Source organism: Malus sylvestris, chromosome 3, assembly GCF_916048215.2.
Source record: "Malus sylvestris chromosome 3, drMalSylv7.2, whole genome shotgun sequence".
Classification (NCBI taxonomy): Eukaryota; Viridiplantae; Streptophyta; class Magnoliopsida; order Rosales; family Rosaceae; genus Malus; species Malus sylvestris.
This window is the reverse complement of record NC_062262.1, coordinates 21,449,439-21,521,527: the sequence shown is the minus strand read 5'-3', so window position 1 is coordinate 21,521,527 and position 72,089 is coordinate 21,449,439. Positions and strand designations below refer to the sequence as shown.

The 72,089-nt window shown below is 39.2% G+C and overlaps 2 protein-coding genes and 3 long non-coding RNA genes across 6 annotated transcripts; 3 read left to right on the top strand and 2 right to left on the bottom strand.

Moving 5' to 3' along the window:
- Positions 1–2,839: 2,839 nt before the first annotated feature.
- On the bottom strand, positions 2,840–3,470 carry LOC126614721 (uncharacterized). Of its 2 annotated transcripts, none has more exons than XR_007620505.1 (2): positions 3,046–3,470; positions 2,840–2,965 (listed from the first exon to the last, which is right to left on the bottom strand). It is a non-coding gene; the product is annotated as an uncharacterized LOC126614721 (long non-coding RNA). The 2 variants fall into 2 exon arrangements; XR_007620504.1 differs by having other exon boundaries at positions 2,840–2,952.
- An 808-nt stretch (positions 3,471–4,278) lies between these two features.
- LOC126614662 (uncharacterized) lies at positions 4,279–5,332 on the top strand. Its single transcript, XR_007620475.1, has 2 exons — positions 4,279–4,824; positions 5,280–5,332. It is a non-coding gene; the product is annotated as an uncharacterized LOC126614662 (long non-coding RNA).
- Positions 5,333–36,300: 30,968 nt separating this feature from the next.
- On the top strand, positions 36,301–37,567 carry LOC126616533 (nudix hydrolase 26, chloroplastic-like). Its single transcript, XM_050284601.1, has 3 exons — positions 36,301–36,582; positions 36,670–36,720; positions 37,086–37,567. The coding sequence occupies exons 1-3, from the start codon at positions 36,355–36,357 to the stop codon at positions 37,098–37,100; spliced, it is 294 nt and encodes a 97-aa protein (XP_050140558.1). The 5' UTR covers positions 36,301–36,354; the 3' UTR covers positions 37,101–37,567.
- Positions 37,568–37,815: 248 nt separating this feature from the next.
- On the top strand, positions 37,816–39,224 carry LOC126616534 (uncharacterized). Its single transcript, XR_007621191.1, has 4 exons — positions 37,816–37,909; positions 38,434–38,490; positions 38,728–38,842; positions 38,932–39,224. It is a non-coding gene; the product is annotated as an uncharacterized LOC126616534 (long non-coding RNA).
- A 551-nt stretch (positions 39,225–39,775) lies between these two features.
- On the bottom strand, positions 39,776–41,576 carry LOC126614240 (uncharacterized). Its single transcript, XM_050281822.1, has one exon. The coding sequence runs from the start codon at positions 41,517–41,519 to the stop codon at positions 40,032–40,034; it is 1,488 nt and encodes a 495-aa protein (XP_050137779.1). The 5' UTR covers positions 41,520–41,576; the 3' UTR covers positions 39,776–40,031.
- Between the last annotated feature and the right edge of the window lie 30,513 nt (positions 41,577–72,089).

The window sequence follows — 72,089 nt, the reverse complement described above, 5'->3', positions numbered from 1 at the left end:
TTCAGCGCACTTATACTTTCACGAATATAATTGAGCCAGCTGAGCCCGGTACAGAAGATTTTTGAACTTTGAAATTACTAACAACCTTGTTTTCATGCTCTAAAGCCCAAAAGCTGAGACGAGTCCTTTATTGGGCCGTAATCGCTCAGATAAGAAGTCATGCCATGTTATATTCCTAATAGAGAAATGCTTAGAGTACTTTCTTAAAAGTGAGACTCTTCATGTCCATAAACTCTCCGCTACCTCATGTGTTTGCACAATGTTTTATAATGTTGGCACGAGAGTTGATATTCACTATGAGGTGCCATATAGTCCATGAAGAGTCGCATTTTTAGAGTGTATCATAGCATTAGAGTTTCTTTAGATTTGTCATTTGTTTGGCCTATAAGGCCATCTCCAATGGAGATGGCTATAAGGCCACAAGCCAAGTTTTAGCCTAAAATGCCACAAAACCCAACTCCAATGGGGGCTGGGCAAAAAAAAAATGAGACCCACCAGGCCAAAGGATAGCCAAAAAGTTATTGAGCTAGGTATGTTGAGCCCGCCCAACAACCTAATTATGAAGCCCAGCCAACGGCTAGCTAACATCAGCAGCAACGGCTAGCTGACGTCATTTAGCCGTTGATTTTTTTATTATATTTTTTTTAGGATGAAATAAAAAAAAAAGAATTCTAATTTCTCCATTTCTTACATCATTTTCACTCTTTCATACTATCTTACGTCATTTTAGACAATGACAAGAGACATTGGAGATGGCAAAGATGAAGGTGTGAATTCTGCCTAATATCCAGTCAATTTATTAACATTGGAAGCTGAAGGTAAGAAGTGTCATATAAATAAGAATCATATCTGAAATATGCATAACCAATTACATATCGACATGTGCCACTCGAAAATCCTATCCGAAAAATTATTAAGATTCCATAAAGATATGAAATATGGAGAGTTACTCATTTAATGACACATGTCACTCGAAATCCTATTCGAATAATTATTGAGATTATATAAAGATAAGAAGTCTGGAGGCTTATTCATTTAGCAACAAGTGGTACTCAAAACATGTCTGTATAACCTTATTTTAATATGTTAATTCAATTCAGTTAACCAATAAGTTAAAGAACAAACTTAAAAATAATAAATTAGTGAGGAGCTAAACCATATTTCCTTTCGGTTGGAGATGACCTAAATGCCAGCTCAGGTGGATGGATGGTGGTAGGCATTAAGGAAGGTGAAAGGTTAAATTTTTTAGACAAAAAAGGAAAAGAAAATTTAATAAAAGAAAAGACAAAATACACTTCAGTTTTACACCTAAGTTGTCACGTCATGTGGTAAATTAAAGTTAGTATAATAAGATAGTACGCATGATGAGCAATAACATAAGTATGATCAAACCACAGTAATTCGATAATTCTAGTCATGGCTGTAAATATAATTAAGGTATCCTATAATAGTACGCATACAGGTGCATCCAGTAGGATTTATAATAATTTCATAACTCTCAACATTACAACATTTCTGATAACGTTAATTATAGGGTAAATCTCAGTTTACTACTTTCAAGTTTTGTGGGTTTCAACATTTGGTACATGAAGTTTTTTTCGTCCTAGAGTCATACCTAAAGTATTAATTTTGAGACAGTCTTATACATCTGTTAGTCTGACAATTAAGTTTCCCGTTAACTGATGATGTGGCACTCATGTGGATAATGACTGGGCGCCACGTGTCATTAAGGGTCCACGTGGAAATTAAAAATAAAAAAAACCACGTTGAGTTTTGTTCTTGGATGTTATTTGAGAAAGGGTTTGTTTAGAGAAGGATTAGAAGTGTTTCGGAAGATGAATTCTTTGGGTTTTGTTCCCTCTCTAGGTTGCAGAAGAGATAAGGGAGGGAGAAGGTGCCGTGGGGGCAGGGGGTACAGGTTGCAGAGGAAAGAAGGGATGGATGGGGTTGGGGGGGGGAGGTAGAAGACGGGTGGTTTTTGTTTTTTGTTTTTATTTATTTTATTTATTTTTATTTTTTAAATTTTCATTTCCATGTGAATCCCTTAATGACATGTGGTGCCCAGTCATTGTCCACATAGGCGCCACATCATTAGTTAACGGGAGATTTAACTGTCAGACTAAAGGACGTATGAGGCTGTCCCAAAATTAACACTTTAGGTATGACTCTGGGATGAAAAAAACTTCATGTACTAAATGTTAAAAACCATGAAACTTGAGGGTAGTAAACTGAGATTTACCGTTAATTTTATTATGGCATCACGTAGAAAATGCATTATTAAATATATATGGAAACTATATATATATATCGTAAAAGAAAAGACTCACTCATAGTTACTTGCATTGTCGCAGCCGTTCGAACTAGTAAATACGAATCGCCGGTGTTAATCATACCTAAGCATAATATTGTGACCTATTAGTAAAACTCAATTAAAACGTTTGAATTTGGAAAAATAGAGTGCAGATTTGGAATCAAGGTGTTGAAATACCCTAAGAGGAGTCCCAGGAGAAATTTGGAAAAGGTCAACAAAAGCCAATTAACGATCAACAGTCAACTTTAACGAAATATTCCATATATTCGATTAAAGTTAATTGGAAGTTAAAGGATTATTCCAGAGAATATTCTAGTCGGATTCAGAAATAGGTCGGTCGGATTCGGTTTTGGGTTGGTTTGCGGATCAGGTTTGGATCTGGCTTTGGGTTGCGGGTCGGGTTGACCCGATTTGATCGTGGGTTGGCCGGTTGTTGTGAAAGAGAAGGTCGAAAAAATCCCGGCTCCGATCAACCTCCAAACTCCACTAAAGTGTACAAACTTTATATCAAAACGAAGCGCAGAGAACAAGGAAAATAATTATACCTTTATAGGCCAAGCCATGGCTGAAAAATAGCCTGAAAACCACCAGAAATTCGCGGGTCCACCATCGGAAAACTGGGGAGTGTTTCCCTGAGGTATCTTTGTATTCAATCTTCGTTAAATCACATAGGGAACTCATAAATTACACCAAGAAGTCAATAAAAAGAGAATTTAAGCATTCCCAAACCTTACCTTAGTCGAAAAATCGAGAAGTTTGCCGAAAAATCGAATCTCGGAATTGGGCTCGAGTTTCCACAGTATGGCTTCGAGGTTGAAGCCTCGTTCATGCTTTTCTAGTTTAAATTGAGGAGAGGGACGAGGTGGTGCAGGTTGGTGGTCTGGCTCCGAAAACGACGGTGAAACCACCGTTAGTGTCTTCTGGTGGATCGAAAAAAGAAAAAGTCGAGAAAGGGAGAGAAACAAACTTGAAGGAGAGAAAAAGGGGTGGCTGTATGGTGTTTAGATGATGACAGAGTTCGCCGGTATGGCGAGTGTGCTGGTGGCGTGGTTGCTTTGCATTTACACAAAGAGAGGCGAGAGGGAGCTCAGGGAAAGAGAGTCCAAAAGAGTCCGAGAGTGTAGAGAGAGGGACATGCGGCAGAAGGGGAGAGTTTGAGTGTGGGTCCCACTACACAAATCTGTAAATGAAAACAATGTAATAATAAGAAAGAAAATATGTAGGATAGTGAATTTATTAAATTTCCATTCGCTTCGTAGTACAATACCAATCTCCATCGTAATTCCAATTTCGATTTTGTTTGCGCTCAAGCGTTCGTAACGTCGAGTACTACAAAAATACGATAAAAAACTGGTTCATATGAGTCACGATATGATAATCAACAAAAGTTAACATTCTCGCCTACATGGGTATTTTGGTCAGTTCACTCTTTAAGTAATAAAATATCGTAAAATCAGGGACAAGTCCTAACAATTGGCCTCTATGTGGCTTTGTCACTGCTCACCACCTTACTTACTAACAATCTATTAGGTGAGTTTAAATTTTGAGATTTGTGTTTATCCATTAAACAGATCTCGAAATTCGAACTCATCCAACAACGACAAATATGATGGTGAGCATCACCATCAGTTGAGAATGGTGAGCAAAATCATTTCTCACATTTACTCTACCAAACAACAAAACGTTAGAATTTGTCATTCTCAAATACGTTTTTACCACACACCAAATGGAGAGTTAATTGTAACGTTTGTTGTCAAAGTTAAGAAATCAAGACGACGAGAGATTGGGGGGTAGTGAGGAGCCCAAAAACGATTAACTTGATTGCCCCCATGCATGGTTAGTGATTAGAATTACTTTATACAAGTTAAAGTTTGACCACTCAAGAAAAGTAGGGCTGAGTAATTTGGAGTGCTCAGCCACGTGAACGGCAGAATGAGATCACTCCTTCCACGCCAGCCAGACCCCCCCCCCTCTTTTTCCCTTCATATAACCCACTTTTCCCTTCACCATTATCATCTCATCACTTCCACAACAAAAGCCTCCCCAGCTCCCTCTCTCTCTTCTCTCTCTTTCTCAGGAAAATAACCCAATTCTCTTTCTCAGGAAAATAACCCAATTATTAATGTCCCGTGATTCTCGTCACCGGCGGCAGGCCTCACAGGTCCTACCGCCGGAGCTGATAGCCGGAGAACTGCATGACTTGGGGCATGACACCATATCTACTAGTGTTTCTGCAGCTGCATCTACCACTGCTGAAAGCTCCAAAAACCCTCCAACTAAAACGCATGAACAAGAATCTTCAACCCACTCCCCGGCGCCCAAGAAGAAGCCCCCGATCCCCCGACCTTCCGGAACTTGAACGGTTTTCTGCCCCCCCCCCCCTGCTGTTGTTTCAATGCATTTTGCCTTTCTTCCTTTTCTTTTCTTTGCTGTTCTTAATTTGTGATCGATGCTTGTATTTTATGTTGTTTCTGTTTTTAGACTATCAATAAATATTAATGTACAGAAATTAGGTTCTCATTCTTAATCCCTTCACCAGTCTCATCTTATCACCTCCACAACAAAAGCCTCCCCACTGCCTCTCTCTCTCTCTCTCTCTCTCTCTCTCTCTCTCTCTCAGGAAACAACCCAATAATTAATGTTCCGTGATCCTCGTCACCGGCGGCAGGCATCACAGATCCTCCAGCCGGAGCTGATAGCCGGAGAACTGCATGACACCATTTCTACTAATCTTTCTGCAGCTGCAACTGCCACCGCTGAAAGCTCCAAAAACCCTCCACCTAAAACCCATGAACAAGAATCTTCAACCCACTTCCCGGTGTCCAAGAAGAAGCCCCCGACCCCCGGACCTTCCGGAACTTGAGCGGTTTTCTGTCCTCCCCTTATGTTCTTAATTTGTGATCGATGCTTGTATTTTATGTTGTTTCTGTTTTTAGATTATCAATAAATGTTAATATGCAAAAATTAGGTTCTCATTTTTAATTGTTTTATTTCATTAATTGAAGCTTTATTTCTTTTTAATTTGTGATCGGGTCTTTGATTCTAGAGTCACCCTTATTACAATGAGTACCAATACAGTAAAGTCTATCTTGCCATAGGCGGCAAGGTTCTGTCCGGCGTGACAGTTATGATACACAAATCCCGTACTAGTAATAGCATTTGCTATAAAATTCGCTTCCGTGTAGACATGGTTTCAAGTGATCACATCAAAAGCCGAAGCCAACCATTTGTATCTTCTAAAATGATCCTCTGACGCCAAGGGGTAAGACAAACTCCTTTAGAGCAACTCCAGCCTTGCTGGTTGCTCGGGCGTCAGGCAAGGAGAAAGGGCCCTCGGGCCGGTGGGAGCAAATCCAGCGGGGAAGGGCCCGAGTGAGGGTGGGAGGTCGAGCGAAGGGGGAGTGGGGAGTCGACGGGCCTGTGGCCTGAGGGTTTTGTAATTTTTTATTTTTTTTGTGTCAGAGAGAGAGAGAGAGATAGCTTTTGTAATTTTTTATTATTTAAACAAACATAAAAACTATTATTTTTATTGCTTATTGCCAGGGGGAGGGTTCCAAGAATGGAAATGTAAATGACAATTACTGTTCATTAATGGTAATTACTATTCATTTAAGATAGTTACTGTTCAATAGGGTGGATTGAATAGTGGATTGCTAGGGGGGAGGGCTCCATGGGTGGAGTTGCTCTTATAGGATCGACTACCAGCTTCGAGTCACCTTCAACACACGTTTTTTAGGAGATCATAAATCCTGTACTACTAATTTTCTTTTTAGTTTTAGTTTGTATCCATTTATTATTTATTTTTTAGTCCATATTTTTAAAGAAAAACTAATTACAAGAGTTTCAAAACTTTAAATTTTAACAAAAAATCATCTTATAACTTTTATTTAATGATAAAGATAAGAAAAAAAGAATAAAATATAAATAAAAAAGACATAAAAAGAAAATCCAATCAAAGCGCGTGAAAAACAAAATCCTTTTTTGTGTTTTACCGACCTTCTTCCCACCTCGGTGGTTATGTGAGGCCACCTCTTTGTCTGGGTTCGAAGGTTTGGTGAGATATGAATGGGATTTAACTAAACCCTTGTTGCTTCGACTGCTAGATTGTTCAAATGTGAATTGTATTTAACAAAACGAAAAACAAAAATTCTAAAACAAAAATGATCAAAAGCTATTTATGTGACCTAATTGAGAGCTGTGGTTGATGGAGATTTGGAGTTTTTATTTTTATTTATTTTATTTTATTTTTTTTAAGAAAACCTCAATGGTACGAGGATAATTTTATTGATATACAAAAAGGGTACACCTAGTTAGGAGGGATATAAATCTTATCATTCTAGAAACAAAATCAACTAAGATAAAGGGAAAAGGAGGGGGACATGAAACCTAACCCCTCTAAAGCCGAACCTAAAGGTCTAATCCTACAAAACATAACAACATCACAAGGTTAAGGAAAAAAATCAAGAAAATAAGACAAACCTGTATGCCGAGATGCACATTAATTTGAAAAGTGGAAGCCAGGAAAACCAATATAGTCTGAAAATAAAGCAGCACGAACCGCAATTGGAGTGCAATTAAGCCATACCAAAGTTGGAGAAGACAAGCCCTTATTAGCAAAATTGTTCGCAATCACATTTCCTTCAATATATATGTGAGAGGCATAGAAAGCCTTGTTCCGAATGCAGTCCAAACAAATAGTCCATTGCTTACGAATAGGCCAATAAGGATCAAAATGATCGATTGGAGAGCAGAAATAACATTAAAATAATCACTTTCCAGCCAAAAACAAGGCCAACCTAGGTAATGCATTCAGCATTTGTAGTTCAACCGTCCTTGTAGGTGGTTGTACCGACAAAGATGCAAGGAGCGACATCTCAGATATTCAAATGGTTTTCAATTTGAATAATAATTTGTACATCCTGCAAATCGATTATTTTCTTTACAAATTAATTGCATGGGTTGCATAATGTCTATTTTATTTACTGATAATAAATTTCTCTTGATTCTTTAAGAACATAATCGATTGAAGACTTGAGATTGTTCAAAAACTGAAGGACATGAGTGAGGGTGCGAATATGGGCTCATATTCGTGGGTGGATATGATTAGTTTCAAAAATAGTATTTATGTTCAGTTTCAGAAATAGTATACTACTCGTGTTTAGTTTCAGAAATAATTATTGTTCAGTTTTCAGAATTAGTATTCAGTTTTAAGAAATAATATTCAGTTTCAAAAAATATTGTAAGATCGTTCAGTTTCAGAAATAGTGTAGTACCCTTCAATTTCAGAAATAGTATAGTACTGATCAGTTTCAAAAATAGTGTGTGTAATGGACGCGGGAGGTCCTGTACATAAGCTTTTATTTTTTATTTCTTTAATTTTTATTATATTAAACTTTTGTCCATTCCATTAAAATTTAAGTTCTTTTTCATTAAAGTTTAAGTCATTTTCATTAAATAAAGTTCTAGGCATTGCAGTCCTATTAGATTAGCAATGTGATTGTGTAGATCCTAACGTATCTAGGATATCCTGATGAGATTCTACCATATCTCTTAGACTATATATTATCTTATTAGAGTTGTAATCCTAAAAGGGTAAAGAATTAACCTTTCCTACTACTATAAATAAAGGCACAATGGGGTGGAATATAATACACCTCGCAATTACACATCTCTCTCTTTCTCTCTAATGTTGTCGCACCCCCTCTCTCTGTCCTTTATATGATTCAGTAAATTAGGTCTACAACATGTTATTAGCACGCTTTTGACGATGAGCTAAAGAGAGTTTGATCTTCAATCAAGGGAGTATTACGTTTTAATAATTCGTTTTATGATTTTATTGAATTAATCTACATGCTATTGATTCAATTTAATTTTTCTTTGTTGAACATGATACAATGCATTGGAGACGCAATTCTGGCTTTTAGAGAAGGATCTTCTATAAATTCAAAGGTTTAGTTGTTTGCTGCCAATCAGGTTCTTCTAAAATAAATTAAGATATTTGAAACGACTATGAAGCATGAAAACATTCCCCATAATGCATGAACCCCCAATATTTATATTTTCCTTCCGATATATATTGTATATGTTCATATAATTGTCAATATATATATACACACATTCATGCATTACACATTTATAAAATTGCTATGTGGAATTTGTGAATCAAAGCATCGAAATAATTTAGAAGCAATTAGGGTTTTCAAACCCTAGATGTCGAAAAAAAAAATAATTAATTAATTTCTGGGATTTTTTATGCTGAGTCTTGGCTCCACTCCGCGCCGCCGAGCTAGTTAGCTGGCCTGCAACCACGCCACCACCTTGGCGACGCCATCGACCACCTGTAGCAGCCCCGTGGGCTTGCTGCATCTGCACAGACAACCAGCCCTTCGGTTTAGATTGGTTCCTACACGGGCCTGAAGCCCCGAAGCCCACCAGCAAGCATGCAGCCTTGCTAGGTTGTCCCCATGCACACTAGCCCATTTCCAACAAGCTTGATGCTTGTTGGGCTCTGTCTTAATGCATCGGCCCACTTGCAGCAAAGCCTGCGACGATTGATGGGCTCGCCTACATCTCGGCCTACTTCCAGAAGCCAGGATTTAGCTGGGTTTCTCTCACCCAAGCCAAAAACCCGAAGCCAGCCAGTAGCTGGACTTCTCGCACACAAGCCCAAAACCCGAAGCCAGCCAATAGCTAGGCTTCGTCGTGCCCCACCTAGGCCAGCATATGCTAGTCCTGCCTCATTGTGCTAGTTTTGGTCCATTGCCAGTAACCTTACACTGCTAGGCTTCATCCCAGACACACCCTTCCCCGTGCCCAAGGCCTGCCCCTTAATGCAGCCAGCTCACATGAGATAGGCCATATTGTTTTCGACCCCGATACCATGTTTTGGCATCCCCACTTCTTAATCCTACCCAAATATTTTTGGGACAGTTTTTGTTAACGCTAATTAAGCTATAATTCACTTGTCACTTGGCCCGTCGCCAATCGAAGCTAATATGACCCGTATGTCATTATTTTACTACTATGATCAAACCTGAATGGTTACAATCTATTGAATTAATTAAAGTGACCAGCAATCCATTAATCTGACAAGACATCCAAAATTATTGGCCTAAAGCCCACTTTTGGACATTAACGATTCAATAAATTATTTATTTTCTTTGAACCGCTAACTCCTTTTCGTTGTTCCGAAGCACACACACTTAAGTTCCTGAAGCAACCCAAATCCACTACACTTAGTTGTATATTGTATTTTGTGTTCTTATAGGTACCTCCTTTTATGAACCGGAAGTTCATAATTAAACTCGAACCTGTAGTTTCGAATTTAGTGCCTTTGAAACCCAAAGTTTTCATAAAACAATACACCCATGAAAACCTAACATTTTTCATGTAAATCATGTCTTAGAACCTGCATGTTCTAACTTTGATATTTATGGAGATATTATTTTCATAAGCACTAATCATAATCTTGTTCCCTCCATTCAGTGGATTGTCGAACAGTAACAAGTTCGATTTCACTAATTTGGATGTTTCTTAATTGAAACCACTTTATATGGGTACAAGACGTGAATCTCCCCTTGACTATCAAGAAGTTGAGAAACCATTGGAGCCAACAATGGCATGGAAGAGCTGAATAAGCCCCTGTCATGCTCTTCATTCAATGGCTCTTTGGCTCGCTCCTATGGACTGTCTGATCATGAAAGACATTGCCTGAAGCACACCATGATTACGTCCATGAATGACTACGATTCTGAAGTTTATAAATTCGATCGAATTTTGACTAGAGAATACTTTTCTGGTCCTTTCTTGTTTCTAGCTCGCTCTTGAAGCAACATTGTAGAAAGTGGTAGTTTACGAAATTCTCGAATCTGATTACCATCACAAATGTGAAAGAAAGGTATAAACCTAGCTTTGGCTGGAGTCTACCGAACGGTATAGACCCAATTCGGTTGGAGTCTACTGAATGGCTTAACCCAGTTTAGTTGAAACATACCAAATGGTGGTGCCCTGTTTCGGCAGGGATGCACCAAAGGTCATGCTCTACTTTGGTAGAGGGGCACTGAACAGTATTGCCTTGCTTTGGCAGAGGCCTACCAAACAGACCCCTCCAGCTTAAGCTGGAGCCTACTAAACCCAAGTCTGGGTCTATCTCTCTCATAATCCAATTTCGAGTTTTTTTTTTTACAGCATATGGTAGAATCAAGGCATGCCAAGATGTGGCATCATGCCCGAAGCGTGATCCTTGGCACCTAAAACCTAAAACTTCATGCATAAGGGATAATATTCCCAAACTTCAACCCTGCAGAATCTACTTCTATCCCGATGGAATAGATCATTGGTTATGCACCTGTTTGTGCCTCTACCAAAGTTATTGAGGAGTACCATTATAGTAGTCAATATATGAGACTAATTTTGCTCCACCAAACATTGGAAGAGCAGAATTTTGGCATGGAAGGCCTTGTTGGCCGAATCCCCTCAGGAAACCATTTACTTTGTGAACATTTTTCCATGTTCTTGGATTCAAGTTTGGTGTTTGTTTTTCGTTATGGATAATCTTATTGATATTGTCCTCGAATATGAGTTAATTGTATCATGTTTCTTGTATACATGTGATCGAATTCAATTAAACACGTGATTAGGTATGAATGTGGGAAAGTTAGTTGTCTAGATGAATGTGATACAACGCACACTAACTTTATTCCTAAATCACATCTCTAGCAACGACTTCAGGTCTATCCAACCTGACTGAGAGTATTGGCACGCTCCTCGTTGTATGAATGGTACTAAATTACCATTTAAGAGACCTTATATTCTCTCTATTTCGAAATAACGCCGTTGAGTCTTAAGGATATTTAAGAGAACAATGATCATGAATGAAACCACTATAGAAAATAGAGTGTAATATCTTTGCACCACCTTGAAAAATGAGCTTGAACTATGAATGATCCTTCTCCACACATGACATATGCATATAAACCATTTTCCAGTACTGTTCCCTTAAACTATGAATGACAACATCCCAAGTTAACCGTGACAACACAAATTAACCATCATATTTTCCTTAACTTATTGAATTGGATGGGATATGCATCACAACCTAATTATCCTTCTCAAGTTCCCTAACTATGAAAAGCATGATAGAAAAACATATCAAAGGTCATTAAGTTCTTTGAAAACCATAAGCATTAACAAGACATTCGTAACTATGAAAAGCATGATACTCCTACCAAGGATTCACTTAACACAATCATGACTAATGACTTTTACTACTTGTGAATATAAGTTCATAACGATTACGTGAAACTCCCTTATACTCTAGCATCAAGTTTATGCAAGCAAATTAAGTATGTATCCTCAATCAACATACATAAACAAGTTTTGATAACTCAGATAAGCAAATCACATTCAAGACTTAAGAAACAATAACTGGATGTAATCAATTCATATAAAACATATAATCATGGCTTCGAATTCACCTCTAACTAAAAAGAAATTAGTTCCTCATGTCTTTGAAAACACAAAACCAAATTAAAAGCAACATTGAAACAAATCTAAGGATAGAAAGAACTAGGAACGTCCCAGCAACTCTAATGGCAGATTTCAAACCCTTCCTTGGATTGCAAGCCATGGCACAAAGCTCCTCATTCTCCTTCCTTCCACGCAAGTACACCTTTGAACTCTCAAAATCTCTTAATTGTATATGAATATATGGGTGCGTGGGTAGTCTGAATTATGCGGCAGAGATGTATATTTATAGCTAGGGTTATGCACAATTTTTGAAAGGAAAAAGATTGCACAATCCTTGGGGAAAAGGTTAGGGTTAGGGAGAAACCAAGGGGGAAAATGATTAAGGTTTCTAGCAGATTTTAGGGCTTCTAGAAGATGAAAGGTGCGGCATTCTTTTAGGGATTCTAGAAGGAATGTCTTATGGCAGATTCTTATGCTTCTAGAAAAGGGGAATGCGCCACCTTTCTAGGGATTCTAAAAAGGGTGGTGCGGCATAAGTTTAGGGGAAAGGATTTCTAGAAATCAGATATTTAGGTCCCCTTGCAGCTGGATTTAAGGCATGATAAGATTAAGATAGGATAAGATAAGATAAGGTTAGTTTGGATAAGATAGGGTTGGATAAGGTTCCTTCTTTTGAGCTGATTCCTTATCTTCTTTGTCTTGAATTTATTTTCTTCATCTCCTTATCATATTTCTAGCCTCTTGAACTTCAAAAATGTCCATCCACCTTGCTCCATACATGTGCTATCTATTCTTGGCTCAAAACTGCTTCAAAATGCTCCAAAATGCACTTTCTTGCCAACTTTGTTATTTGAACCTACAAACACACGAAAATAGCTTAAAACACTATAATAAGTAGAAATTAGCTATAAAAATGCAAGAAAACAAGCTAACTAAGTCGCATAAATATGCTCCTATCAAATTCCCCCACATTTTGCTTTTGCTAGTCCTCAAGCAAAACAAAGAAAACAAAATAAACAAAACATAACATAGACCTTCCAACGTTCACCTCAGGGATTTCCAATGACACATGACATGTTAAAATTCACTACGCCCATAGATTTTAGTTATCCCTACCCTTGAGCGCTTACTTAATCACAGTCACCACTCACTAGCTCGCATTAAATCAATTTAAAACATGGTTTTGATGGTAGTAACATGCTTTAGAGAATCCCTCAATTCCTTACTGGATGTACGCTTTCTTTTCACACAGATTTTCTGACTACACTCCCTATACTAGGTGTATGTGAGAGGATTGATGTAAACATGTAGACTAACACTCACATATGTTATAATCAAAGAAGGCACTTTCTGGAATTATTAATGCATGTATATATATATGATCTCATGAACGGAATGCCACTACTTAGACGCGAGAACCAGGGATACCATATGCTCATACCAATCCCAAACTCCACTTATTGAAACACACAACAACCAAGATTAAAGTCTAAGGGTTGTAACGGGGCTAAGGGTATTGGCTAACAAGGAAAGGTAAGGATAAACAAAGGTTCTTAAAGCAGTAGTAAGCAAAGTAATGAAATCAACTTAGAATTCACTCTTGAATGCAACAAATAACTTGAAACACTAAGGGGATTTCGTACATACTTAGGGTCATATTAAAACTTTTTGGACCATTTCTTCAACAACCAATACTTATGAGTTCTTTCTCACTTATTTCACAACTTTTTTTTCTTTTTCTTTTTTTCACTTTTTCGCTTTTTCAGGTTTTTTTTTCTTTTCTTTCTACTCGTATACATAACCTTCCCCCACACTTGATTTCTGCAATATGTTTGATAAAAAAGAATTCCCTCTAAGTCATGCTCCACTATACTTTAAGAATAAGGGTATGGATAGTCCTATTCTAGGCTAGGTAGGGGTAATGTGGCTAACAATGAAAATAGGCTAAATAAGGCTCAAAGGGATTAAACCTACAAAATAAATGTATGGGATGAAGGCTTTTTGGCTCTGGTGGTAACTATTAAACAACTTCATCTTGTTATATGATATGTACTCAATTTTAAGCTTTGAATGAAACGGGCTTGAGTTCTAGTATTTGGAACTAAAATGATAAAACGCATTCTAAGTAGCAACCAAGCAAAGAATAATGAGATCATGCAATGACTTTAGAAAACAAGAAATCACAGATTAATAACTCTCCAAATAAAGTTTAGGCTCAAGTCTCTCAGGGTTGTAGCGTTAGTTTGAGTTCTTTCCTTCAAGCATGTTACAAAAACTGATTTTTTTTCTTTGTGATTACATGTGAATTCGTTAATGACAATTACAACCAAGCATAAACCAAAGAGCATATCAAACTTCCACCCATGCTTGTAACTTTCTTTAATAGTCATGCAATTAAAAACCAAATCCTCATAATTGTGTTGGAAGGTACCCTAAGACACAAACACACAAAAACGACTCTAAAACGACTCTTTTTGGGTTTTTCGAAATTTTTTATAATTTTTTTTTCAAATTTTCGTATTTTCTTTCAAAACACACTAAAACACTTCAAAACACACTAAAAACACATAAAAACAGTGAGAAACAACTCTAGTGGTGCTAGGTGATAAAAACCCACGAATTTTCAATAAAAACACTTGTTTACCCCCCCCCCCCACACTTAAACCAAACATTATCCTCAATGTTTCAAACATAGACTCACACATAAAAAAGCAAGCGACACAACGAACAACACGACAAACATGACAAAGGAAAAGCAAGAAAGAGTAGAGTTTAAGAACGCAAATCTGATTATGATGCCGGAGCTTCCTAGTTCTTTATTCGCATGGGTTGCCTCCCAAGAAGCGCATACTTTAACGTCTTCCAGCTGGACGATACCTCATTTTAAGCTTCAATGGAGCCCACGGCATGGAGGGGTATGTCCTACACGGCATGCTCCTCAAAGTGCTCATAGTATGGCTTCAAACGATGTCCATTCACTTTGAAATCGTTTCCGGTCTTTAAACTTTGAATTTGGACTGCACCATAAGGAAAAATATTAGTAACAACAAAAGGGCCAATCCATTTAAAACGTAACTTACCTGGAAACAATCGAAGGCAGGAATTGAAAAGTAACACTTTATGCCTTACGACAAACGTCTTGGTACGAATCATCTTGTCATGGAATGCCTTCGACTTCTCTTTGTAAATAAGAGCATTCTCGTACGCCTCGTTCCGAATCTCTTCAAGTTCATTCAATTGAAGCTTCCTATGACTTCCAGGGGCACCAAGGTCCAAATTAAACGTTTTGATGGCCCAATGTGCTTTGTGCTCCAATTCAACCAGAAGATGGCATGGTTTCCCATAGATGAGCCAAAATGGGGACATTCCAATTGGTGTTTTGTAGGCTATACGATATGCCCACAATGCATCATTCAAGCGCAAACTCCAATCTTTTTGGTTTGGTCCAACGGTCTTCTCCAAAATCTGCTTGATATCCCGATTAGAAACCTTGACTTGCCCACTTGTTTGTGGATGATAAGGTGTTGCCACCTTATGTGTGACGTTATACTTCTTGAGTAGCGCCTCAATGGTTCGATTGCAAAAATGGGAACCCCCATCACTTATAAAAACTCTTGGCATTCCAAATCCAGCAAACATATGAGTTTTCACAAAATCTGCAACCACTTTGGAATCATTAGTACAGGTGGCTTTTGCTTCCACCCATTTCGAAACATAATCAACCGTAAGTAAAATATAAACAAAACCATGAGATGAAGGAAAAGGACCCATGAAATCAATGCCCCAAACATCAAAAATTTCAACACAAATGATAGGGGCCTGTGGCATTTGGTCATTTGAACCAATGTTTTCGGTTCTTTGACAACAATCACATGTTATGCAAAAAGTTCTAGCATCCTTAAAGATAGTAGGCCAATAAAAACCACATTCAAGTACTTTACGTGCAGTTCTTTAAGTGCCAAAGTGACCTCCACATGCATAAGTGTGACGAAAAGTTAAAATTGAATTAAACTCATAATCATGCACACACCTATGAATGATTTGATCAAGGAAATATTTCCACAAATAAGGATCATCCCACACATAAAAACGTGCCTTTTTCTTAAGTTTATCACGTTGGTGCTTGTTTAAAGTGCTTGGAACTTGATTAGACACCAAATAATTCACTAAATCGGCATACCATGGCACACTTACCTCAATGGACATCAGCTGCTCATCTGGGAATGTCTCTGGGATAGGCATGACATCCTCTTCATGCACCATATGGCTCAAGTGGTCAGCCACCATGTTTTCACTTCCTTTCTTGTCCCGAATTTCAATATCGAACTCTTGGAGAAGAAGCATCCAGCGAATAAGCCTTGGTTTGGCCTCTTTCTTTGTAAGTAAGTACTTCAACGCTGCATGATAAGAATAGATTATAACTTTAGTACCAAGTAAATAAGAACGAAACTTATCTAAAGCAAAAACAACAACAAGAAGTTCTTTTTCCGTTGTGGAATAGTTTAATTGAGCGTCATTCAAGGTCCGAGAGGCATAGTATTTGACATGTGGCTGCTTGTCCTTCCTTTGTCAAGCACCCTGAAATGTGAAGGGTATGGGATCCAGTTATCATCCCAAATGCTTACGGTATCGCCCATGCCAATTTTCCACCTAGACCCCATTTCGATGATAATTCTAGTTGCGCAAATACTTCTCTAGCATAACGAGGCTTTAGCTTTTACCTCAGCCATAAGAAATAGCACATTAGGATAATATTTATCCTTGAGGGTTTGTGTAAGTGTTTGGACCCAATATAGTGGGCTTGGGCTGAACGTTATTTGGGCTTGGCCTAGAGTAAAAAGCCTTAAGTACCTTGGATAATTTTTATTTTTTTAAGATAAAAGTCCAGCCAGCCGGATTCTAATCAATGTTGGAGTTTTTTAGAGTTAGGATTGGATTCGACTGAGTCCTAAATCAGGTACAAGTCTTCAAGATTTGGATGTGCTTTTCTATGACTTGTAATATTCCAGGAATCTAGGTTCGAGGCTGATCAGCATCAAGAATCAATTAAATACATTAAAATGACTGGGTTCAGAGTCCTAGGGTCTGGTAGGATTGACCGAGCTTTATGCAGGGATCAGAACAGATTGATGTTGATAAAGTACAATCTAGGTAGGACTTTACTTTGGCATGATTAGCGGAAAATCACTCCTATAAATAGAAAAGGTTCTGGAAAATATAAGGCTTTCTTCGAATCAACACACAAATATGCCCAGCACAATTTCTTACTCTACTCAAAACCCTCTCAACTTTGAGAAAACAATGACCTTCCTAACTTCGTCAAACACAATTTCAATTCGAATGAAAAGCATTAGAGCTGTAGAATCAGGTGACTGAGGAGTGAAGGAAGATATTTGATTTTACTAAGTTCATTTGAGCAACATCTATACATGCAATTAACAATTAAAAGCGGAATCATGCTTCTATGTATTGAAAACTAAACTTTACTCGAAATTCAAAGCCTAGTAGTTGTGGTGAACCAAGACTCAACTCAAATCTTAAAGAAAGGAGTTGAGATTTCTTATACCTTTGTTGAATCCTCCTTGCATAAGCAAAGGCTAATCACCCATGAGAGAGGACCTTCATTCCTAGCTTCTTTGCTCCATAGATTTCTTGGAGGATGATGGAATAATGGATTCTCCAAGTCGCCAAGAAAAGGAACCTCTATGTTTCCAACCAAGGAGGTGAATGAAGAAGAGATGAGTGACTTGGGAAGGATTTGATGCTAGTGAAATCCTTCCAAAGGGCCGGCTTCCTAGAAGAGGAGAGAGAGCTTTTGTATTCACTCTTTCTCTTGAAAACCCTAATAAGGGAATGTGTTATAGTTTCCTTTACATAGCCACTTACATTGAGTGGCACAATTGAAATTAAACCAATTCTCCCTCACACTCCTTAAGGCCAGCCATGTGGGTTCATTGGGTTTTTATGCCCTTTGTGTTTTTAAGTTATCATATAACTTAAGTTATTGGGCTTGCCTTTTCGAAGCCCATTAGGCCTTGAGGCCCAAAACTAACCCTAGGACTAAAACGAGCTTATTCATTTGATTAATTAACATTAGCCATAAATAATTAAACCATTTAATTATCCCTTACTCAACTCCGTTGTTTCTTCAATCTCTACCTTACTCGGTGTATGATCCATTAGGTTCTAATTAGCGAAGCAATGGGCAATTAGTACTCTTACTAATATATTGTGAATTGAAACTTACTTTCAATTATCCCTTTAATGAAGATTAGTGATTGCTAATCTTGAGGGCTTCCACAAGCCATGAGTGAAACCTAACAGTATGTCATGGCTACCCAAACTAAACAGAAAAGGTGGAGAACCTATTCGGTTTGTGAATACAATGCAATACAGTCATTAGTTTGAAATTACAATGCAATACGGTCATTCTCTATACCAATTAGTTGATCACATTGTTTGGATGATAGTTTATTCATGTCTACCATCCAATGTGATCCTCTCATTTATATGATTATCTTGAATATGATTTAGAACATACTTCCTAAATCATATTCATTTGCTATGGCCATAGATTCTTAATCATATCATAGAGTATTCTCCTTCAACAGTTTTAAGGTTAGAGATCACTTGTTGCACACTTAAATGCCTCTATGATTAGGTAGCTTAACCTCAATGATGTCGTGGACACCCACAATGGAATGCCTTTAACATAATCAAAGATTAAGGATCTAACCATAAGACAACTATGGTGGCTCAGGTTAAGCAACTACTTTTATTCCAACCATGAGTTCTCATGTGACATGAGCATGAGAACTCTTCGTTGATCATGTCCAGTGGACTCATTCTCTATGGAGCGCCTATATACTTGTCTAGTGACTCTCCCAGAGAAAAGACATAGCATGTTCTAATCTTAACGGATCGTCAATCCCTAATTGGGAATCCTATGATTAGGAATGTTTAGGATATGTGTACGAAAGAGAATGGTCTCATGAATCTAACTTCTTTAGATCATATTCTCTTATTTACATATTCCTCAGACTTACTGTTTAAGTGTATAACATTTATATGAGATGGCTTTAAACAATAATCTTTGTCTTTATATTAAACTAGTTTAATTTAACATGTCAAATGTCCGTAAAGTATCATCATATGATTGAGTTTAGGGCACATTTCCAACCATCTCCCACTTGCACTAGAGCAAATCAGTGTGTCATCAGTGATGATACATCTTTTGAATTCATTTAAAAAATAGCTGAGTAGTAGGCCTAGGCCTAGAAAGTAGATATCTGTATGTAATCCACCGAAGCAACCTTGAGATTAACGACATCACCATTATACATGATTCCTAATCATGTGGTTCAGTCTCTCAATTATATTTGGATCTTGATGAGACCTTTATTCCCTGGCTTGAGCTATCGCCTTATTAGTGTCATAGTGGGGTGCACTAGTGACATTTTTTTTGTTAGAACCAAATGAAGAGTTCATAACTGAACTTTCCCATCCAAACAACATTGTTGTAAGCTTCTATATAGCGATATATTTTACATTCATGATGGAATATACTACAGTAATTACTATTAGTGTTTCCATCTAATTATCTTTTTAGTCTTAATAAAGAGACATCTAATTGTCTCTTTAGTCATACTAAAGCGAAATCCAATTATGGATGTGATATTGAAATTGGCACCAAGTGGAATACCCTACAATTAAAATTCTATATATGCTTGACTGACTAGTAAGCAACACTAGTCAACTAAGATCAGGTTTGTCAGTTAACCAACAACGGAAATAATCAATTTAAAAACTAGGTTTACTAAAATATTCCTAATTAACTATGGTCTAGTTCAGTGTTAACACAAACTTGATAAGCTTAGTTGCATGGACAAGTCTATGTTTTTAGCCTGAAAAACTCACATCTGGTTAAAAAACTGGGGACTCTCCACTGAGTCCAATCCACTAGTATAATCAACATTCTTACAAAGTAACCACTCAAGCTCAATTCCTAGATCCTAATCTACGGAGCAGCTTGTACTTTTGTGTAATCTAGCCTTACATGAGATGGATTCCTTCGGTCTTCACGAAGTGGTAACTCCTCTTGAGATCTTCACCTTGTGGCACTGAAATCAAATCAACTTATGCAAATGATGTTACGATGAACTTGATGCAAATCTGGATTCGATGTCTAGTCAGTTTCACCAGTTAAAAACTTGAAAGATGAAACTGATGCAAATCCAACAAGAGGTAAATTTAAAGATTTGAAACTTGGAAAACTTAACCACAAACTTAAAACAAAGTCACAAAGACAATGCTACCCTAGTATGCAACGATTTGGGTGTTTAGTGCATGAGTGTGATTTTGTGGCTAGGGTTTTTGATGAGAAACTCAAAGAGGCAGCCAAAGCTAAAACAACTTTTTTCTGAAAATGTAAATCTCCTAGGTAAAGAACAAATGAAACCTTAGATTTAGTATTTAAAGAGGGCTGATGTTTCAGACAAGAGAAGGGATGAAAAAGCCACGTGTCATGTGCAAAAACAATATGGAAAAATCTAGGGTTAAAAATTTATTTTTGGGAAAAAGTTGTCAGGTGGCCCATGTATATTGTCTTAAAGTGTGTGCCCAACTTGCGTGCAAGTAGCGGGAAGTTTTGACTAGACAGAACCACTAAACACAATGTACTAGAAATAAATTTGTGAAATGTATATGTACGAACAAACCTTTGATGCGAGAAGTTAAGCTCTTGAGATGAATATTTCTAGTAGCATGATCCCAGAAAAGCATTTTAACCTTAAATCTAACTAGAGCATGTGTGATACAATTTACAACATTTGATACGGGAAGCCAAACAACAATTCTAGACTTCACATATATTAGATTTATAATCTAATACGTTTACACTTCCATTCGTGACTCTAAATCTTCCTCATTCATGAGGAACCCATCCTTAGTATTTCTCAAATACTTAAGGACCTACTTAACAATTTCCATGGTTCTGATCCTAGGCTTGCATTGATATCGTCTTGTACAGATCTTGGTACAACTCATATCAACGTAAATCAACTTTATGCACATGCATATATAATTCTATTTACATATTATATTTCCTCAGGAGTCAAATGGCATATTCCCTTTAAGAAGAGCAACTTCCTAGTCTCACTAGAATTATCCTTCTATTTGAAGTTTATCATTTGAGAAACTTCCTAGCATCTTTTGTCTATCAATAGGGATTGTAATATTCCAATTATGTCTTGAAATCTATCATTATAGATTTTCATTCTAAGTATATCTACCATGTCTCCCATATACATTGTATCATTATAGAACTTAAAGTCATAACTTTATCGAAGAAGAATCCTTTCATTTCCAAAATTTTATATATCGTATATATATTTTCAAATTAGGAATATGATTAACTCCCACTAATCTTTTGTAAAACTAGTAAACAAAAGATTCATTCACATCTTAATGAGAAATCAAACAATTTGATATTTTCTCATAAGACACTTGTAACTTCCACTAGCTTGCTTAGACATATATCATCAAGACTATCTTGATGATGGTTTTTGAAACCTATATTATGTCCAAACATTGAATCATCATGTAGTTGTAGCAAGCAATATTCGAATTAATTGAAACCAAGACTACGTCAAAGATGGTTTCTTCCAAGTCAACCAATCTCTTTGATTTAGTCACCTTAAGCTACCAATTAGCTTTGAAGTATTCACTATTTCGGGTCAAATGGTATTTTACCATTTTCTTGATTATATGTCATACACACTCACTGTAGTCATAAGGATCTTCACTCTAATTCTTTTGAATTAAAAGATGTAACTCTATGATCAATTATAAAGTTTAAACCATTCAACTGAGACGATTTATAAATCCTTCTCGAGTATCATCTTGTCTCTAAAAAACTCATTCCTTGAGTTCTATCTCTCATTCATTTACTCTATCTTAGGCACAATCTTGTTTGTAGGATTACAATGAACTACCTAACAAACAACCTTTGTTAATTGGTATATAGAAGTGATATCCTAAGGTTAATTGAAGGATATCCCAAAAGATTGTGCTCAAACAAACATTGCTTATTTGCATACATGCATCAAGTCAATTGACATATGCATGACAACCATAAATCTTAAATTGATTAAGACTTTTCTTTCTTTTCAACTATATCCTATGGAGTTGTGAAACATTTTGGAAGACATTCTGATTGACAATCATATCCTATATATGGATAATTTGATAATATGTAACGCACTGCATCTAATTTGAGTTTGTTCCTCTCCTAATAGAGACATCCATTATCTTATGATGCTGTTTTCCTTGATACCTTTCAAGGAAACTCTTCTAAAGTGCTCAATTTCCCTTGACCAAATCTAAGGAGAGAAATACTTAAGACATTTTACTCATCAACTTACATTCTTGAATTCTCTAAAACCTTTAGCAAAGTATTCGTATTTGTGTTCATTCAAAATACACGATAGTCCAACCGAGAGTAGTATTGTGTAGTAGACATATTCCACTAACATTTGGGTGAATTAGCCTCAACAACTTTGTGACTCTTCTTTGCAAAACAATAAAGAATCGATTCGAACATTTCATGCTTATTGATGAAGTTCCTTTCAAGTGCAAATATAAGGATAGTATAGCGGCACAAGTAAAGGTGTCGAACCACAGGGACTGAGAAACAACTTAGTAAAATCTTTGACTCTTACAAATTAACATTAGTTAAAGACTCCTGTGACTTAAAATGGGGGGTTTGAGTAATTTTGGAAAAGAAATAAAGACAGAAAGAAAAGGAAAAATTAGAACTATCTATAAAAATAAAGCTACGACATGGAATAGGTTAGAAATGTTTTTAGGACATAAATCTAACTTCAAATAAACAAAGGCCTTCCCCTAAACAATCCTAAATCAATGATATGATCTTTTAACTTATCCCTTTCATATGCACAACTAAGATGTTCACATATCTAGCATGGCATATAACTAGATTGTATGAATCCTCTCTTACTTTGCATGTTAGATGCATGGCATATACAAAAAACTTATATTTGTAGGTGCAACCTAGCATGGCATATACTCGGATTTAGCACCTACAAAATCATTAAGAATGAAGAGGATTATGAACATCACATGAACCCTAGAACATGGCATTTATCCTAGAAGTTCATGGAATCAATTTACATGATTAGTTTTGAACCTAACCACATGTTGCTAATGAATGAAAGAAGATATGGCAGTCATCCTTATCATTCCCAATAGAAAGCAAACATAAACAAGGTAGCTAAGCTTGAAAATATGTGCTTGAAATGATTGAAACAGAAAATTGATTCTAGCTTGCAAATGAAATTGATAAACTAAAACTCATCATAACATTAATTCAATCATGTCTAGGACTTCAAAGCAGCCCTAAGTATCCATAAAAACAAAATACATAAAAAGTCAGGAAAGCTAGAACCTAGAAACTGCTCAAGGACGAAGGCTCATGCTCTTTCTCCAGATTCTCCTCCTTTTGTTGAGTATTTGTCTCCTATTAAAAGGCTTAGGACTTATCTAACATCTAAAATATTTACATCCTTGTATTGACTCTCATTTATAGCTCATTACAACCAGCTTTTAGTATAAGAGTAACTAAAAACTAGCTGTTATCAGAATTTGTAACTGAACAACTCATCTTTATTATGTCATAATTTCTTGTCGAAACCTCCAAATCACAAGTTGTAAAGACCATCAAAAAGAAGACTTCCAGGACTTTCCAACATATATGACCCATTTTCTAATTCGTTCTAAGCACTTCGGGACAAAGCTTGCAATTTGGCTGTTTTGCAAGGGCCTTTTCTGGCGGATCTTGGGCCACTCGTTACAATATTCAAAATAAGATGATTTCTTCAAGCCCTTACTTTCATCCTGAAATACAATACAAACAACAAAATACCTTGTGATGCATAGAGATTTTAAGTCAAAAACCTAAGTAAAAGAGGGCATAAAAGTATAACTTTATGAACTCAACAATTATACAATTTTAACAAAAAGGCATTAGGTCTGGATCTAACGATCCAAAGCATCCGCCTATGGCCAACTTGTAATTTATGTTTTCGAGGTGTCACAACTCAGTAGGGTTAGTCACTACCTTTGTAACCTTTTGGGGTTTAAGCATCATTATGTTTTAAAAAGTTAATATTACCACATCATCTCTACTATGCAAAGATAATTAATCATATTCCAATAATTCAATTATTCATTAATAAAGAACAATATTTTGCCAAGCAAAACACTCCATCCATCTCTTGAAATTATAGTGACGAAATTAAGTTCTTTATTCAAATTGGAATGTTAAGCCAATCTTTGTTTTTCCAATTTCTTTGGTAGTTCATATGAGGAAGTAAGTATTCACTTTCTAGTTTTTAATTTATGAAAATTGAAAAATAAAGGTAATTAAGAAACAAGATTAACGTTTCAATTTAAAAAAAATTAAAAATTAAAGACCAAAAACTAAATAATTATCATACAGTCTCTTTAGTTACCTACAAATCGCTTGCAATTGCTTTCATGTGTTAGAGACACACTAGTGCCATATAGATATGAAGATGTCATATGGAACTTACATGAACTACATATAGGAACCAACACACTACACTGTGTTTCTAGGTTAACACTTCTTGTGTTTATGAGTAAGTCAAGTGAATTTTTAATTTTATTTGTGTCAACTATGTCTTTGTCTATTGAATTTTTTCGAATATTGAAAGATAACCCAAAATTAACACATCAAATTTTTGCACACTCATTGATAAAAAAAAACAAAAAAATTAAGGAAAAAAGTGAGCCTTTTTCTTTATTTAAACACAGTGGGTTGTACACAAACCAAATGGAAGACAACAATTAGTTTTTGAAAAATGGGAGAAGAATGACACATATCTTAGCTGGAGCTCATTTCACCACTACTTTTGGAGAAGGGGGTGATACTGATCTCCTGCTGACTCCATATCCATATTTCTGCAAGTTAATAAGACCCTACGCTGAAAGACACATTTATGTTTTCAATGGTCTTGTGGGGTAATGTCCCTTGCTCTCCATTTTCCCCACCACACCATTAAATACCTAATCAAACTTCCCTTTTAATATAAGGTTTCATTGGTAGAAAAAAAAAAGATTTTAAGGATAATATTGGCATCCTCATGTGGGGATGCACATATCATCCATTAGTGAATAACCTATTTTGACAAAATAAACTCAACGATTAGAACCGTTTAATTGTATTAATTTTCACTTGAATATCACTCCTACAAAAGTTCATTTGAATTAGAGATGGTTTAATCATCAAAACGTATTAAATAAAATGACAATTCCATCATGAATATGTTACTTGGTACCCATACCGTCGATTTGTTCTATATATTTAAATGACTAAGTTTTCTTTAATTGAAATGATTTTTTTGTAGAAGTAATTTTCAAATGAAGATGAAGAAATTGAATAGTTCTGATCATGAAATTTGTACAATCAAGATACATTATTCACAAGGGGGATGTAAACTCTCTCTAGGGCATAACAAAATATGAGGCAAGACTAAATTCCATGTGGCACATCCACAAAGAGCTACACATCTATCACCATCAGATACATGTTGGGGCTCGAAACATTCGAACCAGTCCATCGCCAAAGGTATCGGTTGCATGGTGAAGGAAAATTTTGACAATTCTAAGTTCATTTGAGCAACACATATACATGCAATTAACAATTAAAGGTTCAAGCATTGCTTGTATGCATTGAAAAATAAAACTTTACCTATGAAATTGAAAGCCTAGTAGTTGTAAACCATGACTCAACTCAAATCAAAGAGAAAAGAGTTGAAATTTGTTATACCTTTGTAGATTCCTCTTTGCATAGGTAAAGGCCAATCACCCAAGAGAGAGAGTCTTCAATCCTTTGCTTCTTGGCTCCTTGGATTTGTGTTGGAATTTGAATCTCCATGAGCCACCAAAGTAGGTGGCTTCTAAGTCTCTTCATTAAGCTTCATTTGGGGGAAAATGAGATAACCATGGAGAGAGCGAATTGCTAGCAATCTCTCACCATGGTGGCTGGGTTTTGGAGAGAGAAGGAGAATCATGGCTCACTATTCATCTCTTTGCTTTCCAAAACCCCTAATTAAGTTGGATGGAGCTATAAAGTAGTTTATATAGGTGAGTCGCAAGTGTGAAACCCTAGCCATTCAATCCTCGAAAATCAGCCATATAGGTTTCTTAGGCCTTTTGAGCTTTCTCACTTAAGTTGTCATGCACAACTTGAGTTGCAACCCTAATGGGTTAAGCCCAATGAGCATAATGTCCAAAACTCACTTTTAAGGCTCTATATGACGTCTTACGTGCATATAATTTATTATCAGCTAATTTAATCAATAGTACCCTACTCAAGTAACTAATTTAATTAATCTCATCATCTTCATATGTTTCTCAAAACTTAAGCTTATCAATGTACAATCCATTAGGTTCTAATTAGCGAGGTGGACTTGGACTTTTAGGTTAAGGTGGACTTGGACTTTACAAGTATGCTTTTGCCTCCTATAGTTCACTCTTATACCAAGTCCCGAAATATCGCGGAAAAATTAGCATGTCTTAGAAAATATCTTGGTTGGGTCAATGACTCAAAGATACCCGTGATTAAGCAAACAATGGCTTGCTCAAGTGAGGCATGGTGAAGAACCTAGAAGTTTATCGATGTTATGGCCCAAAAATGTCACATAGAAGCCCAATTGTCGTACAAGCCCCTAGCCAAGACTATACACATGCAAAATTGCAGAATCGAGAAAATATTCACAATAATGCTAAGCTACAGTAGTTAAATTGGAAATTTGTATAAATCACACCATGCCCATGAAAATCTGTACATATTTTATAACGCCACGCTTTATCACCCTAACTAGTATTCACGCTAAAGTAATGGGCTTGCCAAGTGAATTGTGGTGTTGGTGGTTACAAAAGTTTATCAGGCCTACGCCGGGTCAAGATTATGGAAGACTTTGGGTTGCTTGGGGGCTCAAGGATCTAAGCTCATAATATTTGAAGTCCACATAGCTAAGCTTGAGAGAGACAAACCTAATTTCCTTCTTTTCATAGCAAGCCAACTAACCTACTTTGGAGTGAACTAAATCCTAATTCTAAATTTAACATGATAACCCAGCAAGGCATGCATTTAATAAAAAGAGAGGCTCACTTTCTTGCTCATGCAGAAGAACGATGCACGAAAGCCAAGAGACACGTTACCAGAAGTAACGCTAGTGAAAACTGACCTAAAAAAGTAGCACCTTGGAAAAAAGGCGAAGTGCAGTCTTCACAAGCGCAGTTGCACTTATTTATGTGATATCAATAAGGAAGGTCGCAATCAAGGTTTAAAATATCGATGATATCGGAAATATCGGTAGTCCAAAAACATGGAAATTTCAATGGAAATATCGGGATATTATCGATATCGATAAAAATTGAATAAAAACCACGGAAATTGTAAGAAAAACTTGGAAATTTTTATTGAAACTTTGCAGGATGTTTATTTAGTCAATTATGTATTAGTTTATCACAAAAAATTGGAAGGAAATACATTGCATGATGGATTTAACTGATTTAAGTTGATTATATAGCGAGCTGGCAAACATTGTAAGTGTAGAAAATATGTAGTAATTAATGAAAGAAGTTTAAACACACCATAATCATTTATATATAATGAATTAGTACAATATTTTACACTTTATACATTGCATGGTAAGATACATGAGTGACTTAGTACCAAATAGAGTTCCTATCAAGGTCTAAAATATCGATGATATCGGAAATATTGGTAGTCCAAAAACACTGAAATTTGGATGAAAATATCGGGATAATATCGATATTTTAGACCTTGGTCGCAGTTATGTTAGGAGAAAGAGGAAGGAAGACCTAGCCATAATTAGAGATTTCCTAGGAAGCCTAGAAAAGCATCATTCACCTACAAATGAAGTGAAGGAAAATATTTGAAATACTAAGTTTATTAGGCAACATAATGCATGCATTTAACGATTAAATGGCAGAAGCATGCTTTTATGCACTTTAAAACAAAACTTAAACCATGAAATTCAAAGCCTAGTAGTTGGGGTGAACCAAGAGTCAACTTAAATCTTAAAGAAATGAGTTCAGATTTCTTATACCTTTGTTGAATCCTCTTTGCATAAGCATTGGGTAATCACCCATGAGAGACTCTTCATTCCTTGCATCATTGCTCCTTGGATTCTAGGATTTGGAAGCTTGAATGGATTCTCCAAAAGTCCCCATGGTAGGAGACCTTTAACTTTTGACACCAAGGATGAATGAAGGAGAAGATGAGTGACATAGGAGGAAGAGATTACTAGCTATTTCCTCCCATGATGGCCGGCCTCTTAGAGTGTAGAGAGAGCTTTGTGCTTTCTCCCTTTGCCTGATAAAAACCCTAATGAGAGATAGAGCTATAAAGTTGATTTTATAGTCATTCCAAATGAGTGGGAAACTTGTAATAAGTCCACCATCTCCTCTCCTCACTTTATGGCTAGTTTTGCTTAGTGTGTTTGGATTAATTTGCTATTTTTGTTTCAGTTTTCATACAACTTAAACTCAAAGGTGCTAGTGGACCAAAACCTATTTGGGCCTAAAACCCGAAACATACTTATAGCCTGTTACGAACCTTTAATATGATTATTTAACATATTAATTAATCATTGTCATATACAATTAAACTATTTAATTGTGCTCACTCATCTTCATTATTTTCTTCAAACATTACCTTACATGGCGTGCGAGCCGTTAGGTGGCCCTCTTTGTCTTGTCGAATGCTAACCTCACTGAATGAAATGTCTAGGCCATGTGAAGGCCTACCATCTAAAATAGGTGGCTTTCCTTGTTGAATTAACAATGCTACAAATATTCTTTCTCAGCCAGGCTACTAAAAATCAAATTTTAACTGCCGAGTATACTGCTTGTTGCCCCCGTTATTTTCTTAAGTATCAACTTGTGTAGCTGAATAGTTAAGGAAATAAAAGTATTATTATTATTATTATTATTTAGAAAAAAAAAAGTGGCCATACCAGGAGAAGGCCAACGATGCTTTTATTATGACCGAGATCTTTGCATACGACCATTTTCAATATATGATATTGCTTCAGGCCTTGAAGTGAAATAATAACGATTCATATTGCAAAGTAATCCAAAATTATTATGCCCCCCCAAGTATAATCACTTCGCCGATTTCTGCTTTTAACTCAAACAACTCAATTGAACGAGATTGCTCCACATCGGCTTTATCTTCAATTACCATATTGAATGATATGGCTTTTTTGCTTTTATAGTCATGTTTCAGCCTTGTTCATCATTGAAGCATTCTTTCGAAAAATTGCCTTCTGAATCAATTTTTCATTTGACTAAAAAATTTAAAATTTTTCTTCTAGGCGAACCAATTTCCCATTACAGATGAAGGAACAGATGGCCAAACTTTTCCCTTGACCAAATTGGCAATCTTGTTAGGCCGAGGCTTGATTGGGGCTGAAGAGGAAAATTGCGCTTCGACCTCTTGCTCCAACCACACTTCAAATGGAATTGATTTGTATGCAGTAACGTAACGGAAGTCTCTCTTATCCAGCCATGTACTAAAGCGAGATGTGTCTTTTTCTACCCATTGCTCTTATAAGGTACTTGGAGTTTTCATTTTCAACATGTGGGCGAAAGTTTTTTGCATCAAGAATTTTTTCGCTTCCATTGATGTTGGCCGGGCAGATGCTTAGCCCCTTAAGGTCTGTCATGGTCTACTCATGATGTCAGGGGTAAATCTGTCATATTAAACTAATAGTCCATGTATCGCTCTCCTATTTGATTTGGCTAATTTATATTTCCCCGGACGATATATCAATGTCATATTAACGTTATATTGCCCTATTACCAAATATGAATGCCATATCAACGATATCTACCGAATATTGATAATATCAACAACATGATGATATTAAAATCTATACTCATCAATTCACTGTTGGACAGAGGCGGTGAATAAGTAGAAGATGCTAGAGGAGAATTCAGAGTGTTGCGGAATCTATATTAGATCTCCATCTTCGTGACAGCATCCACTTCTAAAACCATCACCACGATCTTCTCAAATCTTCATTGTCTCCATCGTCACGTGACCACCATTAAAACATCTCCACCACCAACTTTATGTTACATGTCCCACATCGGTGGGTTTAAATAGAATTACCCTACTCTAACTAATACCAAGGCCTTTTGTGGTAAAACCCCACATATGACGGATTGGGCAAGTGGTAAATTTAGGGACAATATCGGTGTCATTAGAGTGGGGCAGACCCGATGATCCAAAAATCCAACATGGTATCAAAGCCAAGGTTCAAGCTCGTGCACGTTAAAGGCTTTCACCAGGAAGGGCTTGGAAACAAGTTTAGACTCTTAACTTAGAGCCGGCCTCTGAGTTCCTAAAAAGACGCTTCCTGAAAAAGATTGAAAACAAGTTTGGACTCCATTGGAACCGACCTTTGAGTTTCAATTACCGATGTGTGGATCTCCACGTGTGAACCACTAAATGAGGTTACACATGAGGGGAAGCGTTAAATGTCCCACATCGATGGGTTCAAAGAAACCCAATGGGTTTAAATATAATTACCCTACTCTAACTAATACCAAGGCCTTTTGTGGTAAAACCTCACACTTGACGGATTGGGCCAGTGGTAAAGTTAGGGACAATTGTGGATGAAAATTTCCGCCTTTTTCTTTTTGGACGAAAATGCACCTGCAAAACAATTAACACCCTAAGTCAAGGCCAAAAGCCTCAAGCACCCATGATGAATGAGATGGATTTGGACGAAGAACCTTCGATGCCAAAGTTAGAATTTGAAAGAGAATGTGTTTAGAGAAATTTGGAGAATTTTAGAAGAGAATTTGACTTAGTTTTTTGAGAGAAATGTGAGCTATTTATGGGGGTGTGGCCGGCCCCTATTTGGAGAAAATGGGTATGGCTACTTTTGGTGGTTTTTGGGTGTAATTGCAAGATATTATGTCAAAACAATATCTTGCAATCAATTAGGAAATTATTAGAAAATTAATTAATTAATTAATCAATTAATCCATTAATTAGGTAATTTATTCTAATTTGAATGAATGATTGAAGGTTACCTTATGGGGATGATTTGATGAAGATGGATGAAATAGGTTTTGAATAAATATATATTTTGATCACTTTTGACCTTGATTGAGTCGTGATTACTCGTTGTTTGCACGTGGGAGTTCCGATGTGGCTCGAAGGTAAATTTGTCATTTTCAGCCAAAAGCACACATGTCGCCTCCATAATTTTCTTATTATGTTTTACTCCATAAATGCCCCTACACCTGTTGGGATACTCCCAGAAAAGGGCAACAGGTGTAGAGATCTCCAACTTTGATGCAGATTCTCACTTGGACTTGGAATTAGATTCTTCTAGGAAAGGGAAATAAATTGCCTCCAAAGCCTATTTAAGCCTACCTTAAGTAGGGGATTAAATCAACTTCAGAGGGCAATTATTTATTCCTACAAGAAAGAGAGAAAATTAAAGGATATTTGTTCCCCCTCCCCTAGCACTCTTCTTTGCTTGCCCATGCAAAGAACCATTTTCTGTTAATTTCTTTGTCTTCTCTGCACTGCACCGATGTAAGAAAAACTTAATTCTCCTTGTCTTCTTCTTAGGTGGTGCTGCCATGGGGTAGCCATTGAGGTGGTGTCGCGCGTCGGTTAGCAGGGGCTAGGAGTCGACTTGGCATGGGCCAAGGAGGTGGTATGGTAGGCGCCATTACTTGTGCTGTTCTGTTTGACTGAAGCCAATGACTGGTTTGGCATAGGCCAAGGAAGTGCATGGCATAGGCCACGGTTTGGGTGGTCACATTTGGGCTACTTGCAAAAAATGATGAAATTGCTTGAATTTGATTTCTTAACTGCCGTAGATAGAGCAACCAAGGATAGAGATGCCAAGATCGGAGTTGATGAACATGAAGTGTCGAATGAGTGAACCATTGAGTGTTAAGTGGCTGCTGCCCCTTAACCATTTACTGCTTAACTGGTCAAGTATTCTATCTTTTGAGTTGTGTGGCCTTCTCGCACTGAAGAGCTTACCCAAATGGGTGTTAGGGAATTAGTTTACCCTTTCACACTGGAGAGCTTACCCATATAGGTGTCAAGAAATTGGTTTAACCTCTCACACTGGATAGCATACCTATATGGGTGTCAGAGAATTGGTTTACCCTCTCGCACTGGAGAGCAGACTCGGATCGATGTCGAGGAATTGGTTTACCCTCTCGCATTGGATAGCAATTAGGTTAACCTCTTGCATTGGAGAGCAGACCCATATGGGTGTCAAGGAATTGGTTTACCCTCTCACATTGGAGAACAATTAGTTTATCCTCTCGCACTGGAAGGCAGACCCAAATGGGTGTCGGGGGATTGGTTTACCCTCTTCTACTAGAGAACAATTAGTTTACCCTTTCGCAATGGAGAATAGACCCAGATGGGTGTCGAGGGATTGGTTTAACCTCTCGCACTAGAAAGCAATTAGTTTATCCTCTCGCACTGGAGAGCTTACCCGGATGGGTGTTGAGGGAATTGGTTTACCCTCTCGCACTGGAGAGCATGGAAGTCGTTGTCATGAGTGTAGATAAAGAAAGCAGGACTGCTGGACAACTGAAATAATCCTCAGCCTACGAGGTCTTGTTTGACGATCTTTTTAAGACTTCGAACTGCTTGTGGAACCCGTGTAAGGGTGTAAGTAGGAAGCACATCGAGCTGCTCCTAGACTTTCTTCAAGTATTGCGCCATTGTAGATGTTTCGTGATGTGCCATTTTAAGGCTTGGTTGGTGATTTGCTGAGAATATGAATGGATTGCAAGTTTCTTCATAGCTAAGTTTTTTGTTAACAGGGGCTGCTAATAAAGCCTTGTCTTTTGCTCTGTCGTTGAATGCTTTGACGTTTGGAGTGCCATGGGCTTGGTCGGTGCCATTAGGAGCCACATGGCGAGACCGGCAGGGATAGAAGTCGTGGTACAAGATCGGCACGATTAAGAGCCATGGTGATAAATCAAGGGCTGCTGGGAGCCGTGGAGTAAGTACGTAGGGTTGTGAGTGCAAAGTTAGGCTTGGCTTGGGCCAGGTTATGCACAGCAATTGGACCACTAGGTTCGTGATGCTCGGCTACTGGTGATGTGCTGCTTTATTATTGAATCGTCCTGAGTGTTGAGAATAAGGCCTACCTTCAGTTCTTGGTAGTTAAGCTGGTGTGGTCTGCTATGTTTGTCGGAACAGAAGTAATCTTTGTATTTGCCAATGTGTGTGGGATGGTTCCGTCTGCTCGATCTTATCAATGAAATGTGACCTGTTTCTGTTGGTCATGTCTCGTCGGAGCAATTTGTCAGTAGCTTTATTGTGTTGGAAATCACACAATCGTTCGATTATGAGCTTCTTTACCTCTTCCTAAATTTGCCTTTGCCGGGATATCGGAGCTCTCTGCTACCCCCAGTCGTGACCTACTGCTCTTCCATGTGTTCGGCTAATCTATGCCACAGCTGTGGTACACGTGATACGTTCCTAGCAAGCAAACGAATTTCTTACAGGCTGCCAGTTGAACGTGAGCCGAATTATGTGATTGTTTCTCTGCCATTCGTGTTGCCTACTCCGAATGAACACTTCTCCGAAAAGGTTGCTCTTGTTGATTATCAGAGTATGGCCCCAACCGTGAGTGCATGCCCGTCTGTGGGCCTAATTGAGAGTGCACGTTTCTCCGCGCACTAATACGAGTGTATACGCTATCTCGAGGGCCCAGTCGGGAGTGTACATTGTCGAAACGCTTGGTTTGTAGCTGGTTGAGTGGCTGCTTGTCAGGACACTGTTGGAGAAGTTCCTCATATGCCCTTATCCTACTTCGGGACACCTCATTAGGGGCACGTTATATCTCGGTTAGGTGCACAAGCTGATTCATGAAGGTCTCTGCTATGCAAGGGTGCTTGTCAACTCTATGACTTATCGAGACAAGTGTTATTGTCCATTTAGGTTGGAAGAGCTTGGACGAAATGCGTCTCTTTAGGTAGTGGAACTATGGTAGACTCTAGGCACGAGATTTGAGTTGGGAAATGTCAAATCCGGGGATATATGGGGTGAAAATGCCTCTAGTTCAATCGTCGGCCCATAAATCTAGAGTCAAGATGATTAAACTGGCCGTGGATCGATTTGGGCTGCTTAAAAGGCCATGGGAGTGGGTTGGGCCATGACGATGGGCTGCTTCACTTGCGGCATGCTTGTGTGTTAGGCCTGGGCTCGGCTAAGATGCGCGCTGGGCTCGCACCGAGTCAGCTTACCTTGGGCTTGGGCCCATGTGGTCTGAAACAGCATGACTTGGGCACTCCGATCTTGGGCTCGACCTTGGAGTGAACTGGGCTCGCGATGGCCTTGGGCCCACGAGGTCTGGACCATTGCTCTTGTTACGGTTGCATGATCCTGCGTTTACTCACCATGGGCCAAGCTGGGTTCCTTTGTGGTGCGGGCCTGCATGCTTTGGGCCGTGCGTTAAGCTTGGGCTCGTGGTGCTAGGGCAGCAGCTTGGGCTGCTTTTGGTGCCTAGGCTTGTTACCCATCATGGGCTAAGGACTTGCCAAAGGTTGCCACAGTGGTGGTGCCTCGTGGTGGTGCCCCATGGTGCTGCCACTCCACTGTTGTTGTGTTAAGTCTCGTGGATCGCCGTGGTCTTAACTCTTGAACGTTGGAATTTTCGTTCGTCATGATTTCCGAATCTCTTGCCATTGTACTTTTATTTTATGTTTTATCAAAGAATTTTTACAAATAAAAATTCCAAGAATAAGAACGTATGAAAAATCTACGAATAGACAAAAAATTAGCAACCTTGAGTCTTCTACAAGCGTGTAAATCAAGACTCTCAATGAAAGCACCAATTTGGGGATGCAAATTTCCGCCTTCTTCTTCTTGGATGAAAATGCACCTGCAAAATAATTAACATCTTAGGTTAAGGCCAAGAGCCTCACTCGCCTATGATGAATTTTGGGGGGGGGGGGGGAGGGGGCTTTGGTCGAAGAACCTTCGATGCCAAAGTTAGAATTTGAGAGAGAATGTGTTTAGAGAAATTTGGAGAATTTGACTTAAGATTTTTAGGAGAAATGTGAGCTATTTATAGGGGTGTGGCCGACCCTTATTTGGAGAAAAAAGGTCTGGCCACTTTTGGTGGTTTTTGGGTGTAATTGCAAGATATTCTGTCAAAATAATATCTTGCAATCAATTAGAAAATTAATTAATTTAGGTAATTAATCCTAATTTGAATAAATAATTGAGGGTTACCTTGTGGGGAGGATTTAATGAGAATGGATGAAATAGGTTTTGAATAAATATCTATTTTGATCACTTTTGACCTTAATTGAGTCGTGATTGCCAGCGGCTTGCACGTGGGAGTTTCGATGTGACTTGAGGGTAATTTTATCATTTTCACCCAAAAGTACACGTGTCGTCTCCATAATTTTCTTGATTATTTTTTACTCTACAACAATATCGATGTCTTTAGACCTAGTTTGGGAGTGAGGTGCTTAAAAAAACAAAGCACCCATGAAAAAAAGCTATGAGGGTTTTAGGTGTTTGGTAAACTGAAAAAAAATGGCTTATTTTGGAAGCTGCTGTGAGAATAAGCTGAAATCAAAGGAAAAAGCTAAAGCTGCTATTTGCAGCTTTGGAAAACTGGCTTTTTTTCAAAGCACACGGAGCTACAGTGCTTCTTTAATGAAAAGACCCACTATTAGACTGCTTTTTTTTTCCAAAAGCACTTTTACAAAAAAGTTTACCAAACACTGTGCTGATTTATTTCACAGCCGCTTATTCTCACAGCAGCTTTTTTTCAAAGCACAGCAATACCAAACTAGCCCTTAGAGTGGGGGCGGACCCAGCGATCTAAAAATCCAACACTTTAGTCACCGTCACCGCCATGATAGTGGCTCTTGAGTTTTTCTTCCATGCGGTTGTAAGTCAAACATCCTTTGCATCTGCTCCATTGTTTTTGATCAAACAGCTAAAGTTAAAATACCCCTCACAAGCCCTACTTGTTGCAGAATTTTTTAAGCCGGGGAGCTGTAAGATGCCCTTCCTGTTAGTTGATTAAGGTCTAAACTGTATTTTCCTTACTTTAGCATGTGTAAATAAATCAGTTTGTGATCAAGGGCTGAGATTAGATAATATTGTGCTAGGCTCAGATGTAAGCATGTGTCAAGATCTCATAGGGTCTTGTAATGGATGGTATGATGAGCTCATAGGCTCACATAGCTTCTCTCTCCCTAGTGTCATGTAAATGTTGAGGTTCTAAAGGAATATATGCGGAGAGCATTTTTTGGCTCTCACGAAGATATATTTGAGAACACTTTCTGCCTCTTCACTTTCTCTCTAAACTTCTTCTTCCTACACATCTCTAAAATACATCACTGTATAACAAGAGAATCCAACACTTCCCCTTTCACGTTAGAAAGAGAAGCATTGGAATTGAAATATACGCTGCCGATTCGCCATGCTTAATTCTACACTCCACATTCCCTCTCCATCCTTCCCAACTTGCCCTCTTAATTCTAAACTCACCAAATTTTCGCACCTTGCACTCCTCCGCCGGAAATCCATTATTTATACCAGAACTAGACTCCTCTGTACACCTTCCCAATCTTCTTCTTCAACGGCAATGGAAGCCCCTCCCCAAGGTTATAGAAGGAATGTTGCCATCTGCCTCGTCAATGATTCTAAGGTCACTCCCCATCTCCCCTTATATTTTTCTACGTGTTTGTACATGCAACTTACTCAACTTGTTTGTATATGTTTGCTATCTCTACAGATTTTTGCTGCTTCGAGGTTAGATATTCCCAGTGCGTGGCAAATGCCTCAGGTAAACTTGATCACAGTTTTGGTTGAATGTTTAGGGTTTTGGTGATTTAATTGCTTTTAAATTTTACTTTTATGTGTTACTATATGATTCTAGGTGAACAATGCAATAAATCAGGAAGATCAATTCGTATGCATACAACAAACATATACATTTTGTTTAATCCTTTATCTTTTCATGATCGATTCCTTAATTGGTTTTACTTGTATACATTTGTATAAGTTTTGCCGAGTTTCCATCAAATGTGCGCACACAATTACACACGCTGCACATGCACATATAATTTGAGCTATTTTGAGAATGTACTTGGAATTTTGAATTTAATTAGATATAATTAGTGCACCCTCTCTTGTATATATTTTCTACAGAGGAAGGACTTTTGAATGACAATAAGTGTTCGCCTGTTCCACATGGTTGTGCTGCTTACCTGATACAGAAAATTTTATACACATGCTGGAAAAGAATGATCTTTAATTTGGAAGAAGATCCAGAAACATCAAATTGACAATTTTTTACACATACGATATCTGCATCCCTTCTAAGGTATCTTTTATGCTATGTGGATAAGGGAATTTAGACTCAGTTGTTAAAAATTCACTACAAGAAGACTAGGAATGAGCTGCTCAAGCACTAAAAGCTACTAATATAACACTACAAACGCACTTCAAAGACAATAAACAAAGGACACGATATCATTTGAAGGTTCTCTCAAATGTATTGCGTCAAGTCATTTTCAAGTACTTCTGTCGATTTTTTTAGTGCATTCCTAACAAATGCAAGGTTAGAGGTGAAGAATCCAAAAGGGAGTGGTGGGGACTGGTAACCATTATAGGTCCAAACAAACATTGTTGAGTTCGGAATTTGTATTCGATATACAAACTAATACAAATATGCACTGCTATGAGACTGTTTGAGACATGAATGAATCTCATATGCAATTATTACAAACTAGAATGTAGGGTGATTAGTGTTTAAGTACAGTTACTAGCTGCAGTCGTTACATGATTCTAATATCTTAGACAACTTTATTTCCTTTATTGTGAGATCTTTTTATTTACCATTTACTGAAATAGTTTTATAAAAAATTGTTTTGGAAGGGGGGGGTATTGATGAGGCTGAAGATTCAAGAAGTGCAGCCATCAGGGAAATAAGAGAAGAGACAGGTGTTAAATCAGCAGAAAGTCTTGCAGAGGTACGACACTTGCTTGCTTGTATTTCCCTTCATTGTTTCATTGTTTCAGGACATTTTTAAACTGCTTGAAGTAAATTTGTGAGTCTGCATTTCGCTGAAGAAAGAGTTGGGGAATGCAGAAGGATAAGCTGATAAATCTGTTTGTCGTTGCTGAAATTTAATTGATTATTTTCATTGGTTATCACTTATAAAGCACCAAATACTCTTCAATTATCTAGCCAAAACCACATTTGATTCTCATTATTTATGCTTGGCCTAAATCGTAATGAACTATATTATTATATAAATAACAAGGAGAATGGTTGTGTTATGTTGGCATTTAGTGGTTCCTTCCTTTCTCTCATCGCAAGTTTTCTGCTTTGGTTACTTGATTAGCAGGGAATCAGTTTAAGTACCAGAAAAAATAGTAATCAGTCTTTTTATATTATCTGTTATGAGCCGACATTCTTTTCTCACTTGCAGAGTACCTTATTGTTTTGTAGATTTTTTTTCCAGGCACCTTATTGGTTAACTTATGATTTCAGATTATAACCTAATAGGCGTCAGTGGGGATCAGATTGGAAGTGCCAAGCACAGAAATGGTTAGTGTCGGTATACAGTGCCTTGCATGTTGGGTAGGCTGCAACCTGTTTCGTCTATCATCTGAGTACAAAGTTCTATTCTAGATTATAACCTAATAGGCATCCCATCACCTTCATTTAACGATCATTACAAGTTTTATCATTTAAACATGCTATCAATATACATAAGTTTTGTATCGCTATGCTCATATTCACATTGACTTATTTACAGAATTGCATGTATGTTGAATTTCACAGGTTTCTTCTTAAGTTCACTGGGAAGGATGACTAAATCAATCTTTTAGGCGATGGAAGTGAAAAACCTGAGTTTGGGGAGTGGTCATGGATGTCAACAGAACAAGTAGTTGATCTTGTACGTTAACCTTGCCATACACATTTGTTTGAATTGCTTTTTACATAGTCATAGTATTTAACATGTATTCTTTCTTCTAAATCGTGCAGGCTGTGGATTTTAAGAAGCCTGTTTATAAGGAAGTTCTTGCAGCGTTCACACCTCATCTTCCATAGCCTTCGGTTCACCGCTGCATCAAGGCTTATTACTAGCGATGATGAATGCTTCATTGGGTGTTGATGGAATAGTGACAAGCGCTTGTAATAGAATGATTTGAGTACTGTTTTTCCTCAAGTATTTATTGTTGATCGTTTAATGTTACTGTATGGGCAGGAAAAGAAGAAAAATCGTATTAGTTGCTGCTCGGCATCCCATCTAATAAGAATTAAGTAACATTTTTTAATTTAATTTTACATAGACCTGAAACCAGGAGTTATAGAATGCGTTCTTGAAACTTCATTTTTATCTCATGCTCACAAGATTACAATGAGGATATCCAAGGTGAATTAGAAATAGCCGAAATTGATGATAAGATGAGAGAGAATCAGTTAAGGTGATTTAGACATGTGAAACAAAGACTTGCAGATGCTTCGATTAGAAGATACGATTACGAAATAGAGGCTCAAGGCCAAAATGGGTGTGGAAGACCTAGGAAAACTTTTAAAGAGACTCTAAGAAAATACTTGGACTACTTGAATCTAACATAAGAAATAGCACAAAGCCGAGTGCAATAGCGTTATAGGATTCATATAGTCGGCCCCACTTAATGGGATAAGGCCATTGTCATTGTTGTTTGTTTATACTAGCAAAATGCGTAGAGGAAGTACCACCACTTCTTGCCTTGATAAAAGTGAGCTTATTTTTCTTATTCAAGCGATATTGTTATTAATTTAATCTAAATTAAGGGAATGAGGATTTGAATTTGCGTGTAAAAGTAGAGCACACTTCTTGGCATCCCATGTAACAAGCAAATTATAAATTTGTAAGTAGTAATCCATACACCGTAGCACCATTCAAATACAGTAAAATCAGTTGCAATAAAAATACTTCACAGACTCCGCATAGCATCCGACTACCTCCGAACGACGCCTTGAAAATGTGCCCTCCTCACCTGTCTACTCAAAATTCTACTGCCAACAGATTCGACAAAGCCATTTGTTAGCCCCATTTCAAGCACAAGAAGCAATATAGACTCGTTGTTCATGCCATCCTACCGATTCACCTTCTGAAGTATATGTTGTACATGTTTTGTAACGATATCTGCAACAATCTCAGGAGAAAACCTTTTGATCATGTCTTCTCTTGCTTTTTTCCCTTTTACCTTGGCTTCCTCGACATTATTCACCACGCGCCTCATTAGAACACGAAGCTTGTTAACCGAAGGTTCTGCCCAGAGATGTCCTCTGAAAGGCCCTTCCATTACTTCACTCATCCTGTCCACCGGCAATGGATAACTATTCTCTGCAGTCAGATATTCCGTAGGCCCAGACCAATTTGTGGCAATCACGGGCAACGACATTGCCATCGCTTCAACGAGGGGCCTTCCCCACCCTTCCCCCCTTGATGGAAGAACAAATGCATCAGCTGCCTTGTACACTCGCGGCAAATCAGTTTGAGCTATGTGAGTGTCCATCACATAAACTGGAGCCCAACCGGTCACTGGCATTTCGATTCCAGATTTCTCCACAAACTCCACTATCTTATTCCCAAAATCTCTATCAGAGTGATAAGGATTTGTCAAAAGATACAAAGTAACGCCATCTGCTTCACTGAACTCTTCCAAATATGATTTCAACAACACATCCCATCCTTTCCTGTACTCCCACTTAAACACACTCATAAACACAAATTTCTTCTTCGTTTCCAAGTCCTGCGTTGCCTTACCCATAATCAACTTCCCTACAGACGCAAGATTCAACTGCTCATACGCAAGCGGATCAAAGAACTTAACATCAATAGGCTGCACAATTTTCACAACCTTAGAAGGATCAACCCCGCTTTGTACAAAACTCGACACATGAAACTGCGTAGGAACCCAAACATAATCCATCCGATTACAGCGCTTCACATGCTCCGCGTTCACTCTATCGGTTTCAAACATGGTCCGTCCAATGACGGACTTGAACTTTTGGTAAGCAGCTGGTGGGCAAGGCAGTGTTTCGAACAAAGGCGGGTTCCAAGCACCGGGCTCACTGTGACAAATAACCACGGTGTCCTTCATACTACATTGTGTGTTGTAAAGCCCAATTGCTAATTTCCTGACATATTCAGGCAAACCCTCCCAGAATTCCAAGGATTCCTGATCACCGTGTTGCTCGATAGCCATTTGAAAATTCGGGTTTTTCGAGTGTTGGTAAAGGGATAAAATGTAAGACCAAGCTTCTGAACTGTACCCACCACCTGAAAGGAAAGGAGCCATCCATAGAACACAGTTGGGGGGCTTGGGAGTAGAACTTATCGACTGGGTTTGTTGGAGTTTTTTAATTGGATGAAGAAAGCCGAACAGGTTTTGGACAATGGTGGTGGGGTGTGATGAGAATGTGTGCTTTAGGAGTTGGGTTTTGAGGAAGTTTGTTTTGGGGAAATTGAAGGAGATTGTAAGGACGAGAATTAGGATGGATGATAAGTAGAATGCATAGGGTTTCAATTTCAGGGCTTGTGGTCGGTTAATGGGTTGTTGGTTTTCGCGCAAATTCATGACGCGGCGGGGGAGAGAGGAGGAACTTGGTGGCCGACTCCGAGAGCCTGTTTATAATCGAAATGGTTTATATATAAATCAAATGTGAAGATCTATCACTATAAAAAAAATGAGAAAATTGTAGTAATAGTTCTTCAATTTTAATCCAATTGAAACAATGATTTCTCAACTTTAATCTAATTAGAGCAATGATCTCTTAACTAAAAATCAATGATCATTAGTTCCTCAACCCATCAAAACGTGCAGCCATGATCTTTTTTGTCACATCTGTTAAAAGTTTTGTCAAAATGAGTCACATACATTGAGACTGAATTAAGGGGCAAATATGGGAAACTAAATGAGAAATTATAGAAATAGTCCCTCAATTTTAACCAAATTAGAGATATGGTCTCTTAACTTTAACTCAATTGAAGCAATGGTCTTCCAACTTTAGCCTGATTGTAGCAATGATTCTTCTAACATTAATCGTTCTGACGAAGTTGACAAAACTGACCATAACTACACGTTTTGTGGAGTTAACGGACAAATGGTCATGGATTTTTAGTTGAGGTACCATTGCTCCAATAAGGTTAAAGTTGAGGGACCATTGTCACAATTTCCTCAAAAAAAATAAATTAAAATTAAAATCGTTTAGCCAATTAATTGTAGTAAAAATATAAACGATTCATAATGGTTTTGCCGAATAATGTTGCCGATGATCTTTAGAGAGTGATATATAATATTAACAATACCGATCATAAGCTCGAAGTGACACACTCCAACCCAAATAACACAAGTTACGAGGTCGTGATGTGCTGGCCAACACTAAATTGACTATATGACCCCATCCGAAGCTGATGTCACAAGCCAACTCAATGACGAAACCATCACAAGATAATTATGATGTGTAAGAATTTGAACCCAAAGAAGTTCATTAAATAATAAAATCTAAACCTACTACAAAAATAGTTATCATCCTCCCCACTTGGGGACACAAATTATCTTGGGTTTAACCCTATTATTAATCACATCACACCAAAACAACTAGAAGTTTCACACAACAATAAATACAATAGAGTGCAGTGCTATGCATATTCAAAAGTACAATCATGCAACAAATATTACAATTAAGATAAAACTGCAGTAAAGGAGTCATCACCCAAAATCCAAAGGATGAAAGCCTCACTACCAAGCCCACTCATCCCCACTGGTATTCTCCTTAATCTTGTTATGTCACGAAGGGGTCGATAAAATAAAACGTGAGTGAATCAGTTTTATCATAGTTATAAAATCATCATTAAACATAAGACCCCTATTTTGAAAACATATATATATTGAAAACTATATAATATAATACTACAATAATAGTAAAATCTCATTCATTAATATCAATGAAAAATCATCAAGTCTAAGTTCAGAAATCATACCTTTCATCAATCAAACATGCTAGCGTCCACTAACATAAGTATACCAGAACATATATATATATATATATATATATATATATATATATTACAGACTAAATAGTAATTATGATGGTGGGATACACACACACACACACACACACACACACACACACATATATATATATATATATATATATATATATATATATATTGTGGATGCAAATTTCTTCCTCCTTGATCTTGGACAATTTTGCACCTACAAAACAATTAACACCTTAGGTTAAGGCCAAGAGCCTCACGCGCCCACGATGAATGGGGGGGGGGGCTTTGGCCGAAGAACCTCCGATGCCAAAGTTAGAATTTAGAGAGAAAGAGTGTTTAGAGAATTTTGGGATTTTTGCCAAAGTGTTGGAATTAGCTTTTTGGTGAGAATGGGAGTATATTTATAGGGATAGGAGGTGGCTAGGGTTTTTAGGTTTAATTAGCCAATTTATTATGATAAATTTGCTAATTAAACATAAAGGGAATAAATGGATGGTTATAGAATCAATTAGCTAGCTTAATTGGGGTAGTAAAGTGGGAAAAGATAGGGAAGGTAGAAAGCTTAAGGGGATGGCCGGCCATGTGATGTTTTAGGGTTGAATTGGTTGTATTTTGTGGTTATTTGGATATAATGGATGGTTTAATTCAGAATTAATGGGTTAATTAGGCAATAAACCCATTAATTAGCCAATTAACATAATTTAAAAGGAATGTGTTTGAGAATTACTTTGTAGAAAGGATTTGATGAGATGGACTTTGAATTGTTACCTATTTTGGGCACTTCTGTCTTGGTTGAAAGAGGGTTGCCCGCTGCTTGCGCGTAGGAACCTCGTTGTACTGCAAGGGTATTTTTTTCCTTTTTGTCCAAAAAACCCACGTGTCGCCTTGTGAATATTTTTGGCTCCACAAATGCCCCCACACCTGTTGGGCTGCTCGCAAAAAATGGCGGCAGGTGTAGAGATTTTCTTGCTTTAGGAAACTTAGGACTGCTTCCTATTTTGATGTAGATTCTCTCTTTAATAGGAAATTAGATCCTTCTAGGAAAGGGAAATAAATTTCTCTCAAAGCCTATTTAAGTCCACTTTAAGTGGGTTATTAAATCAACTTTGGAGAGCGATTTATTCTACCCTACAAGAGAGAGATAGCTTAGAGGATATTTGTTCCCCCTCTTCTAGCAATCTTCTACATCTTGCCCGTGCAAAGGACCGTCTTTCGTTGCTTTCTTCGTCTTCTTCGTGCCGCACCAATGTAAGAAAAATTTAATTTTTCTTGCCTTATTCTTGGATAGTGCTATTGTGGGCTAGCCGTCGGGGTGGTGCGGCACGTCGGCTGGCAGGGGCCAGGAGCTGGCTCGGCATGAGCTGAGGAGATGTCGTGGCAGGGACCACTGCTTGGGCAGCTTGGCTTGGCTTGAGCCAAGGGCAGCTTGTGCAGCTGGGGTCGAGGATTGTGGCGCTAGGGCACAGTGTTAGGCGAGCCGCATGACTCATGTCCTTTGGGCTCTTGGACCTGACTCGGGCCAGGCTGGCGATTGAGAGAAATAAGGAGATTGCGGGTCTCATGGGCTGCTGGAATGTTGGGCATGCAGGCCTTCTGCTTGCTGGAATGCTGGGTTGAGCTCCCCTACTGAGTACCATGAATGTCGTTGGCTGCTTAGTCTTCTTTGTTGAAAGAAAGGTGGGCTGTTCCAGAAAGATGAGGTAAAGAGGATCAAGGCGGATGCATTGGCTTGTCTGATCGCTGTCGTGGAGCTTACTATGAATGAAGATGGAAAGAAGAGATCTTCCTCGCCTGCTCATGAGATGCCTAGTTAAGAAAAAACTGAAGACTTCTTCTGTTGCTCATGAGGGTCCGCTTGCTACCGAGAGGTATGTGATTGACATGACTTCTTCTAATGGGAAGAAAAATAAGGCTGCTAGATCTGAACATGTGGCGTCTTCCATGTTGAGAATGGCTAGTACAATTGTGGATAAGATTACTCAGCGTAAAGGTTTTATCATGCCCCCAGTGCCGAAGTCTGTACCAAGACGTTCTTTGGGAGCCAAGTCCGGTTCATCTTTGTAGAGACTTGCTATTATGAAGAGTGGTAAGGTGGACTCTGCTGCTAAAGTGGTGCCAAAGCCTGCTCCCTTTGCTGCTGAGATTGATTCGCCTCAGATTCAAGATCTTAAGCTTGCAATTTCTGAGCTTCGTTTCGCTGCTTATGCTAAGAATGAAGTGGATGAGCTGCAGCGTGTCTGTGTTAGTCTGCTTAAGAAGAATGAGCAGCTGAAGGGTGAGAATGATGGGCTTGAGGTTTTAAGACCTTCTTTATTTCTCCGAAAGACTTGCTTGCTTTTACTTTTAAGGCTTCCATTGGTGAAGTAGTTGGAGAAGTTAATGCCCAGACTGGGGCAGCCGGGGGTGAAGCGCCGGATGATGCCGTTGCTAAGAGTGTTACGGCTGTTGAAGGTGTGGCGACCGAGTAGTCGTGGGATGTCCAAGCTGCTGTAGTGTAGTATTTTAGGTAGCCTTTAGGATTTTCTTTGTTTTTCCTTGTAGCTCTTGTTTTGCTTGAACTCCTTCGGCCTTTGCTAGTTGTTTATAAACATGTTTTCCTTCGTTTTTCTTCATCTTCACTTCTTTTGTTCATACCCTAACCTTTAGACTTGATAGACCAGTGGCAGGCATGCTACTTTTTTATAAGCAAACAAGCTCGCGTAGCCTATGCAGCCGTAGGTGTTGGTGTAGAACTTTGCAAAGTTGTTAGCCATAGGGTTGGCAGCCGGATGCCTTACTTACAGAAGAAGACAAGTCCGCGTAACCACTAGGCTGTTAACCTTGACTTTCTTCAATTCCGTAGGTTGCGTAGCAAGTATCACAACACTTTAGGACTTGGTGTAGGTTGTTTCGCGCTTGGCAGAGGTGAAGCTTATCGACTACGTAGCATGTCGACAGTGGATAAAACTTCGTATATGCGCGCTAGCTTGTTTAACCTTTCACAAGAATGTGCGGTTGTATAAGTCTAGCGCGGCTTTACTGCTCGAAGAGCAAGCCGTAGGTAGTCTTCCGGAATCCGTAGGCTACCTTAGTGCACTCGATAGTAGCTTTAGGATTCCAGGGCAGCCGTCCATCAGATGTACTGCGTAATGTGCCCTCTCCGTCTCTAGGGCCCGGTTCCCCACGGATTAGGCTAAGAGACCCAAAATCCTTCAGTTAGCTAAGCCTTGAAAAAGACCATTGCGGCTACTTCTAGGAATCCCGGCGCAAGCCATCGTGCATCTAGTTATACTAGGGCAGCCAGGCTCATCCACGTCTGGATATTCGGAGTGTAAAGTTTATCCTCCCGTCTTGGAGAGCTGACCCATATGGGTGTCGGGGAATTGGTTTACCCTCTCGCACTGGAGAGCATGGTTAGTCTCTCGGGGGGCGCAATTCTTGCGATGGGTCCCTAAGAATGGCACAGTCTTCCTTTGAAGTGCTGGAGTGATCACTTGTTGTAAGCATGCAGCCGAGCCAAGTTGTGATTACTTCTGAATTCCTCATTGAAAAACGAGTGAAACGAACGAGAACTTAGCTGTAAGGTAGGAACTGCATAACAACTGGATAGTCCTCGACTTGTGAGGTGGTGCCCGTCGAGCTTCTTAAGTCTTCGGGCTTTGATGTAGTCGGAGGTCACACATGGTACTTCTTCAGATTGTAGGCGCTCCACTACTTTTCGATCTTTTTATCGTTTCATGGTAGCGGGGGTATAATTACTCTTACCGCCTATTCTGCTGAGCTTGTACGGACCTTCCCAGATGAGATCCATCTTTTTGGATGTTTCGGCCTGCCTATTGCCTTGAGGATATCTCGGCATGGACATATGCTGCTTGATGCCATATTTTTTGAAGAACTTCGCCAAATCTTTGCCCACGAATTGCAGGCCGTTGTTGGTGACGATGGATTAAGGGATGCCAAATCGGTAAATGATGTTCCTCCATATGAAGCGCTCTATGTCCGTCTAAATCGTGGTCGTCATGGGCTCTGCTTCCACCTATTTGGTGAAGTAGTCGGTTGCCACGAACCACGGCTGCTCACAAGCCTTTGTAGTTGGATGCGTCGTTGACATGCGAATGCCAGAAATCTCCATTAAGGGAATATGTGCAGCTAAAGTGTGCTCGACTGCCTTCGGGGCATCGTTGGGCCGAGTTGTTGCGTTCGTCAAAAAACTTTGCATCTGCCAGGGTCTACGCCTTTATCGTCGCCGGTTTGGATTCGGCGGAATAGTGCGTCATGATGATGACTGCAGGTAACTGTAGAATACAGGTAGTCGGGCCCCCAGCTCTTCTCGCATGATGGTAGAGCTTATTGCTACTTTAGATACCGTCAAACATGCGAATAAGTCCTCCGCTGCTTCTAGGGAGGTGATGTCGGGTACTTCTTCAAGTCCTTGAATGTGCATTGGCGAGCCTTATCCCAAAGTGCATGCTTCTCTGCTAAAGCAAAAGAGTCTGCCAGAGTTAGATCTTCTTTCATGATCAATTTTCTGAATAGCGGGTGGTCTGCTGGAAGTCCTTTTTGGAAGGCTGCTCTAGCTATCGAGTCGTTGCATCCGACTATTTTTGCCTTCTCTACTTTGAACCTCCTCACATAGTCGCGAAGCGACTCCTTTGGGTTCTTCTTGACGTCAAACAAATGGTCAGACTTCTTTTTGATCGAGCAATAGGATGAATATTCTTTGGTGAAAACTAAAGAAAGTTCGTAGAAATTCCGGATGGATTGTGGCGGCAGGGTGTAGAACCAATCTTGCGCCTCGCCTTGTAGAGTGGTGGCGAATATATTGCACATGAGATCATCGTTGTTTCGATAAAGGATCATTGCACTTTGGTAACGTTTTAAGTGTCTCTCTGGGTCTTCATCCCCTTTGAAAGATGTGAAATGTGGCATGCTGAACTCGCGTGGAGGCTCTGCCTGCTCAATCTCCTCCGTGAAGGGTGACCTGCTTATGTTGGTTATGTTCCGTCGTAGTGCCTCGTCGGTGACCTCGTTGCGTTGAAAATCATGCAATCGCTTGGTCAAGAGTCTCTCTACTTCTTCCTAAATTTTCCTTTGTTGGGGTAGCGGAGCTCTCGGCTGCCCCCAGTCATGACTTGCTGGTCTAGGCTGCTCTTCCATGTGTTTGGCTCGTCTATGCTGCGGATGCAGTGCATGTGATGCGTTCCTAGTAGGCGAGCGAGTTCTTCGCATGCTGCTGGTTGAACTTGAGCTGGATTGAGTGACTGCTTCTCTCCGTCCGTCGTGCTGCCTACTCTGATGTGAGGTGGATGACGCTCCTTGTGGGCTTAGCTGCGAATAGACACTTTGCCCGGAAGGTTGTTCATGTTGACTATCGGAGTATAACCCCAACCGTGAATGTATGCTCCTCCGTGGGCCTAGTCGAGAGTGCATGCTCCTTCGCGCTCTAAGACGGGAATTTACACTGCCCAAACGTTCGGCTCATGGCTGCTTGCCGGGACGCTGCTGGAAATGTCCGTCTGCCCTTGTCCTACTTCGGGATACCTCGTCCGGGGCACGTTGGATCCCAATGTGTTGCAAAAGTTGATTCACCAAGGTTGTCTGTTGTGCAAGGGCGCTCGTCAACTCTATGACTTGTCGAGACAAGTGTTGTTTGCCATTTGGATTGGAAGAGCTTGGAAAGAATGCGCTTCATTGGGCAGTGAAAGGGTGGTAGACTTCGGGCGCGAGATTTGAGTTGGGAAATGTCAAACCCGTGAAAAAATATGGTGATAATGCCCCCGGTTCGATGGTAGGTCCGGATGGTTGAGATAGTCTTGGGCCGACTTGGGCTGCTTGGAAAGCCACTGGAGCAGGATAGGCAGTGAGAGTGGGTTGCTCGTTGGGAGCAGGCTGGGTCATGAAAGCAGGCTGCTTGGCAGGAGCAGGCTGGGCCACGGGAATGGGCTGCTCGACGGAAGTAGGTTGGGCCACGGGAGTCGGCTGCTTGACGGAAGCAGGCTGGACCACGAGAGGGGGTTGCTCGTCGGGAGCAGGTTGGGTCACGAGAACAGGCTGCTTGGCAGAAGCAGGCTAGGCCACGGGAGTGGGCTACTTGATGGAAGCAGGCTGGACCACGGGAGTGGGCTGCTCGTCGGGAGCAGGTTGGGTCACGAGAACAGGCTGCTTGGCATGAGCAAGCTGGGCCACAGGAGTGGGCTGCTTGATGGAAGCAGGCTGGACCACGGGAGTGGGCTGCTCGTCGGGAGCAGGCTGGGTCAGGAGAGCAAGCTGCTTGGCAGGAGCAGGCTGGGCCGCGAGAGCAAGTTGCTTGGCGGGAGCAGGCTGGGCCACGGGATTGGGCTGCTCGACGGAAGCAGGCTGGACCACGAGAGTGGGCTGCTCGTCGGGAGCAGGCTGGACCACGGGAATGGGCTGCTCGTCGGGAGCAGGCTGGGTCACGAGAGCAGGTTGGGCCACGGGAGTGGGCTGCTCAACGAAAGCAGGCTGCTCAATGCGCGGTGCATGTGAATGCGAGGCTTGGGCTTGGGTCCACGTAAACTTGGATGGCACGGCTTGGGTCGTGGTCTTGGTACCGTGAGCCTTGGATGGCACGGCTCGGGCCGTGGTGAAAGCTCCATGGACCTCGCCACGAATGGCTACTGAAGTAGCCACTGCGGTGGTTCCCATGGTAGCCGTGGTGAAGGCACCATGGACCTCGCCGTGGGTGGCTACCGAGGTAGCCACCGCGGTGGTTCCCATGGTGGAAACTCGTGGTGGTGATGCCGCTCCCCTTATTGTCGCATTTTGCCTCATGGATCTCCGCAATCCCATTTCTTGTATATTAGAATTTTCATTTGTGGAATTTTCTAAATTTCTAGCCATTATATTTTGCTTATACGTTTTATTAAAGAACCTTTGCAAGTAAACAATTCTAATAATAAGAACGTATGAAAAATATTCAAATGGACTAAAAAATAAAGAAAAAACCTTTTTGTGCGAGAGTCTTCTACGAGTATGGATTTCAACTCTCAATGAAAGCACCAATTTGTGGATGCAAATTTCTTCCTCCTTGATCTTGGACAATTTTGCACCTACAAAACAATTAACACCTTAGGTTAAGGCCAAGAGCCTCACGCGCCCACGATGAATGGGGGGGGGGGGGGCTTTGGCCGAAGAACCTCCGATGCCAAAGTTAGAATTTAGAGAGAAAGAGTGTTTAGAGAATTTTGGGATTTTTGCCAAAGTGTTGGAATTAGCTTTTTGGTGAGAATGGGAGTATATTTATAGGGATAGGAGGTGGCTAGGGTTTTTAGGTTTAATTTAGGTTTAATTAGCCAATTTATTATGATAAATTTGCTAATTAAACATAAAGGGAATAAATGGATGGTTATAGAATCAATTAGCTAGCTTAATTGGGGTAGTAAAGTGGGAAAAGATAGGGAAGGTAGAAAGCTTAAGGGGATGGCCGGCCATGTGATGTTTTAGGGTTGAATTGGTTGTATTTTGTGGTTATTTGGATATAATGGATGGTTTAATTGAGAATTAATGGGTTAATTAGGCAATAAACCCATTAATTAGCCAATTAACATAATTTAAAAGGAATGTGTTTGGGAATTACCTTGTAGAAAGGATTTGATGAGATGAACTTTGAATTGTTACCTATTTTGGGCACTTTTGTCTTGGTTGAAAGAGGGTTGCCCGCTGCTTGCGCATAGGAACCTCGTTGTACTGCAAGGGTATTTTTTTCCTTTTTGTCCAAAAAACCCACATGTCGCCTTGTGAATATTTTTGGCTCCACATATATATATATTACAGACTAAATAGTAATTACGATGGTGGGATACACACACACACACACACACACACACACACACTAGCATCGACTAGTTAATCTCAATACCAGTAATACTCATCAACCTTAGCGTCCAATAGGACAATATAACCTACAAACAATCTATGGCCAAAAATAACTATACAACTCATCACATGATGACCATGTGGTGAAAATAGATCACGAATGATCTAGAGATATTATTGATATCATCGCAAGTCTCATCTGAGACTAACACAACAATATACATCCACATATTAAGCATTTATGAAAATACGTAAATAGATGTATGTATACGTAAAAACATTTGGTTTTTCAAAGGGGTCCACTCACAAGTAAGCAGAGCGTCTCTCGCATTTAGGCTCATTGCCTATATCCTTTTGATCCTCAATCAACATGTGAATATCAATATAAGCTAAAATAAGCTTAAATCATCATTTTAATGGAACAAAGTCCAATTCAACCATTTAAGCTTTGAATTTGCACAATCGAAGGGAACCACGTGATTAGGTTAGGTCTCGGGTCTGTCACATGCCGCCATGTTCTGGCCACAGTCCACCACGGTGGTGTCACGCATTGGGAAACATGCGCCGCCATGGGCTGCCATCACCTGCGAACACGCTGCTGCGGTTTGCCAAGTAGGTGTTGCACTCGCCGTCATCGGTGCCACGCGATGGTGCTGTGAGATTAAAATAGAGATAACATAATATACCTTTTTCATCATTGGGTTTCGTTAAAGTTAATAGAATATGAGTTGTCACCATCAAAATAATGGAGACTGCTGTTGACCGTCCCTGGTGCTGTCACCGGAAAATGGAGAAAAACACAAGAATTTGATTAAGGGCTCTTGAGGTCGATTTCATCGATTTCAAAGCCAAAATTTGTGTAATTACATCCTAAAAATCTCCAGGAACTCATCTAGAATGTTTTTAGGACAAAGAGATGTTAGAATAAAGTAACACAACTACACAATAAGTCTAACAGTATTTGAGAGAGATATTCGAAAAGATTTAGAAGATGAATTCAGAGGAAGAACACACACACAGCATAACTATTGAACTTCTATCATTGTATTCCATATAGAGCATATGAGCTCGAAGAGACACTTAACTGATGGAGATAAGAGAGAGAGACATAACCTCAATTCAATCTCAACCAACCATTACAACCTATCTTAAGATCAAGACACTTGTCAATTGATAAGCCCTATGAGACTTAATCAACACATCACATTTTTACACAATAGCTCAGTCTATGAGCTGAGACATAACACACATAACAACCTTGTAATGTTTTCTAATCAGCTCAACAACTTACATACCAACATTCCCTTTTAAGTTATGAACTGATTTCACTCCAAGAAGATCTCTCAAGTAAGTAAACTGCTCTCTTGTTCATGCTTTTGTAAAGATATCTGCTATTTGCTCCTTAGTAGGACAGTGAATCAAATCAATTACAATGTTTCCTTTATGAAGTGATATATTCTGTTTATATGCTTGGTCTTCTGATGAAAGATAGGATTCTTAGTGATGGCTATGGCTGATGTATTGTCACAATTCATTGGTGTTGCAACTGTTTGCATTTCACCAAAATCCTCTAGAACAAATCTCAACCAAGTAGCATGTGCTGTTGCTTCAGAAGCACTGATATACTCTGCTTCGGCTGTGGATACTGCAACACATTGTTGCTTGACTGAAGACCAAGAGAAAATCCCATTGCCAAAAGTAAAAGCATACCCGGATGTACTTTTCATATCATCCTCTGAGCCACTCCAATCACTATCACAGATTAAGAGTGTTCCTTCACCTTTCTTGTATTCTAAACCAAAATCAAGAGTTCCTTGAACAAATCTCAATACTCTCTTTGTTGTTCCATAGTGCTTGTTAGTGGGACAATGCATAAACCGAGATAATAGACAGGCAACATACATTATATCAGGTCTAGTTGCTGTGAGATACAACAAACTACCTACAATCTGTCTATACTGAGCTTCATCTGCAGCTCCACTTCCATCTTCTTGTCTCAGTTTATCATTTTGAACCAAATGAGTACTCACAGATTTGCAATTCTAGAGTCCAAATTTCTTCAGTAGAGATAAAGCATAGTTTCTCTGATGAATGAAAATACACTCCTCAGTTTGTATCACTCCCATACCAAGAAAATGGTGTAAAAGACCAAGATCTGTCATTTCATACTTATGCATCATCTCAGTTTTGAAAACATCCATTAACTCTTGACAATTTCCAGTATATATAATATCATCAACATAGGTGGATACTATGATCAATTCTGTGTCTCCTTTGCACTTGGTGTACAGAGTTGCCTTACTGATGCTTTTCTTAAACCCACAAAGCATAAGGTATGAGTTTATTTCACCATACCAGGCCCTAGGTGCCTGTTTTAGACCATACAAAGCTTTATGTAGTCTGTAAACCTTTTCTTCCTCTCCTTGCACCACAAACCCATCTGGCTGTTCAACATATACCTCCTCTTCTAATACACCATTCAAAAAAGCTGATTTCACATCTAGTTGAAATAACTTCCATTTATTCTTTACTGCCAGTGCAATTAGAGTTCTAACTGTGTCTAATCTTGCAACAGGTGCAAAAGTCTCATTAAAATCAATTCCGGGCTTTTATGCATAGCCTTTTGCAACAAGTCTAGCCTTGTTCTTTTGAACTATCCCATCCAAATTCAACTTTGTTTTATACACCCATTTTACCCCAATCACAGGCTTATTTGAAAGTCTTCTCACCAACTCCCATGTCTGATTTTTCTCAATCATATTCATTTCATCCTTCATTGCCTTTTTCCATGCTTCATCATGTGCAACTTTATCAAAGGACTCAGGTTGAACAATGCATAGATGGCATCTCTCATAGATCTCACTCAGATTCATATACCTCAGTGGAGTATTATCATACTGAGGTGAGACCAGTGAGCTACTTAATTCACCAAAGACAGTGACTAGAGAACTTCCAGCTTGAATTTGAGACCCATCAGATCCTCCTTGTTCATGAGATCCAGACATCTTATCAATTTTATCAAAAACTGAAGATTCGACTGCAAATAAAGGAATACAAACTTCCTTGACTTTGTGTTTCTCCCAGTCCCATCTACCATTCTCATAAAAAATTACATCTCTGGATAACAAGACCTTTTGAGTTAAAGGATTCAGTACCCTATACCCCTTTTCACAAGTACCATATCCAATGAAAACACCCATGACACTTGTTTCTTCCAATTTGTGCCTTAGATTCCCTGGAATAAGAGAATAACATACTAAACCAAACATTTTCAAGTGTTTAACCCCAAGTTTTCTTCCACTGAATTTCTCAAAAGGTGTAGTGTTCTTCACTGCCTTTGTAGGACTTCTGTTTAGCAGATACACAAATGTGTTTACTGCTTCACACCAGAGATTGTATGGAAGTTCTTTCTCATGAATCATGCATTTTGCCATCTCCATAATTGTCCTGTTTTTCCTTTTTGCTACTCCATTTTGCTGTGGAGAGTATGCAATTGTGAGCTGTCTTTATATCCCAAAATCTTCACAAAACTTTCCAAAATCATTTGAGTTGAACTTTCCTCCTCTATCTGTTCTCAGTTTCTTTACATGGTATCCACTTTGAAGCTCAACCATGGCTTTAAATTTCTTAAACACATAGAAGGCCTTTGATTTGTTTCTCAAGAAATATACCCAGCACATTCTTGAATAATCATCTATGAAGGTAATAAAGTATCGATTTCCACTTAGACTTGATGTTTACATGGGACCACACACATCGAATTCAAGTGGTTGCTTTGCTCTCCACATTGATTCTTTGGGAAATGGTTCCCTGTGATTCTTCCCCAGTGCACAACTTTGACACACAGTTTCATTGTCTTGGATTTCAGGCAGTCCCAAAACCATCCCTTGACTCTGTAATAATTTGAGACTGTTGAAATTAAGATGACCAAACTTCTTGTGCCATATCATAACACACTCCTGCACATTTGTCCTCAATGCAAGCTCCTTGTTTGTGTTGAGAATTAAAGGAAAACATCTATTTCCTTTCTGCTGCACACTGACCACCAAGTTTTGTAAAGATCTATCATTGAACACATCCACTTTATAATCTCCAAATAAAAGAAAGTAACCGTGCTCAGTTATCTATCCCACACTTAGCAAATTTTCTACAAGACTAGGTACAAGCATAACTTCCTTTATATATCTTCGACCTTTTATTGTTTCAATGATCAGTGTTCCCTTCCCTTCAACTTCAACCAAGACTCCAGTGCCAACTTGGACCTTGGCTTTCACTCATCTGTCAATATCAACAAGTAAGTCTTCTCTAGATGTCATATGGTTACTACAACCACTATCTATGTACCATTCATCACTTATCTTCTTCACTTCTCCAGAATGATTTGCATAAAACAGATTTCCAGTTTCATCAACCTGATTAGCAAAGTTCACCTGTTGCACAGTCTTGTTTGCATTACAGTACCTTGCAATATGCCCAATTTTGTTGCACTTGTGACACTTGACCTTGTTTTTAACCCAACACTCTTCATAGTGAAGTCTATCATAGAATTTACACTTATCCCCAGTGTTGTTTGCCTCATTCTTTACAGTGAATCCAACCTTATTACTCCAATCACCCTTGCTACTCCATTGTTTCTCTTTTGGCTTAAAATTCTTATGGTATTTGTTACTGTTTGGTTGGCCATTGAACTTATTAGACTTCGGGGCAAATTTCAAACTAGCAAATGCTTTCTCCATACTACTCTCTCCATGTCTATCCAACCTTTGTTCATACCCCTTCAAAATAGCTACAACATCCTGTGCATCTATGGTGTCTAAATCCTTAGTATTCTCTATCACAGCTGCAATACTATCATAAGACTTAGGTAAACTGCTTAACAGTTTCTGAACAATTCTTTAATTACTCAGATCTTCACCATATCTCTTCATTTGATTAATCAGATCAAACAATTTAGCAATATACACAGAAAGAGATTCACTATCATTCATGCAAGTATATTCAAAATCTCGCCTAAAACCTTAAAGTTTCACAGATCTTACTTGCTTATCACCAACAAACTCTTGTTTCAGGATGTCCCACGCAGCCTTCGCACTTTCCTAAGTTGCAATCCTCGGAAAAATTTGATCTGAAACGGCACCTTGAATAATACCCAGTGCTCTAGCATCCTTGACCACATTTTCTCGCAGCAGATTCCTCTCTGCCTCTGTGAGTTCCTCCTCCTTCGCCGGAGCTCTGTACCCACCCTCAACCATATTCCACAGTTCATACGAGCGAAATATGGTCTTCATTTTGATTTGCCAGAAATCAAAATTCTCGCCATTGAAGATTGGCGCTCGGAGTTCTCCTCATCCAGATCCAACCATGTTAGACACTCGAATCACTGTAATAAGCTTTTGCTATGAATCCAAGCTCACCCACTCGTAGAAACGACGCCCATAAGTTTAGATCCAACTTGGCTCTGAGGCCATGTTAGAATAAAGCAACACAACCACACAATAAGTCTAATAGTATTTAAGAGAGATATTCGAAAAGATTTAGAAGATGAATTCGAAGGAAGAACACACACACACAACATAACTATTAAACTTATATCATTGTATTCCATATAGAGCATATGAGCTCGAAGAGACACTTAACTAATGGAGATGAGAGAGAGAGAGACATAACCTCAATTCAATCTCAACCAACCATTACAACCTATCTTAAGATCAAGACACTTGTCAATTGATAAGCCCTATGAGACTTAATCAACACATCACATTTTTACACAATAGCTCAGCCTATGAGCTGAGACATAACACACATAACAACCTTGTAATGTTTTCTAATTAGCTCAACAACTTACATACTAACAAGAGATGTTGAATCCACCTCAGATTCAACAGTTTGAGCTCGGTACAACTCGACAAATTCTGGAAAATGAAGAACAGGGAGCGTTTTGAAGCCTAAAACCCACATGCAAAAATATATTCTAAAACCTGGAATAGATTGGAACTTAACTTGAGCTCCAGAACCCACAAACTCGTCAAAGTTTGCACGGAGAAGATGACTGTAATCTAGGAAACAGGTATAGAACGATTGCAGGGGTTAAATCCTTGGTTTTGAATGGAAAAACATCATGATATATGTCTCAAGTAAGATTGACTAAGAGAACCTCACCTAGGATTGAGTTTCAGAGCTTGAACTCTCGACTTCAATAGAAATTTACACTGCGATGGTCTGATGCACATGCAAGAGCATCCTCATGTTCCTCTCATACTAGAGATGACAGTTTCAAGGTTTTTGGGTTCGATTTGCTATGAGCTCGAATAGGAAAGTGGATGGGAGCTCTCAAAGCTTAGAAATAGAAATTGAGGGTTTCGAGTATTAAAGAGAGAGTGAAGGTGATTTGTGTTTCAACTGAGGGAGAAAAGAGAGGGACCAAGAGTAATATAATCACACTTAGTCATTAACAAAAATTACGAAATTACCCCTCTCTAATTGTAAAAATCACAAAAATTACGATTAGGCCCTCAAGGTCTCAATTAAATTTTGACGTAAAACTTATGTACCAAAATAAAAATTATGAAACTTAAGAAAGTATGAGGATGTAATTCTTGAGTCGAGGGTCGATAAATTAATTAACACCCACTCAAGGGCAAAATAGTCATTTCACACATCTTGAGAATAAAATACAATACGGTACAGGTTGTAACAGTATACCCCCGTTAAAAAAATTCGTCCGCTAAATTTCTACCACTATAGTAGAACAAATAGGGATATTAAATTCTCATACTTTCTTCAGTTTCTCAAGTAACCTCTTCCATCTTAGGATTTAGCCAAAGAACCTTCACCAAAGGTATCGTCATGTTCCAAAGTGCTTTCTCTCCCTGATCCATTATCACAACTAGTTCCTCTTTATAGCTCAGATCTTTTTGTAGCTCCACCTATGATGATTCCAACACATGTGATTCGTCTGGTACATACCCTCGAAACATGGAACTCATTGTGAACACGCGACAACTCTGGAGGCAAGTCCAAACGATAAGTTACGTTTTCCCACTCTTTTAGTGATATAGTAGGGACCAATGTATCGATGACTCAGCTTTCCTCGCTACCAAAACCTCACCACATTTTTCCAGGGTGACAACTTCAGGAATACACAATCCCCAACAGTATACTCGCGATGCCTCGTGTGACTATCAGTAATACTCTTCTATCTGTCTTGAGTTGTCTTCATATTTTTCTTGATTACTTGTATTTTTCAGGTAGCCTCATCTACAATTCTAGCCCAAAATAGTTCTCTCACCAACTTTATTCCAACATAATAGGGTCCGACAAGCCTTACCATAAAAAGCCTTGAAAGGTGACATACCGAGACTTGTATGAAAGCTATTGTTATAGGCAAATTCCATCAATAGTAGATGACGATCTCAACTTTCATTGAACTGCATGACATTTGCCATCAACATGCCCTCAAACGTCTGAATAGTCTTGTCGAACTGCCCATCTGTCTAAGGATGGAAAACAATGTTATACAATAGTTAAGTACCTATGGCTTGCTGAAAACCCTTCCAAAACTTAGAAGCAGTGTTCTTAAAAATGGCCTAGGTGACACCTAAGTGCTGGACGGTGGTGACCCAAGGCGTTTTCTTGCATATCGGTTGGGCTCTAGGAGAGCGCCTAGGCAGCCTAGACGGTGCTAGGTGGTTAGGTGGTTTTTCTTTTTTTCCCAGTATTTCTTCGGCGGATCCTTATCCTTATACATAAAAAAAATTAAATGTGTTAGTCTTCTTATTTTTTCTGTCTTAAATCATCAAATGGACACATATTCAACAATGGCAGAGGCGATGCTTACCTATGTGGGAAGATTGGAGCTTCAATGTGCCACTATTTCCATGGTATGACTCACTAGTTTTGGTTTTTGCAGAGAAGATTGACTATTGTGAGCGTTAAAGGTGAGTGGGTGTGTTGAAATGAGAGATGAGGGTCAAGCATTGGAGCTAAAATGTTAGATGAGAAGCGGCTAGGGTTCTTCATTATAGGGAAATGAGAGATATTTGTTTTTTTTATCTTAAAGAGAGAGAGGTCTGAGAGAAATGGGAGAGAGGGCTGAGTGAAATGAGAGGGGGTTCTGCTATTATTGAGAGATATCTCTCATATTCTAGAGCGAGGCCTAGGGTTTTTAAAAAGCAATCAGAAATGAGAGAAATGGGGGCTCAACTTAGCCTTTATTTTGGAATCCTAAGAAATTCACCACATGGATGCATGACACGTGTGCATGCCATGTATGTTGAAAGGGATGTTCTAACACGGAGAGACAGAAAGCCGTTTGGGGCTCTAGGCTCGAGGCAAGACAGAGAGTGTCTCAGATGCTAGGGTTTTTGTTGAAATGATGAAGCTGCTAAATTAGCATATATTGTAGCTGTTACTAAAGATTGACACCAGTGTGGACTTAGACGTGTTGGTTAGTGTGTCCTCACAAGCTCCCAGGTCCCCAATTTGAACCCTGCGCCCATCATATTTTTCTTTCTTTTTCATGCACCTCTCCCATGGCTCCAGGTCTTGATTTCGAATCCAGGTGAGCCCTTTCCTTTTTCTTCTTTTCTTTTTGTTTTATTAATTGTTTATTTTAATTTATTTGTTTCTTTTATGTTTTTCTTTTCTTTTAGTTACTTTGTCTTAGGCGTTTATTTTTATTAAAGTAGGACATAAAATCAATTATCTCAGATTTCTGTTTTACAATAATTAATTGGAATTTGGTTTGCTTCACATTATTTAATAATCCCTGTGGAGAACGACCTTACGAGATCCATTTATACTACAATAACCTTGTCATTCTTGCAAGTATTATAGGAGTTTTTAACAGCTTTGCGTGTGTGGTAAAATCCCTATCAGTAATTCCCTAGAGCCTAAGGGGAGTTCTAAAAATGTTCAAGTAAGAGAACTTCATGAAGAGGATTTTATATCGGATGAGGACACGGAAGAAGAAGGAGATGATGAAGAAGTTGACTTTGAGTTCGACACGGAGCGAGTCTTGGAGGGATATGGTGAAGAGGAGTTTGATGCCTAGCTTTGTAACTTTGCAAGTATCTTACATTACTATATTTCCTTACTTTCCTCCTATTTTGCATTTTATGTGGTTTTAAATTGTGAACTTGTTGTACATGTGTCATCCTACAATACTCCTTACTATGGTTATATGACATATATGCTTAATGTGTTTTTAAATTTTGGACTTGGGTCGTCAAAAACACAAATAGATTTTCTTCTAATGAGGAAAGGGGATCGTATAACTTGTAAGGATTGCAAAGTTATACCAGGAGAGAGCGTGGCTAATCAACATCGCTTGTTGGTGATGGATGTACATATCAAAAGAGTGAGACAAAAGAACAAGACTTGGAAGTGCCCAAGGACTAGATGGTGGAATCTAAAAGAAGAAAAACAAGCCATTTTCAAAGAGAAAGTAATCACCCAGTGTGTGTGGGATAGAGAGGGGGAAGCTAGCCAAATGTGGGATTCCATGGCTAGTTGTATCCGAAAAGTAGCAAAAGAGGTATTAGGAGAGTCCAAGGGCTTTGCCCCACACCAAAAGGAATCTTGGTGGTGGAATGAGGAGGTACAAACAAAGGTGAAGGCTAAGAAGGAATGTTGTAAAGCCTTATACAAGGATAGGACTGATGAAAATGGTGAAAGGTATAGAAAAGCGAAGCAAGAGGCGAAGAAAGCTGTGAGAGAAGCTAAGTTAGCGGCTTACGACGATATGTATAAACGACTAGATACCAAAGAAGGAGAGTTGGATATCTATAAACTAGCTAGAGCAAGGGAAAAGAAGACAAGGGACCTAAACCAAGTGAGGTGCATCAAGGATGAGGATGGAAAAGTTCTTGCTACAGAGAATGCGGTTAAAGACAGATGGAGAGGTTATTTTCATAATCTTTTCAATGAAGGACATGAAAGGAGTGCTTCTTTAGGGGAGTTGAGTAACTCAGAAGAGTGTAGAAACTACTCTTTTTATCGTCGAATCCGGAAGGAAGAAGTGGTTGTAGCTTTGAAGAAGATGAAGCAAAGAAAAGCAATAGGCCCAGACGAGATACCAATCGAAGTGTGGAAAGTTTTGGGAGAGACAGGTATAACATGGCTCACTGACCTTTTCAATAGGATTTTGAAAACGAAGAAGATGCCAAATGAGTGGCGAACGAGCACTTTAGTGCCTATCTACAAGAATAAGGGCGACGTACAAAATTGCATGAACTATAGGGGTATTAAGCTAATGAGTCATACAATGAAGCTCTGGGAGAGAGTCATTGAGCATAGATTGAGGCAAGAGACACGGGTTTCGGACAACCAATTCGGGTTCATGCCAGGGCGCTCAACCATGGAGGCAATCTATCTCTTACGAAGATTGATGGAAAGATATAGAGATGGGAAAAAGGATTTACACATGGTCTTTATAGATTTGGAGAAAGCGTACGATAGGGTCCCAAGAGACATTCTTTGGAGGATTTTAGAGAAGAAAGGAGTACGAGTAGCATATATCCAAGCTATAAAGGATATGTATGAAGGAGCAAAGACTGCCGTAAGAACTCATGAAGGACAAACTGAAAGCTTTCCCATAACTGTAGGATTACATCAAGGCTCATCCTTAAGTCCTTACCTTTTTGCGTTGGTAATGGATGAGTTAACAGGACATATTCAAGATGATATTCCTTGGTGTATGCTTTTCGCAGACGATATAGTGTTGATAGATGAAACTCAGGAAGGGGTAAATGCAAAGCTTAACCTTTGGAAAGAAGTGTTGGAATCTAAAGGTCTTCGCCTAAGCCGATCAAAGACAGAATATATGGAGTGCAAGTTCAGTGCAAATGGAGGCCAAAACGAGTTAGGGGTGAGGATCGGTGATCAAGAAATACCAAAGAGCGATCGTTTTCGTTACCTAGGATCTATCTTGCAAAAGAACGGAGAATTAGATGGAGATCTCAACCATAGAATACAAGCTGGATGGATGAAGTGGAAGAGTGCATCCGGCGTGTTGTGTGACCGCCGTATGCCACTGAAGCTCAAGGGAAAATTTTATAGGACGGCAATAAGGCCGGCGATGCTGTATGGCACAGAATGTTGGGCGGTGAAGCATCAACACGTACACAAAATGGGTGTAGCGGAGATGAGGATGCTTCGTTGGATGTGTGGGCACACGAGAAAGGATAAGATTAGGAATGAGGATATCCGGGGTAAAGTAGGAGTAGCCGAAATTGAAGGAAAGATGAGAGAAAATCGGTTACGGTGGTTTGGACATGTGCAAAGAAGGCCTACTGACGCTCCGATTAGAAGATGCGACTATGGGACAGAGGTTCAGGGCCGAAGGGGTAGAGGAAGACCTAGGAAAACTTTGGAAGAGACTCTAAGAAAAGACTTAGAGTACTTGGATCTAACGAAGGACATGACACAAGACCGAGCACAATGGCGTTCTAAGATTCATGTAGCCGATCCCACTCAGTGACTTGGATTTTCCAAGTCTCCAACCGAGAAGTTTTCCTCACTCAGGAAATTAAGGGAACACTACCTCAACCTACATGCTCCACTCACAAAGCTCCAACAAAAGAAAATTCAAAGAACTTAGCGAAGAAGGCTTTGGTGTATTTAACACAATACGTTGAAATGAAGGAAAACTTATTTATTGATATCCCCGATAAGCTACAAATATGTACATATACATGAGTCAAAATAAACAAACAAGAGAGAGCCTTCACAAAGGTTGCTTAGGAGAAGTCGCAGCAGTCGATAGAGGCCCAGAAAGAGAAGGCACCGGAGGGGGATCATTCGGAGCCTCAGTACTGGACAGAACCCTAGAAGGAGGAGGCATCAGAGGTTGATCATTTGGAGCTTCATTACGCGGTACAGCCCCAGAAGACGAAGGCAATAAATGCCTTTGGAACAAACCCACAAATCTCTGATGATCAAGTAAAACCTGACCATCAGATTCCTTCATCTGGTCCAGCTTCCTCTTCATGTTTGTAGCATAGTCATGTGCGAGACGGTGCAACTGTTTATTCTCATGCTTGAGCCCTCTAATCTCCTGTTTGAGACTCATCACTTCAGCCGCCAATGATTTAACTTGGCGGGTTCGAGCAAATAGGCGTTGGGCCATATTAGACACAGAACCTGCACACTGAACACTGAGAGCCAGAGAATCCTTAACAGCTAACTCATCAGATCGTTTGGAAAGTAGTCTGTTATCTTTGGGAGTGAGAAGGTTCCTGGCCACCACCGCAGCGGTCATATCATTCTTCATAACGGAATCCCCAACGGTAAGAGGACCAGTAGGGGAGACGAAGGATGGGCGCCATATGTTGTCTGGAGAAGGCGGGGCTGCCTCTTCAACAAGGTTCAAGTCAAAACGACGGTCGGAGGGGCCAGACATTTTCAAAGGTGTTGAAGAGAGAAGAGGTCGAACAAATCAAGATCTTAGAAGTGTAAGAATGGAGCTTCTACTGGTGGAGATTCAAGTGTGCTTTGGAACTTAATGCCAGCCCCTATAAAAATCTGCACTCGACGGAGCTTCAGAAATCGAAGAGGCGCCTGCTCAGAAATCGAAGAGGCGTTTGCTTTCTCAAAAGCTGGGCTGCTCAGAGACCACGAGGGTCGATCTCAGAAATCGAAGAGGCGTCTGCTTTCTCAAAAGTTGGGCTGCTCAAAGACCACGAAGGCCGATCTCAGAAATCGAAGAGGCGCTTGCTTTCTCAAAAGTTGGGCTGCTCAGAGACCACGAGGGCCGATCTCAGAAATCGAAGAGGCACCTACTTTTCCAGCCTTGGCAGCACCTGTCACACGCACACTCAGCTTTGCGGAAATTATGGGCATTCTGTCGAAGACTTCTGGTGAAGTAGAAAGCACATGAGTCTTACTGTTCAATCACCCACTTCCCACACGCAATAGTAGTTCATGTGTATCACAGATAACTTTGCCAAAGTTCTCTGCCAAAGTTGAGCACGTGAAGCTTGCAGCTTCCACTACATCGCTCTGACCAAGACGGGTAAAAGAATAGCAAAGAAACAGCACTAACAAAGTTTAGACACATAAATTTTGAAGGTCTAGCTACCCCATATTATTACCCACAAGGGTAAAGGAACAGTATCACTGCTGGATAATTGGAAAGTCCTTGTGTGTCAACCTCTGTGCTTCGTGGCAAGGTAGACTAGCAAACATGCCCAACCTTTACTCACATTCGAGAAAACACTCCCAACAAGATTGCTTGCTCCAAAATCGAAGAGGCACCGTCCTCCGAATCTCGAGAGCCAGACTCCCAACATGACTACTTTCTCAAAAATCGAAGAGAGGGTAAAGAAACAGTACCATTGCTGGATAATTGGAAAGTCCCTGTGTGTCAACCTCTGTGCTTCGTGGCAAGGTAGACTAGCAAACATGCCCAACCTTTACTCACATTCGAGAAAACACTCCCAACAAGATTGCTTGCTCCAAAATCGAAGAGGCACCGCCCTCCGAATCTCGAGAGCCAGACTCCCAACATGATTACTTTCTCAAAAATCGAAGAGACATCGTTCTCCGAATCTCGAGAGCCAGATCCCTGATAGGATTGCTTGTTCGAAAACCGAAGAGGCAACACTTTCCCAACTACAAGAGCCGGATCTCCTTGGATAAAGCTGTCTGTAATCTTCACACGCAACATCAGCTTTCCACATACCACAGACCACTTTTTCAAAGTGCTCTGACAGGTAAAGGAATAGCATTACTACTTGTTGTTAAGGAGACTCCTATATATGTCAACCTCCATCCCCAACGAACAGACAGACCTGCAAAAATGCTCAACCCTTCCTCATATATGAGAGGGCACTCTCAACGAAGCCTTTCGAAATATTCAGCTTTCTTTCCCCCCGATAATACCTCTGCAAACAAGTTATACTAGAGCAAGAATATCTCATATCATCAGGGTTAAAAGCAAGAGTATCCCGTATCATGCTTTTTCCCTGTCTTTTCCTTTGGCCTTGTTCTTACCTGCAAGACAAGGAGAAAGAGAGCAATCAGTCAGCATTTGGAATCAAGCTTCCAGCCAGGAACTGACTGCCTGGAACTTACTTACCTGGCATTGCTCTCGAGTACTCATCTTCAACATCTTATGCTTCCAGGGAAGATACCGCATCTGCCTGAGGAACAGATAGGGCAAGTGAGAAGGATACAAGGAAGCATGTGGAGACAAGCGTAACAGCACACGTGCCGATACATCCATTACTCTGTCAAAGCAAAAGTATCCCATATCAGTAGGGTCGAACGTACTCTAGATTTGATGGACTTGTTTTGACCCTCAAATTCTTCAGTCGGCCTTATACTCTGGAGGAAACCAGAAAACCCTCCAGCTCAGTTCAAGAATAAGCCTGTGGAAAGTTACTTCTTCAAAAGCAAAAGTATCCCATATCATCTCTTCTCATTTTTCTTCTCTTTATCCTTCATGCTGCCTGCAAGATAGGGAGAATGTGAACAATCAGCCGGAGCTCTGATTGCTTACCTTGTCTGTCACCTCTTTCAGCAAATCCCCTAGCTCGGCAACTTGAGGGACTCCTACTACATGGTTTGTATCGCGCTTGACCAAGCCTGAAACTACAAGTAAGCTTCAAGTGAAATTGATACATTACCTTGTGCATCTCCACCAGTTAAAGATACCACCCCTGGATGGAGGAAGAGTACTTCCAGAGAAGATGCCACATCTACCTATGAGACAGATAAGGCAAGTCAAGACGATACCACATTCCGATACTTAGAAGTTTCGTGATTACGAGATCATTCTCCCACAATATTTCCTAATGTCATTTGTACTAAATCATTCACCTGTACTCACTAAAGGAAAGCTTGAACCTATGTACTTGTGTAAACCCTTCACAATTAATGAGAACTCCTCTATTCCGTGGACGTAGCCAATCTGGGTGAACCACGTACATCTTGTGTTTGCTTTCCTATCTATATCCATTTATATACTTATCCACACTAATGATCGGAGCAATCTAGCGAAGATCACAAAAAGCGACCGTTTTCGCTACCTAGGATATATCGTGCAAGAGAACGGAGAATTAGAGAGAGATCTCAACCATAGAATAGAAGTTGGATAGATGAAGTGTAAGAGTGCATCCGGCGGGTTGTGTGACCGTCGTAGGTCACTGAAGCTCAAGGGAAAATTTTATAGGACGGCAATAAGGCCAGCGATGTTGTATGGCACAGAATGTTGGGCGGTGAAGCATCAACACGTACACAAAATGGGTGTGGCGGAGACGAGGATGCTTCGTGGGATGTGTGGGCACACAAGAAATGATAAGATTGGAAATGAGGATATTCGAGGTAAAGTAGGAGTGGCCGAAATTGAAGGAAAGATGAGAGAAAATCGGTTCCGGTGATTTGGACATGTGCAAAGAAGGCCTACTGACGCTCCGGTTCGAAGATGTGACTACGGGACAGAGGTTCAGGGCCAAAGGGGTAGAGGAAGACCTAGGAAAACTTTGGAAGAGACTCTAAGAAAAGACTTAGAGTACTTGGTTCTAACGGAGGACATGACACAAAACCGAGCGCAATGGCGTTCTAGGATTCATATAGCCGACCCCACTTAGTGGGAAAAGGCTTTGTTGTTGTTGTTGTTGTTGTTAGATACTCTTTTTGCATTTTATCATTCTTTTATTATCTTATCCATGGATTTCATACAAGTATAATTTTTTGTAAGTGTCAATATGCACTTATTTACAAGATATACAAGAAATTTACCAAAATCCATCTAGGCACCCGCCTAAACCCCGTCTAGCCACCTAGGCGCTAGCCCGCCGCCTGACTAGCACCTAGCATTTTTTAGAACCTTGCTTAGAAGTGAATCAGGCATCCTAATCCGAGGCAATAGTAACAGGTACTCCATGCAATCGATCAATTTGGTTGGTGAATAATTGAGCCAATTTGGAAATTGAGAATGTCTCACGCACCAGAATAAAGTGTAAGGATTTCATGAGACGATCTGCAATCACCCAAATACCATCATGGTTAGCTGTACTTCTTGGCAACTTGTAAAGAAAATTAATAGTGACTTCTTCCCACTTCCAAATAGGAATAGAGAAAGGCTGAGATAAACCAATGGGCTTCTATCATTTTGCTTTGACTTGCTAGCAAACGAAACATTTCTTTACATACTCAACGATATCCCTTTTCATACTCGACCAGTAGTAGAAAGGCTTGATAGTATGATACATCTTGATAAAACCAGGATGCATAACATAAGCTGAAATATGCGCTTCACTAGAATTTCCTTCATTAGCTCTTCATTTTGAGGAACAAAGAGTAGGGTTCCCGAAACAAGCATGCCCTCTTTCGCACCTTCAAATCTTGTCGTGTACCATTAACCACATCATTTTTTTCAACTTTTGGCATAACAGATCATTTTGTTGAGCCGAGTGAACTCAATCAACAAGTATAGGCCGAACCTGAAAATGAGCCACCAATTCTTCATCAACACTTAATTCCATTTCAACATCAGTTTTCCTTAAGTTTAAGAGATTAGGACTATCGGTTTCTACCAAAGAGGATATCTGACCATAAGACTTCCGACTAAGCGCATCAGCAACTACATTTGCAATAAGAAAATACCTTTAGGTGAACGAGCGACCTCAACCCCAAGGAAGTACTTCAATTCTCCCAAATTTTTCATCTTAAATTCAGATGCAAGATTTAGCTGTAACTTCTAAATTTCTTCAGAATTATCCCCTATAATAATCATATCATGCATATAAATGATTAAAGTAGTCAATTTGCCAAGCTTACGCTTCAGAAACAGAGTGCGATCTGAATGACTCCGGCAATATCCATATTTCTTCATTGCTTGAGTAAACCTATCAAACCAAGCACGAGGTAATTGCTTGAGCCTATAAAGAGATTTACGCAATTTGCATACTCCTGTATTACCACTCGCACTATATCCTGATGGAAAGACCATATACACTTCCTCTTATAAGTTCCCATGAAGGAACGCATTCTTCACATCAAACTATTTAAGAACCCAATCAATATTTGCAACTAAGGAAATCAAAACACACATTGTATGCATCTTTGCTACTGGAGAAAAGGTTTCTTGGTAATCTACACCATACGCTTGAGTATGCCCCTTAGCCAATAACCTTGCTTTGTACCTATCCACTGATCCATCATCCTTGTACTTGATCGTAAACACCGAATGACAACTAACAGGTTTCTTCCCTTTTGGTAACTGCACTATCTCCTAGGTTTTATTCTTTTGCAATGCTGACATTTCTTCATCCATCGCTTGTGTCCGCATAAGGTCTCGAAGGCTTCTTCTACCTGAGTTGGAATTTTGATTGATTACATATGGTTTACCAATGCCCTACATTCTAGTGGACAACACTCACATGATACATAATTAGTAATCAGATACTTGACCTTCCCTTTCGAAGAGAATTTGTCAGGTGGCACATCATGATTCTGTCTTGCTGGCAATTTATAAGTACTTACACTAATATTAGGATTAGTTCTACTATCATTTAAAATACTTACCTCTTGGATATTCACAGGAGATGGAATAGGCATTAGAGGATCATAAAGATAGAGAAGGTGTACTACGGACATACTAGGCACTTTGGCATACTCTTGTTGAACTAGGGTGTACTGTTCGGTCAGAGCATGAAGAACTAGGCTGCCTGGTTCGATGGGAGTCTGTTGAACTGGGCTACTGGGTTTGGTAAACTCTTGCGAAATTAGGTGGATTTGAATTGGATACATATGAAGTATAAAAATATTTCAACCAACTTAGATCACTAATATCACTGATCTCCCCTTGGTGATATGAATTGGATACAGATGAAGTATAAAAATATTCAGACTCTGAGAAAGTCATATCCATGGTTACAAACATACATTGACTAGCAGGATGGTAACACTTAAATCTCTTCTGATGAGGAGAAAATCCAAGAAAGACACAACGATATGCACATGGTTCAAGCTTACTGCGATGAGTTTTCTAAATGTGAACATAGACTGCACAACCAAATATCTGAGGTGACAAAGTATTGTGGAAACCACTAGAACAAGTTTAATAAGCTCCTGAAGTGGTGTTCGATAATTCAAGACCTGTGACAGCATACGATGCATAACATAAGCTGCATGTACAATTGCTTCAGGCCAGAAGCATTTGAGAATGGATGCACCAATAAGCAAAGCGTGAGCTATCTCTAAGATATGACGATTTTTCTTTTCCACCACCCCATTTTGTTGTGGGGTATGCAGACATTTAGTTTCATGAACAATTCCACGATCTTGTAGAAATTGGGATAACTCAGAATTTATGTATTCTTCACCATTGTCAGAAAGCAAAATTTTAATATCAGAGGAATACTGAGTTTTAACCATCTGAAGAAATAAACAAAACACATTACATACCTCACTTTTATTTTTCAACATATACAACCACGTCATATTGGTGCAGTAATCCACGAAAGTAACTAACCACTTAATTCTAGAAGTAGTACTAACAAGGGAAAGCCCCCACACATTAGAATGTACTAGCGTAAATGGAGAAGACCTTCTATTCATACTTAAAGGGAATGAAGCATGGTGGCTTTTGGCTAAAATACATACTTCACACTTCAATTCTGAGTCTTCGGTACCACTGAACAAATTAGGTACCATATGTTTCAAATAACCAAACAATGCATGCCCCAAACGACGATGCAATAACAATACCTTCTATAGATTACTATTACGCGATGCATGAACCAAATCAGCTCTTCCAAGAACCACGTCATCCATATCATATAGCCCCTTTCTTATAGTGCCACACCCAATAATCTCCTTTGTCTGAATATCCTAAAGCAAGAAAAATAAAGGATACATTAATACAACACAATCCAATTGTCTAGTGACTTATGGTACATATAATAAGTGATGGGACAATGACGGAACCAATAAATAATTATGTAAAGGGAGAGACGATGTAAGACACACTGTTCTTACTCCAACAACAGGAATAGTAGTACCATTAGCAGTTGCCATACATTTTCTATGAGGATGTGTCATAGATTGAAACAAGTTTTTATCATATTTCATATGATATGTTGCAACGAAATCCAAAATCCAACATGTATTCGCCATTGTAATAACACTTGAAACAACAATACACAATAATCACACCAATACACAATGAAGTAATGATTAGAATATATATGCACAACACTGAGAGTGTTGTAGCAAGACACAATGGCATGACATGACGATGTAGCAAGCAGCTAATGCACGACAAGTGCAGCAACACAACCCATGGTAAAAGTGAGAAATTTTAGATAAATTCCAATGGCAATTACCCAAAAAATTCAATACACTGGTATAACCAATTACCACACACGGCACAGCAACAAACCAACATGCTATATTGTAATTCCAGGCACCAGTAAGAAACCACTAGTTATAATACACGACACAAAAATAATTGCTGAAATACAACAACTGCTTAAACACTTGTTGGAATTGCACAACAAGGCACTATACATGGCACAACTTATTTCTTTGACAATTGCACATCAATTGTATACTGACTTGTACACTGCAACACCCATCAGCACGATCCAACAAACAGTAGCAAATATTGCTGTCCCTTTCAACATGAGCAACAAATACATGACACGTTTTCCTATACTAAATTCAGACAATAGGCAGACCAAGGTTATGACACTGGGTTTAATGACAGCCACAACAGTACACGAGTTCAATTAGGGTTTGGATCAAAACAAGCTCTTGATGCCAAGAAGAAATACTTTGAATAATACGTTATATTATTCATCATCTAGGGTTTACAAATATATAAGCACACATACCTTATTCTACAAGGAAAGTAATTACCAAGGATAAGGAAACTGAATCCTAATTATTACATATCTTAATCCTACCTAAAATTGGACTCCAATAACATTTACAATTAAGATTCAAATCAACAATCCTATGTAAAAATGTACGTGCTCAATGTGTGTAACTAGTCTAGAACCTGTGAAGTCGTACTTGTAAAAAGTTAATGTTATTTGTAGACACAGTTACTTTGTGAAGAGTCTATTAAGAAATCGGATTAATCATAGTAAATCTGATGTGCATGGCTTCTCGTAAATCGGATTAATCACATTAACTAGTTCAGAACCCATGATGACATGGTTTGATTGAAGGAGGGATCATTTGATGTTTCAAATATGAGCCTTGCTAAACCAAAATCCCCAATATGGGCTACCATATCTTCATCAAGAAGTACCTTGCTTAGCTTTATATCACAATGAGCAATGGTCGTTTCACAATGGCAGTGGAGATAATCTAACGCAGAAGCAACATCAATGGCAATGTTCAATCTTCGTATAAAACTTAATCGCTTACTTGGAGATTCCTCCTCATCTCTTGGATACAACCACGAGTCCAGACTTCCATTTGCCATGAACTTGAAAACTAGACTTTTGAAGTCATTGCCTTGATTATCAATGTTAGAGCATGCAATTATGATCTTGAGAAGATTACAGTGCCTAACACATCTTAAAGCTTTGCATTTATCAATGAAACTCTTAGAAGATCCTTGTTGTTGATGGTATAATACCTTAACAGCAACTAATGTTCCATCATTAACAATTACCCCTTTATAAACAGAACCGAAACTTCCCGAACCAATCAGATTATCCATAGAGTACCCATTAGTTAATATAACGAGTTGTGAGTAAGAGACACTTGGTTTCCAATCCTAACTAGGCTATCCAATTTTCACAAATCTTATCCTTGCAAGGGCACAAATCATAAGCAATAGTATAGAGACAAGTATTGATAAACAACTTTGTAAAACATTTGGCACTATTTACACTTTAAAATTAGTTAATCACACCTATGACTTAGCATGGCATATACTCAGATTTAGCACCTAGAAACTCATTAAGAACAAAGAGGATTATGAACATCACATGAACCATGGAACATGGCATTTATCCTAGATCTTCATGAAATAAGTTTACATGACTAGTTTTTAACATAATCACATGTTGCTAATGAATGAAAGAAGATATGGCAATCATCCGTATCATTCTCAACATCAAGCAAAAATAGACAAGGTAGCTAAGCTTGAAAATACATAAAACTGATTCTAGCTTCCAAATGAAATTGATCAACTAAAATTGCATCATAACATTAATTCAATAATATCTAGGGCTTCAAGCATCCCTAAGCATCCATAATCTAGATTAAAAACATAACGAAATATATAAAAAATTAGGAAGGCTAGACCCTGGAAACTGCTCAAGGCTGAAGACTCCTACTCTCTCAAGATTTTACGTGTTTTTTT

Excerpts from the sequence above, each read along its gene's own strand:
- LOC126614240 (XM_050281822.1), bottom strand. The coding sequence starts at position 41,519 with ATGAATTTGCGCGAAAACCAACAACCCATTAACCGACCACAAGCCCTG.
- LOC126616533 (XM_050284601.1), top strand. The coding sequence starts at position 36,355 with ATGCTTAATTCTACACTCCACATTCCCTCTCCATCCTTCCCAACTTGC. Across the intron at positions 36,583-36,669 it reads GCCTCGTCAATGATTCTAAG|ATTTTTGCTGCTTCGAGGTT; the intron begins GTCACTCCCCAT and ends CTATCTCTACAG.